General features: G+C 38.8%; 3 protein-coding genes across 4 annotated transcripts in view; 1 reads left to right on the top strand and 2 right to left on the bottom strand.

Annotated features, from left to right (window-relative positions):
* Positions 1-2,852: 2,852 nt before the first annotated feature.
* LOC135480756 (calcium-binding mitochondrial carrier protein SCaMC-2-like) lies at positions 2,853-28,714 on the bottom strand. The gene is made up of 9 exons (XM_064760678.1): positions 28,554-28,714; positions 9,709-9,835; positions 8,357-8,444; positions 8,015-8,129; positions 6,973-7,131; positions 6,448-6,594; positions 5,507-5,617; positions 4,176-4,343; positions 2,853-3,005 (listed from the first exon to the last, which is right to left on the bottom strand). The coding sequence occupies exons 1-9, from the start codon at positions 28,698-28,700 to the stop codon at positions 2,853-2,855; spliced, it is 1,215 nt and encodes a 404-aa protein (XP_064616748.1). The 5' UTR covers positions 28,701-28,714.
* Positions 28,715-43,338: 14,624 nt separating this feature from the next.
* Positions 43,339-70,341, bottom strand: LOC135480224 (calcium-binding mitochondrial carrier protein SCaMC-2-like). Its single transcript, XM_064759999.1, has 10 exons — positions 70,087-70,341; positions 61,428-61,554; positions 56,537-56,624; positions 50,932-51,043; positions 50,082-50,240; positions 49,523-49,675; positions 48,102-48,212; positions 46,881-47,048; positions 45,354-45,498; positions 43,339-43,807 (listed from the first exon to the last, which is right to left on the bottom strand). The coding sequence occupies exons 1-10, from the start codon at positions 70,273-70,275 to the stop codon at positions 43,629-43,631; spliced, it is 1,431 nt and encodes a 476-aa protein (XP_064616069.1). The 5' UTR covers positions 70,276-70,341; the 3' UTR covers positions 43,339-43,628.
* Positions 70,342-70,661: 320 nt separating this feature from the next.
* LOC135480534 (early estrogen-induced gene 1 protein-like) overlaps positions 70,662-72,089 on the top strand; it is a 36,206-nt gene continuing 34,778 nt past the window's right edge. For both annotated transcript variants that reach the window (XM_064760388.1, XM_064760389.1), the window contains exon 1: positions 70,662-70,741. The gene's annotated coding sequence lies outside the window, so the exon portion shown is untranslated. The remainder of the gene's footprint in view (positions 70,742-72,089) is intronic.

The following is a 72,089-nucleotide window of genomic DNA, read 5'->3' on the forward strand; positions in this document are numbered from 1 at the left end:
CGTCAATCGCAGAAGAACCCCGGAAATAATCTGATTGTTTTCTGGTATAATAAACGAGAATTGGGTAGGCAAAAATTCGGGAATTTATATGTATATACTTAACCCAATGAGACCACTAAATCCCTGTCCAAAAACTAACCCTCCCAAAGGCCAAACCTCGCCACTCCCTACACAACTGACACACATCTTAAACCCAGGCAATGTGTCTTAGAAAATAAATTTTATGTAGAGACATGGCTTAGTCCACAGCAAGAGTTCCCGCACCCCCTCTCCCCCAACCCCCACCGAGAACATCCTCTCACCCACCCACCTCCAATAAACCACAAGCTTAAAAGATACAAAACGATATATACAACACTTAGATTGAAAAATGACGTGCAATGGACAGTCCATTTTTTTCTGACAGGAGTTGTTATAGCCACAAATAATACAGTTTCTTGTCAATTATCAGTTCCTGAATTCACGCGTAATCAGAAGCTATATATGCTTGTTGTCTACATTATGATAATCCGTGTCAAAAGAAAAACTAATAACAGTGATTCTTGACTTCTTTGTGACATGTATTTTGCATACTGTTATACATTGGTCAAATATCATTTTAAGTCCATTAAATGTAGATCTCATACCTCTTAAAGTGACATGCTTGCCCAAATATTAGGTAATTCTGCGTTATTACAGACTGACATGAGTATCGGGTATTTTTCTCAACAAGTAAAAGTCACACGCTTTTCGCTAATTCCACATCCAGCATTGTACGTAAAGTGAATGTTTAACCTTTTATCAATGCTGTTTAAACCGCTGTACTCTGCATGCATCAATGTGTATCAATATTCGAAATTATCCGAGTTCGTCGACCGATCGAAAGTCGGTATCATAGGGAACTTTCCCAACGCTGCGCATATGCTTTGAGCCCTTCCGGTTGAGTATTAATGACGCAAATTGGCCCGCCCTCTTTATGTTGAATTCAAATAACGGCATGACTTCTCCGAGCTCATATAAACTACATTCTCAATGAACATTTTTTTATTTCAACGTGAGTAATTTAGTTTATGAACGAACTTTAAAGCTTCATTACGACGTCGCTCTCAGAATTTGCTTAAAAATCCCAATTTTGGGCCACCATGTCACTTTAAAAACAACCCCGCTCTATTCCACATAAGTATCTTGGCATCACCTATGACCCATATGATCTATGACCCATGACCTTTGAATAACATGATTTATACCCAAATGACTACATTTTGTTAAACCGAGACTAAGTAGTGTATACATGCGTTCTTCCAGGAAGTTTGCTCCTGTCGGTACAAAGCCATGTTGTCATCTGAAATTTCTGGAACAGTCAGTGGGGATTATATCTTCTGTCCAAGAGATGGCATAAAAACTCAGACCTTTTCATTGGTAGGAAGGGAACTATTTTTTCCGATTTGACAATTAAACAACCGTATGGCCACAATGCAAAACGTGCGGCCGATACTGTGGTCATCCTCATGGCGACCTTTAATCGTGAACCCCGATTATCAATGGAATTTCCTCCAAAAGCGGTATTCCTTCCGGTTGAAATAAAACTAGGTTTAGTCCTTATAGCGGAGGCCTGGGTTATTCCCCTTTGATGCCGACACCTAGCCAACCTTTGACCTCTTCGTAGACGACGTAGTTGATGCTTACGGCTGGCACCATTTTGAGGAGATTAGCGAACAAACCCCTGTACAGGCCGCGGTATCCATCTGTCCTGACGATATTCTTGAACATTCCACTCATGGTGTCCTTCTTCGGTTCACCTTGAGCAGCTGTTAAAATAACAATCAGAACACTTTTATGCCACTTAAGCCTATTGACTTTATTTACATATTCACGTAGGGTTTCTTTTGTCCCCTTTAATTCTTTGAGAAAACAAATCGACTGAATTTTGTTAAATAATAATGATAAAGGTTTTGGAAGGGATTAAACGGGACTAGGCCTAAATTTTGGGAAATGTCTTTAAAATTGCCGGATTTTCATTGCAGGTTTACGAAGAAACTGCTACATGAAGTACCGTACTGTATTGGATAATCGTCTGAAAGACACGACGAAAAACAATGGGTTCCCATAAAGAGCATTGGCTACTAGCAGTCATTTTGCTTTGTGTTACTGCAAGTAAATTGACATGATGTCTCATAGTTAATCATTTCTAATTAGTTAATGAGCAAACATTTTAGTCTTGATAAATAATATCTGATCAACGTATTGCTTAGTGCCACGATTACCAATCACAGCTAAGTGACTGATCCACGTTTAGGTCTTCGCTATCTTGTCTTAGCCATTGGCGATGTCATAAAAATTTTCATAATACACAAAGTGTATTGTGCTATGTTCAGTTTAGCTGAAATGTGGTCATCTAAGAAAAAAGCAAAATTTGCTCAAAACTAAAAAAATTGTGATTTAAAACCTCAATGACGAGGTGAATTCAAGGGAGATCACTCTCATCGACAAAACTATTTCTATCGTCAGGTTCACGTTAACTCGTGGTTTCGGACTATGAATATCCAGTATTCTGTCCAGGGCTTAATAGTGCCTTCCATGAGCACTGTTCCGTGTGTTCTGTGCAGACATGAAGGTCATAGTTTTGCTAAAACTGCTACTTCAGCGGAGTCGCTAAGGTCAAGGTCCAGACGGACGCTATCAGCATGCAGGTATCTGCACCCATTCTGAGACATTGCGTTTTCATGATCATTATAAACATAGGTATCAATTATATTGATACTGTACTTATTCTTGTACAATAACAGACATCTATGTGAGTCTCATCTAGTAACATTACACTGACAAAGCGACCATCGCAGACCTCGTTCTAACAGTGATGACACCACGCTGAGTTACGTACCTGAAGCCTGTAGCCTTGTTCTGATAAGCTGTAGAGGATAGCTGGCCACCTGACCGATGACACAGCTGACCGTTCCACAGCCAAGTAACACACCCACCCCAGGAGCCTGTGTGTTGTAGGTGGTCAGGTACCAGTTCTTCATCGTCTGAAAAAACCAAATGTGATTAAAAATAGCTGTGAGTTTCTAAAGGCGTTAACAACTGTGCCACTCAAACGAACAAATCGACAGATGCGCAAGGTACATAGGGAACTACCAGGCCCGGCGTTTGCGAAGTAATCTCAGACTTGGACAAATCACTTTAAAATTGTTATTTCTCACGTAACAAGGTCAAAATATTGCTTGACTACGTACATTCTGGGAAGGTTATCCACCCCCCAAATTTTAAGCTAAAATAATGGAAAGGAGCATAAAAAGTTTAATGATTGCAATTTTGACTTACGTCTAAGATCGCTTCGCTTCGTAGTCTTAAGTCAGACTTAGTCTTAAATGGTGAAAGTATTCCTGAGCTTATATTTGAAGTTAAATGCTAATTTTCAATTTTGCCATTACAATCGAGGACAATTCTAAGCGTGAAAATAAAAATGTCTAACGTACGACAAATTTTAGCAAAATAAATGGTTTTGACAATGTTAAGACAAAGTCAGACTTAAACCTAACACTGCTTCGTGGGGCCAGGCTGCCTGTATTTAAGACTTCAGACTTAAGCCAAAATCTAAACACATGTCGGCTACATTTAATAAATACTTCACAGCGCCTGTAATTATTAAGGAGCTACATGAACTGGAAGTGCTGACAAACTCAGATTGTTTTCGGACTATTAGTCTTAACAGATTTAAGACTTCTCAGAGCAAAACTCAAGGATATTTGAATTATACGACGGCGGCCAGCATTATAATGGGAGGAAACCGGGCAGAGCCCGGGGGAAACCCACAACCATCCACAGGTTGTGGGAGGCTGGGGAGGACCGTAGCTGTGTTTGAATCCTTGATTAATTCTTAAGATGTTTGAAGCAGTAACAACAAGGTAAATACGGTTGACGTAACGAGGCGACAGCTGTGTAAAATGGGCCCCTGAAGAACAGCCCTGTTACAGTATCCCTTTTTGAACGGTCATTAAAAACTATTTCTAGAATACCTTTTCTCTTTGTATCTACAATGCCACTGCAATATTTAAGTGTTATTCCTCAATGCCGCAAACTGTGGGCTACATTTACGCGATTCATACAATGCTGCATCGCGTAAAAATTACTTATTTCCACATCATTGATTGTGTGTTCCAGAAATGTCCCGGTAATCAACCGGAAATGCCTCATACCTCGTATACAGCAAGATCCAGTCCGGCATTGGGTATAATACTGAGCACGGTGGGGACGTACCCCCTGGTAAAGCTGCGCACCCCCTCTGTCCTCAGAATCTGTCGGGTGCAGTCAATGATACCGCCATATTGACCCGTCTTCCTCAGACACAGACGGGTCTTCAATACCTGGTCAAACACAATTAACACACACTGTACTATTAACAAAGATTAGCAATACGTGGGTATATTTACACAGTTACAATTATTGTTTCTTTTTTAGTCACAAAGCCAAACCTAAAAGAAATAAAGACGCCAGACTGAACTAAAGACATTAAAGTGACATGGTAGCCCAAAAGTTGGAGTGCGACATCTTAGCGAAGTTGTAAAGTTCGTTCATACACTAAATCACTGATGCTGAAATATAAAATATCTATTGTAGCTTATACGGGCCCGGAAAAGTTCTGTTGTTATTCCAATTCAACACAAAGAGGGCGGGCCATTCTGCCTCATTAATATTCAAACGGAAGGACCCCCAAGGATATGCACAGCTTTCGGAAAGTTCCGGTCAACACAGACATGTTGAGCAAGGTACGTGTGATCTTGCTATCTTTCCTACTCAATCGATATTGTTCCATCTAAGTATTATACAGAAGATATACATATCGTACCATAACTGGCAAGATCAACAAGCACTAACTATGACACATCCTCGTGCTTCACGAGACCCTTTTTTGTCTGTATTGTTCCCCAGCTGTTCAAACTAACCACCAATTACAACTTTAGACTTGCTTGTCAACCTGTCGAGCTCTTCTGTATGCCTCTTTTTACCCGTTCCTGTCACAAGCGAGCCGTAAGTCCTTCTTTTACGCGTGTAATTGGCCATGTTTGTTTATATATGAAGTTTACCGACAGCTGTGCTCCAATACAACTGAATTGACACCGCCTGATTAAATATTCTGGCAGAAATTTAAAGTTTGTTTTTTATTTTCTTACTTTTAAGCATTCACTTAACGTTCAATGCTAGGGGTGGGATTAACGGAAAGCTTGTAACTTCTTGAGAAAAATACCGGATACTCATCTCATTCTGTAATAACGGACAAATACCTAATATTTCGGCGACGGTGTCGCTTTAACTTGTCGCACCCAAGGTGACTTACACCAATTTATTGGGTACGACGTTAAACCCCAAGCACTCACTCACTCAGTTTAATGGCTAGCCAATCACAGAACGTGCACAATCCAAAAGTTTTTATTTGGTTAGCCAATCACACCACGCGTATCCAAAAACTTTTACTGGTTAGCCAATCCTAACGAATGTCATCCCAACATTCAGAAGATGGAAGTCTTACCTCTGTAGGGTACACGGCTGTTTGGGCTATAGCTCCAGCCGAAGCACCCGTGCAGAATCGTTCAAACACTGACAGTTCACGATTGGAATCCCCTTTTACGATTTTTTTCAACTGTGAAGGAACAGCATTCAAGAATTTCAAAAACTTGTCATAAGATAACAATAGATTAATTTGTTTCTTCTCAATCTGTTGACTGTAAAGGTCAACTTTATAGGTGGATGAAACAGGAGAGAGATTAGACTAAGTGATCACAAGGTAACATACTTGTTACTGACAGAAAGGGGTTCTTCCTACCACGTGTAGGTTCCTCGCAAGAGCAAAACTGATTTTCTAGATGCAGAGCTATTCTGTCGTTTTATTTTTAGGTCATCTAATGGAGAAAATATCGTGACCCAGAGATTTGGACTCGATTTTCCAATCCGCCACAGACAAACCGTTTGTTAACATCTTTCGTTTACTTCATTTGTGAAACAAAACTCAGCATGACGGACCTACCAGCAAGGGATTTGAAACAGCGATCTCTGGGTTTAGAGTCCACATTTCTACCACTAGAAATTCCCTCCATCTCGGAAGTAGATAGAGCTTATATGTCACCATGTTAATTACTATTATGGCAATTCATAGATCGAGTCTAGTTTTAATCTCCATTGTACATTTTCAGCAAAACTATTAGCCTTTGCCACTCTTTGTATTAGAATTCACTGATAATCATGATCGGTGTGTCAATTCACTACGTGTGTTAGAGACGTAAGACAGGATGTTCGTTTTAATTCCCCATCGATGATTATACACGTCTAATCCGCATCCAGTAATCCACAACGTATCTAAAGTGATACTCTAGTCGTGCTGTTTATCATAAGTACAAAAGAACTATACAGGACTTACATACATAATATGGTGTCTGTAGATAACCTTTTGGAAGATCAAAGTAAATGGCTCACCTGTTCGTACATCATGAAGCGGATGGCGGTGTCTGGCCCCAGTTTCAGCACCAGAATACCGTTACCCCTCCATAGAGATCGAATCCCGCCCTCTTTTACCATGTAACGAATACAGCCCAGAACTCCCATTTCATTCGAAGTCTGTACCTGTATGTTGATGAAAGGAAACGGAAATGTTTTTACTTCACTTGAACGAGAATTGGACAAAAAAAGGGAATATGAAATCATTTTGCCTCGCCACATAGAGGAAACTGACGTAACTTTAGCTTCCCAATATTTAAAAGAAGCCAAGAAAATGAAATATTATAATATTACCAAACCTTTTGGGGAAGGACCCAAAATGGGATATCTTTATCTTACTAAGACTTCAGAAGACAGAAATTGAAAATCGTCATCATTATAGCTCGAAAAAAAGAATTGAGTTTGCTTTTCCACCGAACATGTAAATGTAGGATTATATGCGTCAAAATACATCGTCTAGTATACATTACATGGATGTACACACTTCAGAAAATAACAACTTGCCTGCATGAAGACTTTTAACCGCTCTAATGGATGGGTTGCCGTTCTTGATATCGCACCAGCAATTCCACCAGCCACTAGATGGCGCCACCATAGCCCTTGCTTCATTTCATGTTCTGTGAAATCGTCTGGAATAACAGCATCTGTTCCGAAGTCGAATATCTGGCAGGAAACAAACGACAGTTCTTTATTGCAGTGTTCTTTATGAGTGTTTTTCAGATAGATAAAATAAAGAATACCTGTCTTTATTTGTTTGGTAGAGATTTAACACAGAGTAACAAGTTTATGACACCCAGAACAAAAAAATCACTGAATGGAGAGGTAGAGAGATTGTAAATTTGTAATTTTTCAGGCAAACGCCTCAGCAAGCCTATAAAATGAAGGACTTTCAATTTGACAAATTTGTCGGGTAATTTACACTGTAATTTTCATACTGAAGGAGCGGATGTAGAAGTTTCAATGAAGTATCACGTGATATATATATGCCCAGTAATTTTAAATTTGAATCGACAAACATTCATTTGATTCATAAGATCTGGACGGAAAGGCAGCTTATCCAATGAAATCGGCGCTATATTTTCTGTTATCGTAATTTCTACAGCATACTGAAACCAAGGGTTTTCCAATCATATTTATTCATATATATCAAAATTTTCTTCCTATCCGGGTTTATAAGCCAGAACGTCCCCCTCCCCTCCCCCCAAAAACGTTTGAAAAACATCGTCAAGATGGACGCCAAATCATCCGAAGCCTATAGTGATACCTTAATCCAATCCGAGGCTACAGCTTAAGGGGTCATAAATGAAACTGATGTAAAGTCATCAGAGGATACTAACATCTCGACCGATCAACCAGTCCAAATCTTTCAACAAATTTCGACCGACTAAAATCGCAACAAAAATCTGTTGTAAAGCAAAATCTGCAGGGCGATTCTGATTGGCTTAACCATGTCTGCGGAACGTATCAGGTGTTGCGTGCCTCTTAACCTAGTTGTTGGCGCAGTTTAATTCCATTATATATTTTATACAATGTCCGAAGAACTTACGGCGGACTCGTGCCTCCAGTAGTCCATAATATCCCTAATACTGGCCCCGCTGTTCAGCAACAAGAAGTCCCTCCACTCGTGCCAGTCTATTGTGTTATTTCCGTCTTTGTCTAATCTGAAACAAATCACGCAAAGGACACTTGAGGATTGTAGTTCGAAACCGTCTTTTGATAGTTCCTAATGTATTTTTGTGCTGCAAGGTTCAACAATTATATTTGTTCTGTCAGTGGACAAAGGATTCCAGCCAGAAAATGAAATAAAACACATTCTCTGCTTGAACTTTTTTTTATTAAGCTTCAGAATCTGAAAGGCAAAAATCCTGTATTTTGGTCTTTGACTTACTTTTTCATTAAATCCTTCACTTCTTCCGGTTCCATTTCAAATCCTAGTTCCGTAAATGCTTGCATTATTTCATCTAAGTCTAACTGGCCTGAAACAGAAAATAAATCGTTCAAACCAGAGAATAAATATATACATGTAAATAAATAAAAGTATCAGTTATTAAAAACTCCACATATAAATGTAATGTTCTGTATATTAGCTAACCTTTTTTCCAATCAATAAATATCAGACTGGTACCTGTACTATTCATAATGTTAAAATGATACCAATGTTTGAAAAGGTTCTGCCACCAGCATTATCAAGTTTAGGAACTTTATTACCGATTCTTGCACAGATGAGGCTAATGTTTTAAGGAAGATTATTATTTGGGCTATTCTAAAATAACAGCAAAAATTCGACTTCCTATATGCGCTGATCGATGTTTGTCAAAAATTAATCTCCGATACATTCTCTAAAAATCTCTAAATTTATGAGTTTTACGTCGTACAGGATAAATTGTCTGATTTTAACATTCAGTTGTTGTGTTCATGAGAAAAGGAAAATGGACAGAGGAAAGCCCAACATGAGCTAACAAGTGTAAATGCATATTACATGACACAAGGGAAGGGTTTGACCTTTGGGCCAGCAAGTGCGTGTGTTCGTCATTGTTCATAGTAACATGTAACCAACGGAATAAATTCTTTTGGAATCTATGTATCGAAAGAAACATTCGTATTCGAGCCGTCAACGAAAACAAAAGTTTTAGGTCAATAATCACAAAGGCCAATTACCAAAACGACGTTTAACACAAACCGTCAACGAATGAAGAAAGTATATAAAATACCAAGTTAGGTCGAAATCATTGAAAAGAGATGAAGTCAACAGCTATTAAACTGTTGAAATCTTTGAATGAATCATTGTTCAAAAGCCCGAGATTTGTTCACATGGCCATAGAATGGCCATGTGCACAGTATAAACCACTGACCTTTGATAAATTACTGACGAACTTCCCCACGTGACCCATAACGATATGCACACCATATTGGTGGAAGATAAGTCTTTCAACGAACGCGCAAATGGTCACAGGACCCGTCGTCAACAGATTTCTGTCACAAAAAGATCCTAGAACTGTCCAAATCCGCGTTTTAAATTAAACGCTGTCAGAACTGTAAGCTGTTGGTTCGTTTGGAACATGAAAATCATCTAAGCACAAAATTCAGATTCTGAAATTGGTGTATTAATTATGTACATGTGCAAACATTTGGACATCAATCAAAAACAAAAAAATGCTGACAATGCGTGCTAATTGTGCCCACGTTTTTCATCGTAACAGCACCTTGCTAACAGAAATACTTGATAAGTCCGTAACTTACCATCTTTATTTTTATCCAGATTTTGAAACGCCTTTTGAAGTTCTTTCTCGTGCTCAAGCATGAATGTCAAAAACTCTGAGAAATCTAAGGAATCATTACCATCCACATCGGTCCTGTTGAACAGTTTCTGCAAAAAAATAAAATATAAACATAAAACCATTTATTTAAATTTGATTCCTCTGCAATTACACACCATACAAGTAAAGTGAGAGTGAAAGTTATTGTTTACTTGTACAACCCAAAAAGCGCAGCCCAAACGAATTATTAACCCCTTGAGAAATACATTAATTATATGTTTTCTGTAAACGCGGTTCTTTAGGTTGTGATTCGTTGTGTTGTAGATCTGTCTTTCAAATATCTGTTAGAAATGCTCGTGTTGAGAATTGGCCTTGCGAGCATTGACCTGGAAGGTCCTTACTGGGTGACACCTGATACATGAATGTCTGTTTGGACGGATATACAGCTAAATCCTATGTACTTAGAACGACATCGAAACTATTTCGTAATGATGCTGGTTTGGTCTCAAGCCTTTTATGGAAACTTGAATATACACGATTGTTTGCTATAATTAATAACGGAGTCATGCTTCATGGTTGGTTTTCTTCCAACTTTATGGTAAAGTTTTATTTATTTATTTATTTATTTATTTGATTGGTGTTTTATGCCGTACTCAAGAATAGGGAAGTTTTAAGGATGTATCGCTGTAGATTGTCACGTTAATGTCCAGGTGCCCTTTTTTGAAAACTATGTAGAAGCGTTTTTTAGACAATCCACTTAAGTACATGTTATTCGTAATGATTGTTTTGACAGTTTCTGTACATTGCCCTCCCTGCAGACAAATCCACTAAGTGAGAAAAAGTAATTATGTAGGTCAGAGGTCGGTAGTTTTTCCGGTTGCTTTATGTCCCACATAAGTCCCAAATAAGTGTCTCATCCCTAACTTGGTGTTAGGGCTATACAGGATATCTGGCACTCTGCATCCTAAACGTGTCTAATTCTGCTTGACCCCAGGGACTAGGGGCTGTATATTCATCCTGTTAAATTAGATCACCACGCTGGACATCAGAACAGTTGTAAATAAACAGCAATTTTGATACATATTTTGATTATCGACAATTTTTATACTAAAAAAAATTTTTATACTAAAAAAAATTTTTATACTAGCATGGTACAGGATTTGAAGGCTGGTTTCAAATGTCTGCCTAGAACATTCCGTGCGTGTTTCCAACATCGCTAAAAATTGTTGACTCCTTCTCTTTGCATGATTCCGTCCAATGTTCCTGCTTTACTTACTTTTCTTTGTTCTTTGGAGGTCTAAGCGCGGTGGTTAAGCGTCGTTTTAAGGAATTAGACTTGCAATTTTTGACCCTAAACACCCATATTATGGTTGACGGCTGGTATACCAATGTCTATTTCAAAGCAGATCCTTTAACCCTTTACCAGTGAGATCGCGCACCGCATCAGAAGGATTGTCGAGATTAGCTTGGCCGCGTAGCAGCGTCAGAAGGAGAACAATTTTGGGGATGAAATGCTACATTTTACTTGCTGTTTTGCGATACCATTTCACTACATTGCACGCCATGAAAAAAGACTATGTTTATGAATGATGACCCCGGCATACTACTGGTTCATTAGGGGAGTTAACTACGTTATAATTATAGCTCATTCCTCTCTTTCTAGACTGCCTCTTAGGTCATGGCTTATTTTCTTTTCGTACACGCCAGAGCAGCAAGTAGATTGTTAGAGTCCAGTACACATCTGTTGACAATATAATATATAAAGGCACTGGCAAAAAGCGCGCACCTTGAAGAACATCGCCATCTGTCTTCACGAGTGGCTGTTACATAAATACTTGACGTAGATAACCCATCCTACGCGACTACACTTTTTTCAACTCCCTGTGTTTCTCCGGTCGAGTGCATCTTTTTCACATTGCCTACATCGATGTTATAAGTGCTTGTGAGTATATAGATTTGTTATTTAATTAATGCCTCTAGGATGACATTTTTGGTATGCTCTTTCCAGTGAAATACAACACATGTCAAGTATAGGAGCATATCTCATACTCGGTTGGGAAGGAATCTTTTTCACCTCCGCGAAACTGGAATATACCTGGAAAGTTTTCCCCTAACAAAAAATTAATTAAAAAAATGACATGCAAACAGAGTATGCTGGTCAAATGTGAAAGAGAAGTAACAATACATTGTAAAAAACTAATCAAATGAATCAATTTCTATATATGCTACTAAGTGCCCTTCGATACGAAATAAAAAAATTAAAAATGAATATTGTTCGGTTAATTCACCTGAAATGTTTTTTTTTAGGGAAATACGATCCAGTATGTCGGAAGCCCAACCCTCTGTGGTAAGAGGGCATGGGATATAATTAGCACATTATTAGTGCACAGCGAGATGGCGCTTCGGCTGCAGACGCTGAGTAATAGACTCGTATATTTATGAGGTCATAGGTTCACTTGATAACCATATTGCAGCTCAGGCCTAACATTCTAAAATAGAAATGTGTTGCCTCAATTAAAACTACATGTCTCGGTACCGTAGGATCACGTAGACAGACGCGAGATCTCGAATGGTGGCATGACTCAGGCAATAGGGAAGCATTAAAGCGTGACAGAAGATGACAGCACAGCGTATTGAGTATTTTTGTGGACCAGTGATGTTTAACAAATTGCGATTACGGTTACCAATTTTACTACCTAATTCTGCTTTAAAAGTGGTGCTAAGGTGCGTCTAAGTTGCTACTTTTTAAGAATTTACATGAACAGTTAGAATAAAGTGAGGGTATGAAAAAACAAAATGGTTATATTTGACCATTTTCAACTACATATACCACACTGTCGTCGCTGCTCTGGGTTATATTCTCTATGCTGTACGTCTTTATATACGTATGTACAGCTAATTAAGTATACAGGTTATTTTTAAAGCCAAACAGTTTTCAACCTAACAGTTCAAGTGATAGAAATATTTTTATAAGTAAATGTATATTTAGTAGTAGAATCAAACCGATTGGAAAAGCCGCTGAGATTGTGTTGCTCTATCCAAATATGTTTCATGAGGGGTCAACTAGACTTTACGCCCTATATTTGTCTGTAGACACCACCACGCTGTTCATATTCTATGTCATACATACTGCTGTATTTTGTATTTAACTTCTGTACGTATTCTGTATAGACGTTCTATTTGTCTGTAGACACCACCACACTGTTCATATTCTATGTCATACATACTGCTGTATTTTGTGTTTAACTTCTGTACGCATTCTGTATAGACGTTCTATTTGTCTGTAGACACCACCACACTATTCATATTCTAGGTCATGCATACTGCTGTATTTTGTATTTAACGTCTGAACAACAGGCTTATGACGTTTTTGAAGAAAGGAACAAGGCGGATGGAAGAGGTACACAATGGATTTTTACCGTCTATGTGTGAAGGGATACCCTTATAGCATTGTCCGGCCTGTTGCAGTTAAATTGTTTTCTATACAATTAATCTGCATGAAGACAGTAAGCAGTGGAGGCTGCTTTGCTTCTTGTACAAGAGCAGGGGTGCCTTTTTTGACAAGGTATAAAATGCTATAAATATAATATTTATTTATACGGCTAATTATTCAGTGTGACATATAAAACTGTTCACCCCGGTACTATTTTTATAGCGCTGTGTGTGTTTTCGACCAGAACGACCCTGTGGTCTATTGTAAACGATGATGGAGACTAGGTATGGCTGTCGACAGCCTTAGAAGGGATACAGGATTGCCCCTGATTGGCTGATATGAGAGATGGATTAGTTCTTGTGCTACTCTGAAGTTTCACTTGTGTATACATATTTTTAGCGTGATCAAGATTGTAGACTTTAACCAAGGAAATCCTACCTCCACTATCAGCTTCAGTTCTACGTCCCTTTATTAAGTTCAAGTGCACCTAAACAGAACAGCCATCAGAATGTCGTTACAATCATTTAGGTTACAAACAATCTTTAGGCTTTGAAGAAATTCACCCCCCAAAATGAAAATTAAATATGTGTGTAAAAGCGTAAATTCTGTAATGGATGCTACAAACATACGTAATTAGTGATATAGGCATAGACAGATTGTCACGTATGTTACGTCAGATTTCCCAACCTTCGCGATTTGTTAAATTCATTAATCAGTTAAAACGCACTTAATTCGATTTTTAAAATATAGAATAGTGCACCCACAGACAAAATCACCATATTCTTCAGTCTCTATTTTTATATATTGTCGCTGAGAATTTTTTTTTTTAAGTTTTACTCAAGAATTTGTCTTTTATACCAAGGCGGCCAGCATTATTTATTTATTATTTTGTTTGATTGATGTTTATACGCCGTACTCAAGAATATTTCGCTTATACGACGGCGGCCAGCATTATGGTGGGTGGAAACCAGGCGGCAAGCATTATGATGGTAGGAAACCAGGCAGAGTTCGGGAGAAACACATAACCATCGCCAGTTTGCTGGAAGACCTTCCAAGTACATGTATGACCTGAGAGGAAGCTAGTATGCATCGTCGGAAAGGCACGGGGCATCATAAAACAGTCATAACTGACGACAGTGAGCCCTGAACTTATTGTCACGGGAATTGCCTTGGACACAATTCATTTCTGTTTGTTGCATAAAACAGTTCAATATAGACGCTTTACTCCAACCGTTCAAGTCCCCGCTCCCCAAACCCCGACACTTTAATTTAGAGTCATAGTTGAAAACTAAAACCAGATTAAATTCCTACAAAAGATTTTTCCCGTCAATAACGTTTAGTGAACTGGTGTAAAAACTTGAGATCACCTCATGAAAATTTAAATATCAATCAAATACCATTGAAACCTTTAAAACTCATGCATCCGTCAACTTCAAACTCACTCCCAATGCCCCTTTTTGATGTGAATCGGTGATACAACGCCACAACACTGTTGTTGATTGGGACCCATTAATGCTATATGCCAGGTTTTCTCATGGCTATAGAGTTAGAAGTCTATTCACAACGCTCACCGACGGGTAACTACTTTTAATTATATTCTTGTGGAGAAAATCGTTCTTTGTGTTGCCTGATAGAAATTGTAGGTCATATAATGGTTACTGAACAGTTAGTATATGTTCCAGAAGAGAAGCAAATGCTGAGACTTTCCGCTCTGAATAATGTGACCTACTTTAGCAGCCATTCACAACGTGGCCTCAGCAAAATCCGAGGTTTTCAGGTCAACTGCATGATGTTTGAGACTTCCTTTTTCTTGGGTTAGAGATTTGACGATTTGAGAGACACACTTTCATTCTCTTTATTGCACTTAAAAAGCATTTAACTAGAATATTTAACAAGGAATACACGCAACCACCTGCGCATGAGTTGACAGCAGATAATAATGCGTAATGGAAAAATACATAATTAAAAGCCAACACAGCCTGCCCCTTACAAGCATTGTACGTCAACGGCTTGCATTACTAGGCGTAAATATTCAATATGCATGGTCTTATTTCATTTGCTGAATGAAATAAATCGGAAATCTGAAAATTTCGTCGTTATAATTTCTGAATGTGAAGAATTCATTTCATTGTTTTGTATTATTTGTTCATTTTCTAGAAGATATACTGAGGCTTGATCCGTATACAAATGTAGAAACAATGGTGACATTAATACCCGCATATTTAATAAACACATAACGCTGGAATGCGATGTGTGAATTAAGGTGCTTAGTTACATGCAAAAAACGCACAAAGAAAAGAAAGTATACAAGTAGGTATGAATAAATGGTTCCTAAGACGCTCAATAGTTTAATTAGTTAAATTTAACTAGAAAGTCTGTTGTCTGAGTGATGCTATAATGTATTCTGTTATTGTAACAAATTATTCTGTTAAATATAACATATTCTATTAATTCAACATAAAAATTCTATTAAATTAAACTATTATATTATAATAACAGAATACATTCTTTGATTTATTGTCAAATTTAATACATGAAGTTTTTGAGAGGACCTAAGTGTCTCCACCTGTGTATTTAACGTCAATCAGGCATGCAAGCAACCAGCGGATGGTCGTGGGTTTCCCCCGGGCTCTGCCCGGTTTCCTCCCACTATAATGCTGACCGCCGTTGTATAAGTGAAATATTCTTGAGTACCGCGTTAAACACCAACCATATAAATAAATAAAAAACGTCATTTGTATGTGTGTAACTGGAATCTTTAAACAAGATACTTTTCTCGTCTAGTTGTAAGCGGAATAGCTAATTACATTTATACTACAGTTAACATCTCTAATCGTGCGCAATAAGTGTGCAACATTTGGAATGTTATACAGACAAGAGTGCACGTTATGCACGCATGCGCGTCCTTACAATTGCCATGAATATCCAGGCGTACAATGTATTCTGGATCGTTCATGGATGAAGACTTTACTTATCTCACCTGGATTTCATTATCAGTGACACACCTGTGCGATCTGGTTTAAGAAGGCCTACCGAGTGGCTATTTTCACCTGAAACCTTTAGCTAAGGCTCCCCGGGCTAAGCGTTAAGCTGGATTTCTGCAGTGAAAAATAGTTCAGTCCTTTCGCCCACAGAAATGACCTCTGTTGACCTATTTAAAACACCGTTCCAGTGGACAGAGAATATGTTTTATACTGAAAAGTGCGGATTTGACAGATTCTGATAGTCACACAACTAGATCACTGTTAGGGGAGACATCTACAACGCTGTTGTCAAGTACAAAGCGTATAATCTACCAAATACTATTCACGTGATCTAAGCGTGCAACCTAATATCACTGTGTTCGGAACGAAGAACCGAAATAGGACAATCTGCCCTTTGATTGGTGGATCTTGGTGTCTAGATTTCATTATGTGGAATGTTTCCATATGCCTGTTAAGTAAATCATTCAAAGAATGGAGGACATATTACCGAAATAGACGTCGAAATGATGTTTAAATCTAGAAAACTTGATACAGAAACGTGTCATTATGCATCCAGGAATGTTGTCTCGGATAGTCTGAGAGGGGGAACCCGGATTCCTCTTACATTGCTGGCCGCCTTCGTATAAGTTAAATATTCTTGAGCAAGGTGTAAAACACCAATCAAATAAATAAATAAATACATACATACATACATACATACATACATACATACATACATACATACATACATACCAACATACATACATACATACATAAATTAGAAGGAGAACTTTCATAAATGCAATCTATTCAAGACGCTTGCCTGATTCTGATCAAGGTTAACTCAATAAAATCATTGTACAAAGCATGACAAATTTGGTTAGCGGTATAAGTACTTGTATATATGACTGTTTGATTGGTGTTTTGTGCCGTACTCTAGAATATCTCACTTATAAGACAGCGGGCTGAATTATTGTGTTACCCCTGGACAAAGCCCAGGGGTAACACAGACTTTTCCATGTACGATTGGAGAGGGAGCCAGCCACGGGATGAGCTTGAACCCACGGCGACCATGATGAGAGCCTCCAGGGTCAATGTGCTGCGCTAGCATGTTAACGACTAGGCCTTCGAGGCCCATATGTATAAGTGGGAAAGACTTATATTCATTATCTATATACAGTATGAACTTTCAGATGACATTAAACGGTTAATTACTTTTTCCTACGTTTCTAACAAATAAGGCTGCAACTATGTAAAGCGTTGATTCATGGCAGCAGCTGTGCAACTAGTCTCCTCCATACGGAGCATTCATTTCAAATCATGATGTCAGTGAACAATGTACGAGTCTCTCTCTTCTTATATTTACAAAAGTAACTGTTTATTTTAGACCGAGATGTGCCATTGGAATTCTTCTGTGAATAATTGATCTTTTGTTCTCACCATAGTCTCAAAAGAACCCTCTTAACAAATCTTCGGTCTTCAGGAGCAATGTGTGGAAAATTTAGTTAACTCGTTGTCATATGGCATGCCAAGGCACCGATATAACAGGGGAATCCCCTTTCAACATCTCGCTGAAAGACCTGCATTGATTGGTCGATAGCTATATTACGTTTCTTCCATGACTTACGTGATCACAGGTCACTAGAGGTCACCGGGCAGGTAAAGCTAATGGAAATGCGTTGAATTTACTGTGGCTGGTAGAGTCTATGTATATATTTATTAATATGCAGAGATACGAAATTGCTTGACGAATCAATATGGAAGTTATTCATGTGTAAAGAATAAAAGTATGAATATCTGATGTTTCCGTATTAGACTGATATCATGCAACATCAAGACTTAGCGGTCACACTGTCCTTGTGTATTGGTGACTTATAGAGACTATTTAAGTTACACGAGGGGCAAATTAAACAAATGTTTCTGTATATTGAATATAAACCCTGGGCGACAAAATTTAACACAAACGCCCAGGGTACGAGAGAATTCTTTGTCCATTTGCCTTCAAGGACTATGGATGATTCCTTCCGAAGAAATTACTATTCTGAATATACAGCTCCACCTATAGGGCGACTGCGACTTAGATACACTCATTTACCTCCCCCTTTCTCCACTTCATATTGCTAAGGAGCATATTTGCTAATACTTTTGGTGTGGACTTTTATTTTAATGGCAATGACATAAAATTGAAAGTTTTACGTGGGCGTTACTGCCAACATTGGGAGTTTTGTTTGGCGACTGACAAGATATCAAGTCTTTCGTCCATTTCACATTCACCTGTGGGCCAAATTATGTGTATATTTAAACATAACTAATAATACAAAAGAGCTATATCCCGCATGACAACTGTGTCATACATGTAACTACAAGTCTAAATGTTGTAGATGATATCGTATGTTGAGTTACCTACGCCATTTTATTTGAGGGCGTGTATCTTGGTATGTGAAAAAGTGTGCAAACGTAATAAGCTTTAATGTATTCAATATTTTATACGCAAAACTATTTTCTATTCCAATACGCTTTCATAGCTTCTCGAATTTCTGCCATTTCATATATATCAGCATTTGGAGAGGTTCGAGTATATATATATATATATATATATATATACTCTTTGTCACAATGTGCCCGCGGCTTACAGTATACTAAACTGTAATAACAAAATTGCTCATAATTGTATATAGGTTTTTGTGTGTGTGGGTGGGTGGGGGGTGGGGGTTGGGGGGGGGGGCAATTTGGGGTAATTTCCGTTCGTTATTCATAAATGCAATAATTTGGGGCAGCGCCTCGTGTTCAGCTTTTCTCCGCTTTGGTTACTATGGTAACCTCAGGACACACAACATATCGTATCCCTCGCGTTTAATGCACTGCTGAAATGCAAATAGCACGTATATGCCAATATACTGTGCACAGTCTGTCCAAGAAAGACCAATACAGTCACCCTTATGTTTATTTTAGGTCACTGTTGTGTTTATTTAGAGTTCTTCGTAGTTTTGCAGAAACGGACAAAACTTTGTCCATTTTGTCCATTTTGTCAAATGGACAAAACAGAAATACCACCCGCGAGAGCATATGCATATGCATTGGACAGAAAGTGCAGCACAGGGCGTTCACCTGGACTCAAGCAACGATAAGATACACATGTAACTAGAACCGGGCTCACGATGCTGGTGGCACCAAACAAGAAAAAAAATACCATTAATGAGATAACGTCGCCCGCCAAATACATCAGATGTGACCCAGCTAGTAAGGCAATGGATTAACTAAATGCGGAGAACTGTATATACAGGCCTCAACGATGAACACAACATTATAAGAAAATATCTTAAAAGCTGTTTAGCTTTTCGCTGGCAAAAACTGCTGAAAATATAACACCTAGTACCTTTTAAAACGAGGATATTTTTGTTGTTTCGAGGCTCGTAACCTTGACCTTGATGATGTCTATCTGCTTCCAGACAAAGTAACCGAAGACAAGCTGTTTCTCGTCAGTCAAGCTTTTGGTTATTCTCGGCTAAGAGTTATCTTTATAAAGTGCACCATGCTGTGAACAGCCAGGGACATTGGATAGAAAGAAAAAGCCGTTTATTCCTTTGATGTTATATTACATCAACGTGATGCTTTTTTGAACAGTTGCAATCAGAGCGCTAATGAGAAACATATATTTGTATTCGACCTGGAAATTATTCACTGATTACCAGTTCCAATTTGAGCTGGCTATCATGTCTCTAGAATCAACTATCTTTCCTGTGCCATTGAAAACTGTTCATTGTTGCTCTCTCTTCCATCACGCGAAACAAAAAAGAGTTATCACATTCGAACTAATAGAATTCTCTATGATAAATATTTTATGGCAGCTGTAATAAAATCGCTTATGATATAAAATCCACCTTTTTGTCGTCATCTTCTCGCCAAACAAAATGGTCAGTCATCGGAACTTCGGAAACACATGTAATGGTGCATTATTTCAATGAAGGGCATTTGCTTTCAATAGACAGAAATGCTCAAATACGTAATATAATTAGCTGTGAATGCAAGATGCAATGAAGATAACTGACTAACCTCTAACACATGCCGTGTGCTGGGAAGACATGGAGTAAAATCGCATGCATACCGACATGTAATTCAGCAAGCTAAATGATTTTCCTCTTTATTTAACATTCGAACATTTACCTTGTCGGTTCAAAGACCGAAATGAATGTCAGAAATATTATATATTGAGGAAGTACATTTAACGTGGTTGAATTAATGTATAATGAATCAATGTGTCCGACACCTCAGGACACCCGACATCAGAGTAAGGGCGAGAACTGTTATGGCGGAATCAATGGTGTCGCAAACCGTGAACGTAGTCGGTCTTGGAAGATCTTCTAGCAGAATTATTTTATGAGTGGATGGACAAAGATATAACGACCATGGTGTATCTGGACAACCGGAAGTGTTATAACTATATATAAAAAACTTAACAGTAAAACCAGAACAGAGACGACATAAGAATTGTTTCACCTCTTCTGAGGACATTAACTGTTATGCATGAAACGAATACATTACTAGTTTAAAACACCACTATCCATTGAAGACACGGACAGATAGCATTGTAGGCTGGTATGCATATGCATAACTTGATCTTCCGAACATTGTGATAAAATCTGCAGAAAGCACTCTTGTTAACCAGTTGGTACAGTGACATATTCTTCCCAATATATTATATAATTTTTGTCCGCACTTGCACGTAATTAACAAGAGGGCCCTAGAAGGCTTGACGCAGTTATTATCAACTTATTATAAAAAAATCGCATATTATGCACTGTGTAACAAACTTGTTCCAAGTCTAGAATCACCTAGTAGGTCTACAGAACTTTGTAATTTGTATACACAATAATTTCTTTTTATCTTTAATTTAATTTTTTCCTGTCCTTTTGGGTTGAATAATTTTGATGCCACTCGTTTTCGTTAATGTCCAGATTCCCGCTGACCATGTATTGCTAAATAAAGATCAATTATAATGCTACAAATTGTGGTCCTATGACAATTACTCAATTATACCCATATACGTAGGTGCCGTATAACTCGACGGTCCTATTACAATTACTCAATTATACCCATATACTTAGGTGCCGTATAACTCGACGGCCCTATGACAACTATTCAATTATACCCATATACGTAGGTGCCTGATAACTCGATGATCCTATGACAATTACTCAATTATACCCATATACGTATGTGCCGTATAACTCGATGGTCCTATTACAATTACTCAATTATACCTATATACGTATGTGCCGTATAACTCGACGGTCCTATGACAATTATTTAATTATACCCATATACGTAGGTGCCGTATAACTCGACGGTTCTATGACAATTACTCAATTATACCCATATACGTAGATGCCGTATAACTCGACGGTCCTATGACAGTTATTCAATTTTACCCATATACGTAGGTGCCGTATAACTCGATGGTCCTATGACAATTACTCAATTATACCCATATACATAGGTGCCGTATAACTCGATGGTCCTATGATAATTACTCAGTTATATCCATATACGTGCTGTATAACTCGTTACAGCTTTTGCTGGATATACCGTTTAAGCAAGCACGGTTGGAGGTCGATTTCAGATGTCGTTGCTTCCGTTGTCGTCACAGATTTGACAGATACCTGACAACATCTGGTGGTTTCGTCCTGTTCACATCCGGTTTCCCCTGTCATAACTTGTATGACTGTTGTCATATATAACGGGAACATTCTTGACAATGGCGCATGACTATCAATCAGCAATTAATATACATCAACAAGTATACATGCAGATATGGCTCACCTTTGCCTCGATGTAAGCTCGACTGGCCCTAGCTCCTTTGAGTTTTAGGGCGTCTGTCATTTCTTCGAAGCTAATCCAGCCATCCTTATCCGCGTCCAAGGTATCGAAAATATCCTTGTATTGCTTATGTGCCTCTGCGATAGCCATTATCCCTTTGTTGTAAAATGTCTCCTTTTCGAAACAAACTCAGTGTTCTTTAACAAGTTTTCGCCCAAGCGTTGCGGTGTATCTGAAAAGTCCAATGCTTCTAAACGAAAAGATGCTTCTACACAAGACACCGAGTCATGCGAGTCGTGAGTCCCGACAAAAGTTTAGGCAGAAAGCTTAACAGTCCATTCACGACGTCTGCATTTTTCCTCAATGTAGACAAAACTTTTCGATGACACAACTGTTATCAATATGATGTTGCCACCTTTGCGCCTTGTAACGAAATCCTTTCTTCGGTAAACTTATTTAGCTTTTCGCGTCACAAAAACTCATCAGCATAGCCGTATATAAGGTTACATACATGAGATCCCTAAAACGTTTGAGCCTCGATGTTGGGTGCCGTCTAGTGAGAATAAGGAAGACGCGGGTTTATCTATCCTGCTCTATTTGGGGTGGAACGAGTCAGTGAGCCCGGCTGCAAGGTCTCCGGCCTCACAGTCTACACACTCATTCACTTCAAACGATGGAATTTCTAGAGACCTACATTCTGTGTAACTGAACTGAGTTTTACTCGGTGTAAATTTTATGGCCAGCCATGGGAAATGAATCTTTTATTCTCTCAGAATACTTATATATATCTCTTCTGATGATATTTCTGATGGTTTACCTCTGAATACCAAATGGTTCACAGTGGCCTCCATGGGATTAGTGATCAACGTCTTCTGAATCTATTCTGAATCGAATCAGGTATTCGTATACCAGCCGTCAACCAAGATGGACGTTCCAAGTCAATAATCGCAAGGCCAATTCCCAAAACGACGTTTAACACAAACCACCATACAACTAAGAAAGTATATAAAATACGAATTCAAGACCGAATCATGAAAAGAGAAGCAGTCAACAGTTTTCATTGACGTTGGAAAAGCTTAAGGTATTACTCAACACTTTGGGACTATGTTCTTCAGAAGCGCCTTGGTATCCTGAGAAGTTTTTACAAAACATCAGCAATTCCTATTAGTACGGAAAAGTCATCAGATTTCAGTGATGCAGCAGGGAACACAGTCGATATTCTAGGCCTGACAACTCATATAGTCCGTGGATTATTTCCAGATCGAATACAAAATACAGGTATCTCAGTCGCACTTTGATTGTAACAGTTCATAAAAGCACTATGTTGATGTGATAAACATGAATGCTTACACATCCCCTAGTCATAGACACATATACATCCCCTAGCCATGGACATATGCATCCCCTAGTCATGGATACATATACATCCCCTAGTCATGGACACATATAGATCCCTAGCCATGGATACATATAAATCCCTAGCCATGGATACATATAAATCCCTAGCCATGGATACATATAAATCCCCTAGTCATGGATACATATACATCCCCTAGCCATGGATACATATACATCCCCCAGCCATGGACACATATACATCCCCTAGCCATGGGTACATATACATCCCCTTGCCTTGGATACATTTAGATCCCCTAGTCATGGATACATATACCTCCCCCAGCCATGGACACATATAAATCCCCTAGTCATGTTTGACATATACATCCCCTAGTCATGGACACATATACATCCCCTAGTCATGGACACATATAAATCCCCTAGCCATGGATACATATACATCCCTAGCCATGGATACATATAGATCCCCTAAGCCCAAGGACACATATAGCATCCCCTAGCCATGGACACATATACATCCCCTAGCCATGGATACATATACATCCCCTTGCCTTGGATACATTTAGATCCCCTACTCATGACTCACTCTCTAGCCATAGAAGCGTATACTCCTCTAGCCTTGAATGCTTACACGCCCCTAGCCATGGACGTATATACGTCTCTAGACAGAGATAGACATACATCCGATATAGCAGTGGATATATGTACTCCCCTAACCCATGGATACATATACACACCTAGCAATAAAAGCTTATATTCCCATAGCCATGGATGCTTATACTCCGCTAACCATGGAAGCTTATACTCCCCTAACCATGGAAGCTTATACTCCCCTAACCATGGAAGCTTATTCTCCCCTACTCCCCTAACCATGGAAGCTTATACTCCCCTACTCCCCTAACCATGGAAGCTTATACTCCCCTACTCCCCTAACCATGGAAGCTTATACTCCCCTAGCCTTGAATGCTTACACACCCCTAGCCCTGGATATATATACGTCTCTAGACAGAGATAGATATACATCCGATATAGCAGTGAATACATATACTCCCCTAACCATGGAAGCTTATACTCGCTAACCATGGAAGCTTATACTCGCTAACCATGGAAGCTTATACTCCCCTAACCATGGAAGCTTATACTCCCCTAACCATGGAAGCTTATACTCCCCTACTCCCCTCGCCCTGGATCCCCGAAATTCACATAAACCAGCGTATATACTAAAGAAGTCCTTTTTGTTTCTAGAATTACTACTTCAAAGGAATTGGTCTTGTTGACTGGATATGTTGTATAATTAAGTTCTAATACTTTGCTCTGCAGATTATTACTAACATTGTTCGAGATTTGAATATATCGATCTTTCTCCTAACACGCAGATGATAAGAATATCCGAATGACGCGGAACACGTTTCTCAACACCGGTTGAGTGACAACACTATTTTGAGAAAACTGTCTTCTCACCATCTGTTTGTCTATATGTGCAGAGTGGTCTATGAAGAAAACAGTGAAAATATATGTATATTGTCGATCCTCTGAGATAATGTTGCCTCTGATCAATATATGTATATTGTCGGTCCTCTGAGATAACGTTGCCTCTGATCAATATATGTATATTGTCGGTCCTCTGAGATAATGTTGCCTCTGATCGATATATGTATATTGTCGGTCCTCTGAGATTATGTTGCCTCTGATCAATATATGTATATTGTCGGTCCTCTGAGATAATGTTGCCTCTGATCAATATCGTGTTTATCATATCACACCCAACAAACAGTGGGAGAAGAAGCCCACAGGGGTCTTATACATTCAGTCGTCCATATATTCCACGGGCGTCCTATTAATTTACAATTCCATACGAGGGAGAATCTGGGTTCTCTTGGACGTTTCGGGATTTTCACATATATATGCAGACATTGCTTCGTTGATATGTTTGTATGAAGTTGCTTGATAATCAGCTTTATGCAGATGGGTTTCCATCAGGCGTTCTGTTATGTGGTCATGCATTTTTGTACGGTGGAATACAAGGACGATCGCATCCTTAGTTCCGTGAACATACACATTAATTCATTCAGAATTCAATCTGTTTGAAAACCGTTCCCGATTTTGAGAAATATACTCCTATAGGTCAATAGAATGCGTGACCTGATACTTTTATACGTGGAACAATGGGGAAAAAAATCAAACAATAAAATATTCGATCTACTACAAATCATTCCTTAGTGAGAGAGTGCTGCAAATCGATGTGGATGCAGTCTTTGACGTTTTCAAGACAAATATACATGCTATGTCCAGATTTTAGTAAGGGCTCCTTGCATACATTGGAAAGATGTTACGCATTTTGCATTGTGACTATTTTGGTTTATATGCCATTCGAATTAAAGAATTCCATAGAGTTATGTTTCGAATTTTTTCCATTGATACATCATATGAGGTACATATAAAGACAAGTGTAACGTTGAAGTGAGCAGCGAACAACCTTGTTTGTTAGATCAGCGCCCGCAGCAGTTTTAAGCCGCACACCCTCTGGGTTGCTTGAGTAAACAGTATGGTTGTGACCAGTCTAGCCTGAGACCCTGACCTAGTTCATCACGGGTCGGGCTGCTCCAGTGACCTGAGATATTTTGGGAGAGACAGGACAGGGGTAGGGTGGGCCGGCGATAATGTAAAGGCGAGGAGGAAGGGAGAGCCTGGGGGTTGCGACATTTTGGTTAAAAGTGCAAGCATTGACCCAGAACTTCTCCTTATGTTAAGAAATACAGTACCGCCAGTGACAGCCAATGTGTCTGTAACCTTCGTTCGTTAAGGTTCAAGCTAGGTGTCTTCGCTATTTCGACCCTACTATCCTTCTTCATCAGTAAACGTAAATCAAGAACAGGAATGCGGAAAGTTATGTCCTCTCAAAGAAAAACATTCGCAGTTATAGTTACTGCGAACCGCGTTGCATTAAAAGGAGTTAACGATATCCACAACTTTAGTCACAAGTAATGCAACTGGAATTACTGTAGAACTTTTGTGAAATTTTGGCAACTTGTTGGAATATTGCAACAAATTGTTGGAGATGGCTGTAATTAGAGTTCTGATTACACTAATCGTCACGATATAAATGTTATATTAATTTTATACGTATTAGGTACGTGAGTAATGAATACCGTTACCTAAGTCATAGCTCGATACATAAGTGTGGAATTAACTCACTTTTGGTACAACTATATTCATGTCATTATTGAACTAGCGGATTAACCACTTGCTGGTATAATACTGTCAGCCTGTTGACAACAGCTGTCACTAGACAGAAGAAATGAACTACATAGTGTTCAGCCACTGAATAAAAACCGCTCACAGGCTTTTTATAGGTTGGTAATCGCAGTTATACTCATCTGTAATCTGATTTGATACTGAATTACATGACAGGCATTTGCGTACATAGGTTGCAGCAAGTACTGCCCTCTGGCTTCATTGGTTACTGAACTGCTTCACTGACGCTTTGATTGGGTGATACAAGGGCTGACCTCTGGTTTGATTGGCTATTGAACTGTTTGGGTGACACTTTGATTTGTGCATCTCTTTCATTAGGTAATGGATTAAAAGACTGGTTGACTGAATGATAAACTAACTGAGTGTAGAATGTGTAACTTCATGTTAGTATGGTGACTGAGGAGTTTAAATTTATTTAAATTTTAATTATCATGCCGTAAAATCAATACATCCATTTTTAAAAAGTAAATGTCCATAAGGCAAGACTCAAGTAAGTCACTGTATACACTTGGGCAGTAAGTTAATAATGGAAATAATACGTTGCACCATAGTATTATCATGGTCTATAGCAGGCTCTAGCAAACTAAAGCATCATTTGTAAGATAACGTAGTGCAGATACACATTGCCGCGTATTTCTTCCTGTATGTTACATGTACGTAACACAGCTAATCCGCAAGGTCATAGTATGCACCATACATACTGGACATAGCAGCTTGTAGACATCTTGTTATAATCTTATATTATTTTAATTTTATTTTATACTACCTTCATAATTCACCAATGCGGTCGCTGTGAGTTCAAGTCCAGCTCATGCTGGCTTCCTCTCCGGCCGTACGTGGGAAGGTCTTTCAGCAACCTGCGGATAGTCGTGGATTTCCCCCGGGATCTGTCCGGTTTCCAACCACCATAATGCTGGCGGCCGTCGTATTAGTGAAATATTTTTGAGTACGGCGTAAAACACCAATCAAATAAATAAATAAATAAATACCTTCATAATACATTCATAAGAAGACGATATTTCATAGACTGTTTCAAACTGAAAATAGCAATCACAATCGTGAAACTTGTCATATATATAGTCAATATAAGCGTCATGTCCGACATTCATATACCATTCGTTATCCGTAATGGGCGTTCCAGGTCGATAATCGCCAGATCCATGTCCAAAACAACGTTTGACACTAGCTCCTAAAGACAAAGGTGTGTAAGAAATTATACAAATAAGAAAAAAAGCCGGTAACACACAAGCCACTCATTAAACATTAATCAAATATATACTATCTCGTCCATGTAACAAATCAGTGGGTTAAAATGTTTGTGACTTGACCAGTTGTACTGATTTATTTGAAACTGGATACTAAGAACTTATAATTACACTTTGGCTTGATAATAAGTAATATAAGTGGAATTCAGATTTTGAATGAAAAGTGCATCAAAAGATATCTGACGAGACACGGTGTCCCCCGCTGTTTTTTTTTTTTTTTTTTTTTTTTGGACATGGCGATGGGCATTATTGACATCAGACATTGTCTCCTTGCATGTGTATGTATAGCGCCGACCTCATTGACTGCTCAAATTGAAAACAACAACCACATCAACGAACTGACCAGATGTATGTATCGAGAACGGCTGCTTATAAAACATGCGCTTTCTCTTAACAAATCAACAGGTTGTTGGTGGCTAGAACACGATCGGCCTGTGTTTAATTCATAAAAATGACTGCGCCAGATTCAGTTTAAAGAAGGTTGAACGGTATTGGCGCCTTAAGGGACTAACTGTTGTCCATATACAATGATATGACAGATAATTAAAATATGTAAGCAAACTATGCGTCGACCTTAGATTTTTGCCTACAAAATATACGTACATACAGGGGTAGGCGTTGGTGAAGCTCGAAAAGTATACACATCTACATGTTACATGACTTGGCATTTATAGGGCGTGAAGGTAACCATAAGGGAAATGAGGGTAAATTAGAAGCTGTTGTAAGTTTTGCTCACCTGTGCCTCGATATACGCCCGGCTACTTTTCATTCCTTTCAACTTAAGAGCATTAATCAGCTCGTCCATGCTGACCGTGCCATCTTTGTCCACATCCAGCGAGTCGAAAAGCTCCCTGTACTTCTTGTTGACCTCAGTCGCTGCCATCTTAGAAGACCGTGTTAAATATATACTGTTTCAAAGATTATATGTATGTATATAACTTAATTAATACTCTTTTCCTCCTCACAAATCCTGTGACACGTGTCGAGGTATGTATATCCAGGCGCTGTGTTAGTTTTATGAACAACAGGCTCTCATTGGTTCTCCTCGATACGGTGACACTATCCGTTGAAACACTTCGGAAAGCGTTACGAACTCGGCATCGTAGATCTGTCTACCTTCTCTCTCCGGAGTTTTTGCTTAGTCTTTAAAGATGTCGCGGTTACGCGCGATGAAGAATAAGACGCTTTAGAACGTTGACCTCCTGTCTCAAGGCACAACACAAGCTCCGCGGCTGTGGTGACACAGTTTTCAATTTGCCAAAACTCCGCACAGCTCTTTGTTAACGCTGACTCTCAAGAAGGCACCGGGTACCCTTGGTTATAGCATGACCCTTTCGCTGTGAAAGCCAAACGTCAACGGTCATCGAATGAGATTAGAAATATCACGATAGTAAAACGTCCGACCTGACCTCTGTGTGGTTATACTGGCCTTCCCGGACCATCTGTAGATATAGATGTATACATAGATAGCCACTCATATCCGCGGTAACACGAATATATATAAATATAGATTACAACCTCCATGCGACACGCATGGTGAGCATAAAAATACGACCCGTTCTACATGACTGCTTTTAAAGGATAAAGAGCATCTTTGCACTAACTTAAGATTTTTAAGATCGTAATTATCTGCTGGTATAAGTGAAAGGCGTTTCACCGAGGGATTATTTAAAAAGGAAAAATATTCGAATGCTTCTGACTTATTTGTCAGGGTTTTGCTTGTATTTTTTACCATCAACTTTTTAGCTCCCCTAAAGTTCATGACTCGGTGGTTGTCGTGCACTCTAGACCCTCACGGTGTCCCTCCATCCCGCTCCAGGCTGGCACAAAATGTCGACGAGCACTTTTACGTTTCGTCACCCGATTAACATCTTGACAACACTGCTCCATTGCCTTGGTTATGTGACTGGCCCATTACACGGCTCATAGGGCTTAATTGACCCAGTTTTAGCTTATGAGCGACAGCCTTCGAAAACGTATCCCCCATACTACATGTAGTGACGAACATTCATTGTTGCGTGACATTATTTTTTTAGTCTTGTTCATTAAGTTATTCCATAATGTTTGTTTTTCGCCAAAGCCATTTCCTAATTGCTTTACCAAGTTAAGCAAACATTTGTATTTCCATCAGGCTTCTGGTTTATTGTTTATTTATTTCACTGGTGTTAATTAACGCCATACTGAAGAATTGTCATAATATATGTCATTGTTATGAGAGGAGAAAATCGGAGTGGCGGGGGAAAACCACCCAGCTGTGTTAATTTACTTGTGAGTGTTATACATTTCAGAAATGTTAAATTTGTCACTAACAATTCTTTGAAGAAAAGGCTGTAATGGTTTCCATTAAGATCAATTGAGAATAAACCTTAAGTTGATGTCCCGCTAAAACCTTTAGAATTTTGTCGTGTCTTTATTTTTATTCCAACAATGATGTTTAGAGCATATTCCGGTATTAATATCACATTTTTATTCATGAATAAATATTAACTCATACAAATGTGGCTGCTTTTCCAGCGCAACGGCGCTGAATTGTTTATTGCCCATTTTCATTCACAAAATTAGAAATGCTATAGGCTATGAAGAAATAATTGAAAGATAACTAACGAAAGAAAACCTGTGTTGAAGGCAAACCGGTGAAGTCACACAGAAACATAGCTAGATAATTAACATAAATAAGTAGGGTTCCTACCCATTATTTCTTACACTTTCGAGATGTCTCTTTTATTTTTGGTTATCTTACACATACACCCTTGTAGTTCCACGGAATTGTGTTAAAATAATGACCAGAATAATCAATATCTCGTCTGCAGTTTTCTTCCATGTTAATGTTGATCTCGCTATACAAGACGTATACAAAGTCCTCAATGTCCGACGTTGTATTTCAGAGGAATATACACACCCTGAGAATGGTACCAGGTGGTGAGGAAAGGCGGTACAATTTGTACTCATAGCTGATTTGTTCTGACTGGCTAAACTGACCACACGAGGTCAGGTGTGCCAGGCAGCGAGACTCACATGTAGAAGGTCACCGGGGTCAGATCTTACAGTCTAGTGAGGCACTTGTAGGCTACAAGGCTACCAAAATAGAACGTCGCAATCAAGTTGATTTTCGTAGACCCATCTGAGTACAGATCAATTTCCAAAGAAATAGGCAATTTGAAATGAACAATTTATAGTGCTGAAACTTTATTACCAACTTTGAAAACGTGCACTGACGAGGCTGATATTTTGTGAAAATATTTTTGGTCTATTCTACAAATATCAAAAGTTCGATTGGACTTGTGCTGACCGATTTATTGCCAAAAATCATCGCTATAGCGTCTAATTACAAAATTCGTTTTAGTGTATGGCTAAGTCTGACAAGAATTAAGTCTACCGGACCCCAAAACAGACCTGTGTACCTATAGACATGTTTTGTTGTAAAAAAAGCTGTATTTAGCATTAGCCTTCAACGGCAGGGCCCACTTGTACGAAACCCACTTGACGTTACGAGCACGTAACGGAAATGTCGACGTAATGCCTACCTTGCTGGTTGCCATGGTAGTTACGTGCTCGTTGCCTTAAGAAGGTTTCGTACAAGCGGGCCCCGTTCTACAAAGCAGACGCAAACTGCGCCTGGCGTAACTACCATGACAACATATAATGAAGTGATTTGTTTTCGTGGTAATTGCGCTTGGCTTACTGTTGCCACCGCTTTGAATTTTTCCTACAGATCGTGTTAAGGCTTTTACTTTTTCTGGCCTGATTAAATTGTACACAACCCAAAATAAACTACAGCACCTCGTCACGTTCCCGGGAAACAACCTGATTTTGGGCCGTAACCGATCCAGTGGGGATTGGATTTTTAACCTCGGGGAATGCTTACTAATGACAATGTGTACACTCAAAAAAATAATATGTAAACTTTAACAGAAAGTTTGTTGTCTGCGTGATGTTAGAATGTATTCTGTTATTTTAACATAATATTTTGTCATATTCAACATGATATCCTCTTTGTCTAAAATCTTTATGTTTATTTAATAGAATATGTGTGTTACATTTAACATAGCAATCTGCAGCAATAACAGAATACATTCAAGCATCACTCAATCCAGACTGTCTGTTAAAATTAACAGACTAATTTTTCGGTGTAGAATAAAGCTGGGGGGCCATGTTATACGCCGTTTAGGATAGAACGTATAACTCCCTTCAGTATCGTCCTTACCACGCAACCCGTATAGAACATAAGGAATCTAAGCTTTACGGCCAACATCCGTATAAAAAAGGTACAGCATAGAGAGTAAAACCAGAGCAGCGACGACAGCGTGATAGACGTACAGCAAAGAGAGTAAAACCAGAGCAGAGGCGACAGTGTGATAAACGAACAGCACAGAGAATAAAACCAGAGCAGAGGCGATAGTGTAATAGACACACGGCATAGATAGTAAAACCAGAGCAGCGGTGACAGTGTGACAGATGTACAGCAGAGAGAGTAAAACCAGAACAGCGACGACAGTGTGACAGACGTACAGCAAAGAGAGTGAAATCAGAGAAGAGGAGACAGAGTGATAGACGTACAGCATAGAGAGTAAAACCAGAACAGAGGCGACAGTGTGATAGACGTACAGCGTAGAGAGTAAAACAAATGCAGCAGCGACAGTGTGGTAGACGTACAGCGTAGAGAGTAAAACCAGAGCAAAGGCGACAGGCGATACACATGGCTGGTAAATGGTCGCATTTAGCCAATGAAACGGTCTCTTGACAATTGACCTCGGGTAGGGTTTTATTCTAACTGTTGATGTAAGTGCTTAAATAGTAGCAAATTATACACGCCCTCTATAGTATCATGGCTTCAACAGAAAAAGGTAAAATTACCAGATTTAAAATTAGCTCAAATTACGTCAGTGGTATAGAATAATTCAAAATATTACATTGTCATCACATTTAGACAAAAGCAACATGGTCTACAAGTACGACGTTAAACCTCAAGCACTCACTCATTCGCACCAAAAAGCAATATGAAAACGTTAGAAAAACAAAAATGCATTAGTATATCGCTTGTAAACCGTAAATGGGCGTTCCAAGTTGACAACCGCAAGATATGTTTACAAAACAACGTAAAACATCAGTTCCCAAAGGAAATATGTAAGGAATAATATGTTTAAGTAAATCCTGTAACATGTAACAGAGAAAAAGAGAAACGTGCAAGGCTGTCCTGTGATGCAGGGAAGACAATCGATAATCCAGGTTTGGCATCTTTGTTCAAATTCGGATATCGTCGGTGAATAATTTCAAGAACGGAAACAAATATAGGTATCCATGTATATCTCAGTCGCGTTTTGATCGCAACTGTTCATCAGCATCAGGTTGATGTAATAAAGTGAATGCTTATACAGCCCCGTGTTAAGCGGCATTAGATACACCTATGAATTACGTACACTCATGACACAGTTGACCTGAGATTCTGAACACTCTATCCACAAGAGTGAATTTGCCAACAAGAGTGTTATATATATTTATTTATTTATCTGATTGGTGTTTTACGCCGTACTCAACAATATTTTACTTTTACGACGGCGGCCAGCAATAAGGTGGGAGGAAATCGGGCACAGCCCGGGGGGGGGGGGGGGGGAACCCACGACCATCTGCAGGTTTATGACAGACCTTCCCACTTACGACCGGAGAGGAAACCAGCATGAACTGGACTTGAACTCACAGCGACTGCATTGGTGAGAGGCTCCTGGGTCATTAGCTGCGCTATCGCGAGGAGGTCCCCGTGTATATATATATATATATATATATATATATATATATATATATATATATATACACACACGCAGTAAAATAATAGAAACGTAGTCTGAAGGCGATTGATAGTGTATTCTTGACACTCCAATTTTTTTTAACCCGCAACTTGTCACTTAGATTGAAAACATCTCATTTTACATAGAATGTAACAAACGCTAGAATGCGAGATATACTTACGTCATATGCATACGGGAATCCTTCGTGTATCACGATCCAAATATCTACAACTTACAATAACATGCACAATTGAAATGATCTCTGTGTCATACACAGACTCTGCATGATCGTTTTTGTAAATTTAGGTATGGGTCGAAATAATTTGTACCATATCTGTTGTCTTGTTCAAATCCAACGAAGGTGAATATATTTTTTTTTACCACCTTGACAATATGGGGATAATCTATTATTTATTGCTAACAAGTCATCACTACACCCCCTGTTAGAGGAGACCATTTTATGAAATGTATAGTTCAGTAAATGTCAGACAAAGTACCCGTGTCATCACAAATAGGCTTAAAATGATTCTGAAGTTCGATTAAGTTAGGATACGTTCCCCTTTATGAATTTCAGAAATTTTGTGGCCGATTTTGAATGGTAACTCTTGCACACATGAGGCTATTCTGTGAAAGTTATTTATTTCGGCTATGGGATTTGCGCTGACCCACTTTAGCTAAAAATGAATGGCAAAGCCTCTTTATATGTGAAGAATCTAGCTACGAAAAAATACAAAGAAATGCAACCACAGTTGTTGCTGTAATCTATGTCAATAGTGCATCTTAGGACACAAAGTACGCTACCAGTGAAATCATCTGACGAAACAAGTCAAGAACTATCCGACTGTGACAATAGTTTCCCAGATTCCCAGTCATCCAAAAGAGGAATCTTCAATCATCGCATATTTGTGATTTCAGGAGTAAAAATACGTGACAAAGCACCGAATTTTCTAAAGAGAAAAAAATACAATAAAACAGAACTGTTAATGTCATTTTTTCTTTATTTCCATTTAATACCACAGCGAACTTGATCCTTTGTTTAAGGTCGAAGTTACCCGCGAAATGTAACACTTATAATTCAACAACAAAAAGATCTGCTTGTGCTTAGCTTATACAACATTTCAAAACACATATGAACAATAGGCTCTGTACTTATATAGAGGGTTTTGTATGTTTTTTTTAAATTCTTTAAATAACCTTCCTATTTACAGCTGTACATGAACAGATATGAATGCATTGCTGGCGTGTAACATATAAAGTAATACACACATGTACGTGACGACAAATATGGACATGGGATAAAGAAGCAACCCAGATATAAAATCAGATCATGATGCTGTTACAATAAAGACCACACGTTTCCCATATAGCCTCAACTCTACAGACCCAAGAGTAATGTACCAAACGCCAAGCTAGCGACGCCATTGTCCGTCAATGCAATTAAGTCTTTCAAACGGAAAGGCATTAAGTGCTGGCATAATGTTTTTTGCTGTACCCAAGACGGCGGTCTGGTAAAGTGGTGTGCATATAGGGAAAGCATCCCAGCGTTATACACCTATCGAACCAACCAAAGCAAAGCCCGGTTTCGCGACGTGTGTTTTGCTCAAAAATCCGTGTAGGATTCCGGACTTGAGCCCGCAATCTTGTGGGTGAAAGGTTAATGATGCAGTGTACAGAGGAAGCCTAGGCCACTCGGCCAGCGAGGGCCAACCAGGAAGTACGCATGACACTTAACTCATTTATTTGAACGTTGCTTGACACCACAACCAAGAACTGGTGGAGGAAACTGCAGGGTCCATTTCAAACCACCGCTGTTGGGAAAGTCACTAACGAACTTTCACAAGTGTAGCGCACACGTACATGTGTGCATGACATATTGGTGGCAGACGAGTGTTTTTTAACGAACATTACACCATACAAACGGTCATAGGAATCCCCTCGACGGAATACTATCGCCAAGGCCCCACGACAGTGAAAACGGAGGAATCTACAAAGTTCCTGCCCTAGGCCAGGATATAACCCGTACCTTGTGTGTCCATGGGGACATCCGCTCCCTGCGCAGGACAGTTAATAAACATAGTAACGGTTTACATACTGTGTGATTACATTATATAACAGCGCTGGGTAAAACAATACCATACTTCACAGGTTTGGCCAAGACACAAATAATCAACACATAACGGTTGTTACAATGCTGTTAGCTTGAAAAATTTGTTTACCCGGTATAAACTGCTTATACTGCTTGGGTTCAAATATTTGTGTAGCAGTGTATCAAATGAACTAGTTTCCTAATTTTTTTTCAAAACATTATACCTGATACACTGCAATATTACACACGCCTGTGACGCCCTTTCTCTGCAAATAACAACGATACATCAAGTGTGGCTAAGTACAATTATCTTCGCACTTCAAAGCTGAATAGAAGTACACGGGATGTGTTTTAGCATCTAAATTACAATTATTTTCTTTCAGATCTTCATAAAAAGACCGCTACAGCAGTGATCCGTGTTAAGGGAACACAAGACCAAGGCAAAAGAAAAAAAAATTAAAATACCAGCGGTTCAATGACAAAGTCAACTAAACAGTTCTTGGATATTTCTCCAAATATCTTACATACAAAAGCTCCAAGGGCTTCATCTGGCGAAAACTACGGCCGTTCTTTGTACATGCACAAATGTATTCTCAGACTATATATTCAAGCTCACCGTCATATCTTGGTGTGTACACGTACAGCGCATTTGATGAATACATAAACGTGCTACAGCTTGCGTCATTTACATATATATATAGGGAATGGTGCTTAGGCCTAGCCCAAAGCTACATCAGATCGGACAACAACTGCATGCTGAATGCGAACAAAACATGCATGATATAGGCATTAACTTTAGCCGCTTATGATCATGTGGAAGTACTGATTGGATGTCCAAAGCTAGTGAGACCTGTACTTCCAAACAACAGAAACTCCCTAGCAGCTTTACAACAACAACGAATCAAACGTATCTCGTCAGCGAGAACCATCATGACACTGCAACACAGCACTTAAGTATTAACTGTTCCAAGCGACACTCTGAATGCTGGAACTAAACACCGACCCCCTACATAAACCAGTATCTTGGGCAAACCAAGATCGTCTTAAAGTGGACCAAATCGCCCGACCAGCATCTTCTTTAGTAACGCGACTCGAGTACTGGAGGTGAAAGGTGAAAACAAACGGAATTTTACCTAGGCGAGATAGGCCTTGAATAAGATTTTAGCATGAATAATGAAAAATATAGCTTTTAGGTAAGAATTGTTTTTATTGAATAGTAATCAGAATTTGCCTAACCTTCAAATGTGATAGTTTCATTGTCCTGTAGTACTTTAAATATCGTCAAAAATCATCATTTCGCTCCATGTTATTTATCACCTTCTGGTCCTTGCGAGAAAACCGGATGGTCAGAGCTATGAATAACCAGTATTTGTAATACCACGGTTTCATTGTTCTGAATACCGTAGCATGTGACGATGATCAGTGGCCTCATATTACCTCATCAGAACATCTATGTGAATGGATCTATTTGATTTTAACGCTATACCTAAGACTTGTGAATAGAGGTGTACACGTGTAGAGTACAGTTCCATGTGGACACACAGATACACGTGTGAAACATTATATACTTCTATACGCGTCATATCCTGCTGACAAAAAATTGTTGTTTCCGACCTTCATTTTATATTAGGCTACAGATTGTTTTTAGACTTACATAACCTCTTTGAAGCGCTGATGCCTTTCTGCTCGAGCCATCGTGCTAGGGGGTGTGTAATTTACTACTTTTTAAATCTTTACATGAACAGTTTGAATAAAGCCTTAACGGAGGTAAATTGACAAGAGGCTGTATTTGACCGGTTACGCGTGTCCATTTGCCAGCTACAACACTGCCGTCGCTGCTAAGGTTTTGCTCTTTATGCTGTATGTCTTTAATTATATTTCGGGGTCTTAGACTGAATTGTAATCCAAATTAAACCCTTGAGCATATGGATCAATTCGGCATCAAATCGACATCTAAGTTTTGAACGCTAAATCTGTGTTGTAGTAATGCATTTTCAGCCCAGTTCGACGATCCTGCTTTAATTGTTGTAAAGATGATGACAGTCTTGTTCCTCAGACCAAAATGGCCTTGTGAAACAAGCCCTAATTCCTCCGGGGAAACGTGTTTTACCAATACAGCTAGTTCACCTACCGTGATAAAAGTGTTCATTTGTCTTGAAACATATTTGAGACTGGAAGGTTTGGTTGGTCCAGTAATATATAACTGACACAAAATGCTAAGTCACAAAAAAGTCTAGATCTCAGTTCTACTAGCCCTAAATATGCGAAGTAGTGGAGAGAGGTTTGACAGTAAGTAAATGTATATACAAAAGTATAGACAAGTACATGTATGATTCCTTATACCTTTTCATCAAATACTTCCAATCTGGCCAATTAGAAAACAGCCATACATCAATCATTTTTTCTTCTTTCATCTTATTACATAAAGGAGATAGGATTTTCATGGTTAAAGCCTTCAGCCTTGGTCACGCATGAATAAAGCTGGCAAATCTAAGATTCAGCTTGGGCTAGGGATATCCTGGACTTGCCTGTCTCTCCCAACAGCCCATCAGTGATGACTCTGTATCCTTGTAAAGGGACACAGAAGAGATTCTGATTTGCTGGTGTGAGAGACAGACATGACCAGGTTCCTCATCAAGGCGGGATGGTTTATCCCAGAAATCTCCAGGGTCAGCCAACCAACATCGATTCTGCATCCCTATGGTCTATGGTAAGTATGGTCTTTATATGTTTTGAACTTATTAAAGCTACTGCCGTATCACTGAAAAGTCTTCAGAAGTACACTACAACACATACGTAACAGATGCACACCTAGATAAATACATGCACCCTCAGGCTTCAAATGCTCTGGATATAGTTGTCCTTGACTCTTTATCAGCAGGAAGGACAACATTTGGCAACACTTGGTTACTATGACAACATAATACTGACGTTTACATACACCACTTTACATCACTGATAATAAAATCTTGTTTGTCATACATAACTTGTAATAGATTCATATAAATGGTAAAATATATGCAAAGCTGTAATGAAGTATGGCTTTATCGACCGTTGTGGAAATGAAGGCAACAAGGTACAATAATTAACTTCTATATACATAATTTATAATATACACATGAAAATATATACAAGCACTTGCGAAGAACACAAATGACAAGTTATACAGTGAATCTAAGAGCAGAATGTTTTGCCCAGCCCCTCCAAATATACGCTAGTTTAATGTGTGTTTAAGATATTGGCAAAAGCTACTTTTGAAGGCAATATAAACATCATGCCTAGACTCCAGAAGCGTTTTAAAAATCACATGGGTTTACAAAGTTCTTAACAAGATGATGGAATTGACAGGTAAAAAAAGAAAAGAGAAGAAAAGAAGGCGTGACAGTTATGGGGAGAAATGGCCTCATGTAGTATGGGAAATATAAATCAAGCCATCAGTTGTCTGAGAACTATGTGAGATTCTGTCATGTAATACAACTTCAAATATGTCGAGCTGGCCATTAGTCTCTTTGAACTCTCATTAGGGCTGGACACCATTGAGAAAGCTTTACAAATCGGTGTGTATTTATAGGCCACAAACTGCACAGCATAGAGCACTGTCACCGACATAGTTCCAATGTAAGATCAATCTTTCTGAAAGCCAACCAGAAGAATTCTCATTTTTGGGCAGGGGTCAGATTTAGTTCCTCTAAGAAGAAATGGGAGGATCAAAACGATGGTTTTACCTTGACAAAATGTACACATAGACTGTGTGACCATAAGAAGAACAGACTGGAAAACATCAAAAATCACATAAAAACATCAAAATCACAAGAAAACATATATACATATGAAATCTGCACACAATGGGACACTTACCTTCAGGCACTTATGACGAGGGGCAGCAGCAATTTATGTGGACATTTTCTCAGAAATTCTGTGCGTTACATAGTTACTTCTGTAACCTAATCTACGTGCACATGGAGCTAATAAATAGTTGAGATTATGCCGAGCAAACATGTGTAAACAGTACTCTGAGTTTTGTGGAGAATTGTTCTGATATCAGGTCTCTTGGCGTCGAAAATTCAAAAACAAATTCACAACAATTCTGTTCTGATAGCGAGGATGCGGATATTACATCCCAGGGAGGTAACTCTCAAGCGAGTTTCTATCATACAGACAAAAGTTGTCTCCCTTCACTTCGAGCCACTTGCAGGACAGAGTTTTCAAACAGCTGCTAAAAGACATCACAGTTGGAGCGTAAATGTAATCACCTGAATCAAAGCATAGTGCAATCAAAGGAGCAAAACCTTCCATTCCATAATTCATGACACTGTCACAAAAAGGGTTGGTGGGATACTAGGGGTGTGTAGCATGGTTTGCTTTGCTATACGTGCTTGCACTGATGAAAATATTGGATGAGATGATCATATAATGCATCATCAACACTAATTCACCGATCTAGATACACTTCATTTAGACACCAATATACTAATTGTGAAAGGAATTACTCATCACATGAGAATGCAAATGGGATATGAAGCTTTGGTCTGGAAAGCTTGCCATTTGTGCAGACATGCAAGTGTGCTTAGTAGTAACAGGGAGTTATTACTATATACACACTACAGTGTCACACTAAGGGGATAGGCCTATATAAGCTTAAGTGTGACACATATGAAGTGTACACAGTAACATATGGAGTACCCTACGGTGTCACACTGCCAAGACAATACATAGGTAAGCTAAAGTGTGACACACTTCAGAAGTGTCACAATTGTTATGGATGCCACATACAAATGTACTGCACTACTGGGTGGAATACATTTAAGAATGACGTTATGAAAAATAACAAATACCGAAGCAAAACACATCCTCTAGGAATATATACTGTACTCAACCATTGCAAATACTAAAGCACAGCACATCCTCCAGGAGCATATAGTGTACTCAACCATTGCAAATACTAAAGCATAGCACACCCTCCAGGAGCATACAGTGTACTCAACCATTGCAAATACTGAAGCACAGCACACCCTCCAGGAGCATATAGTGTACTTAACCATTGCAAATACTGAAGCACAGCACACCCTCCAGGAGCATATAGTGTAATCAACCATTGCAAATACTGAAGCACAACACATCCTCTTGGAACATACAGTGTACTCAACCACTGCAAATACTGAAGCACAGCACATCCTCCAGGAGCAGTGTACTCAACCACTGCAAATACTGAAGCACAGCACATCCTCCAGGAGCATATAGTGTACTCAACCATTGCAAATACTGAAGCACAACACATCCTCAAGGAGCTTATAGTGTACTCAACCATAGCAAATACTGAAGCACAAAAACATACTCATCACAAAGACAAAGACATGTAGTGTTCTCATCCTATGATGAATATTGACATACATATATACACAAGAGTCAGTTGTAGTATATCCAAAGGTGACCTACACTGGACAGTGTATGTACTCAAGGATGGCTTGTAGTTACCCTTCATGACCTAAAATTTTGTCCATGACTTGCTTAATTTACTGTATTCTGAGAATTCTGACGATTATAGAGAAGTGCTTTAAGGCTGGTCTGGAAGGTACTGTGATATCCTGCTGGAAAAATGTAGGTTTCAGTACCAAAATGATGTTTCATGGCATTTATTTGCCTCTAAAAATACACTTTTGTGGGTGAAAATTAGGGTCATTTAGGTTAAGTATAGCAAAATACTCACAATAATTGACCTAAAATTTTGTTTCAAAAAGTGCACATTTAGAGGTAAACAAATGTGAAGAAATATCTATACTGCTGGTGCTGAAACTTTTATTAAACCATTATTGTAGACGGATATCATCCTACTTTCCCAACAAACCCTATAACGGCTTTTTCAGATTAACAGAACTCTCAGAATCAGGCAAAATGTGAAACTCAGTCAGGGATGAAATGTTAGATAATTGACTGTTATTAAGAGTACTCTCACAAATATCACATAATCAATGTCACAACAACTAATGGTGACATACTCTCCATGGTAAGCCACAATCAAGGCTGACACATGCACGTACTCTCCATGGTAAGCCACAATCAAGGCTGACACATGCAGATACTCTCCATGGTAAGCCACAATCAAGGCTAACACATGCAGGTACTCTCCATGGTAACCCACAATCAAGGCTGACACATGCAGGTACTCTCCCTGGTAAACCACTATCAAGGCTGACACATGCACATACTCTCCATGGTAAGCCACAATCAAGGCTGACACATGCAGATACTCTCCATGGTAACCCACAATCAAGGTTAACACATGCATGTACTCTCCATGGTAACCCACAGTCAAGGCTAACACATGCAGGTACTCTCCCTGGTAAACCACAATCAAGGCTGACACATGCATGTACTTTCCACGGTGACCCACAATCAAGGCTGACACATGCAGATACTCTCCATGGTAACCCACAATCAAGGCTGACACATGCAGGTACTCTCCATGGTAACCCACTATCAAGGCTGACACATGCAGGCACTCTCCCTGGTAACCCACAATCAAGGCTAACACATGCAGGCACTCTCCCTGGTAACCCACAATCAAGGCTGACACATGCAGGTACTCTCCCTGGTAAACCACAATCAAGGCTGACACATGCATGTACTCTCCATGGTGACCCACAATCAAGGCTGACACATGCAGGTACTCTTAAGGCAATAACAATTTTATTTTGTGTTTCACAGTGATCTTATACTATAAATCTAAAACTGGAAGAAAAATAACAAAGGTAATCCACCTTTCTATGTTGTCTGACCAAGATGGTACTATGACTTTCATGTTCATTTAGGGTTTTCTGATGACTTCAAGAGGAAAAAATTGCTGGGAGAGTCCACACTTCTCATAAATTACATGCATATCTTGACGATTTGTCTGTTTCATTTTTACTCCCTCCTGCAACATTTGACAAATATTTATTCTGCCTGTAAAACAAAAATACAAACTGGTATGGCCTAAACTATGGGGTAATGAGTATATAACTGAAGACATCCCCTGGTGTAACCCTGGTGTAACCCCTGGTGTCTGCTCAGATGCAGGATGTGACTGTCTCATTAAACTACTAGATTAAGTACAATATCGTCTACAAGACCTATCGGCATCTTTGTCACATTGTAACCTCTCAGTGTCTCTCGAATATTTACACCATAATTTTAAAGCCTTTGTTGGCGTATTATTAAATGCAAGGCTTACTCTGGCCTAATAGGTACGGTGACATGTATTCACCAGCTACATGTATTCACCAGTTAACATGTATTCACCAATTACACGTATTCGACAATTACATGTATTCACCAGTTACATGTATTAACCAGTTACATGTATTCGCCAATTAGATGTATTCACCAATTACATGTATTCACCAGTTACACGTATTCGACACTTACATGTATTCACGCAGTTAGATGTATTCACCAGTTACATGTATTCATCAATTACATGCATTCACCAGTTACACGTATTCGACAATTACATGTATTCACCAGTTACATGTATTCGCCAGTTACATGTATTCACCAGTTACATGTACCTGTTTCAGAAGCTGCTTTCATCCAATGGCTGCCAAATCACAACTTTGCTGTCTTTATAATATCCAAAACAGATCATACATATACACAAGGTACATCACGTTCTTACATGCAGTCATTATAACCAAAGTTTGTGAATAAATAGAAGAAAATTGTGGAATTCAATAGAATAACGAGTACCAAATGGAAAAATATCAATCGCATAACCTGAAGAGAGGTGAGGTGAGGTAATTAGCTCTAGAATCAGCACACAGGTGAGTCTTAGGTCGTTAGCAAAAAGCTACAAGTAACATGATCACCTGTCAGTATGACTATCACAATGACCCCCGGGGTTACTGTAGGCTGACAATACTGAGACGTCCAGTGAGATAAAGTAGTAGCCTAAATGTCACCTTCGTCACGTCATCGTCACCCCGAGGGCTTTACGCACATGTTCATACACCACATAGCTGATGCTTACAGCAGGAGCCACCTTCATGAAGTTAGGGGTTATTCCCCTGTACAGTCCTCGTGGCCCCTCCTCCTGCAGTATTGTCCTGAACAAAGCAGACATTGTCTCTTTTTGAGGGGAATTACCTGCAAAGTGAAAGTGAAAGTGACACAGCTGTAGTGTGCAGGCGCACAACGATCCAACTACAGTGTAACTGTAATCAAACACAAGCAGAAGTAGCTGATGCTGAAAGTGAAAGCGACAGGAAGTGGAGGAAAGAGGAAAGGTAGGGTGATATCTAGAGAGCGGAAATCGAAAGAAGTGAGAGTCTCACAAATGTAGTGATCAGGTGAAGACCTAACTGGCTGTGATCTAACTCAAAACAAAAGCGAAAAAAAAAGTAACTGACAGTGGAGGAAAAGGAAAGCGGAATATAAAGAAAGTTAAAGTGGGAGAAAGTGACTGTGACAAAATTGTAGTGAGAAGGGGAACAAGGACCCAACTACAGCTAAAATGATTGTTCCTGTACTCTACATGATTTTGTGAAACTGTTTTTCCAGACGCCCATGTTATGGTAAGCCTTATCAGAAACAGTTGCCTAACATTTTTGACAGGTCACATTGTACAACAGGACTTCTATTACCTTCAGAGATGAAAAGAGTTTGAACTTGGCCCATGGAATAGTGAAAGCAATAAACATGTAGGATGTTTGATATATTCTTATTTGTAATTACTTGTGGCAATTATAAAATTTCAAGTTAAACATACCAAATGAGCATTGTGAACAGACACAATTTATATACTTTGATGCATTCAGATAAAGATGAAGTTCCAGTAGATTTTTCCTCAGAAATTATCAGCTTTAAAAAACAAGGACATCTTTTGAAAAGTACTGTACAATATAGAAGATGGATGCAGCCACTTGCGCCCTGAATCTACATGTTTTAACACCAGTGGATTGAGAGATTTACATGTTCCAAAATTCCATGTTTTAAAAAAACAAAACACGTACATTTTTTGCTTACCTCCTCCTCTGCCTTTCTGCTTATAACGGGGTCCATGAGTCGAAAGATTGAGGACGCAAAATTTTATATTACAGTTAGCCTTGCGCATTGAAAACTGCATGACAATAACAATAAATGTAAAATACCGTGTTCTGAAACCGAGGGCTTTATAACTAGATGTGTAAACTTGAGAATGCAAGATTAGTCAAATTTGCATGAATTTTTTAGTTATTTACCATACAAATTTTGACAATCCACAACAGATTATAAATAATGTATCGTGTCTTAATTTTGCAGGTTGAGATTAGTAAGAAACCAAAAAATTGTGTGGTTTGTGTCACCCTAATTCCTCAACCCTTTTGCATAAGAAAGAGCAACTTTCAGTGCAATTTATGCTCATTTTTAATTGGATTTTGGAGACAATACTACATCAGTTGGATCAGCCAGTTTCAGGACTTCACAAAAAGTGTAATTTTATCAGTCAACACAGAATAATGCCTTCAGAATATGCTTGATATAAACATCTTGCAAACATGCCAAAAGGCAGAAGAATTACAGTACAATCTAATACCTCAGTGTACTCTCGACACTGAGGTATTAAAAAAAAACTCCACAACCCAAGTGGCCACATCCATCTTCCATAGTGTAAGTGTCTATGGGACTGAGTGGGTGTTAGATAAGCTGGTACCTTGAGCCTGCAGTTTGGTCCTGACTAGGGCCAGTGGGTAACTAGCTAACTGACCACATGTGCTGCTCAGGGTGCCACAGCCAAGCAGTACAAATATCCCAGGGTCTGCGTTATCACAGCGAATCATATACATCTTCTTCAATGTCTGCCAGCAGAGAACAGATACATGCAGTTGTAGATCACGGAATACACAGGATTATTCAGTTGTTTTATACATTAATTTCATTGTCATTTAAACCGTTTCTTTAAGTAGCACATGTAGAGCTTTTTTCCCACGGATATCAGATTAGGACTCCACGTTAAAGACAAGTCACAACACCCAACAAAGACGCAGTTATCTGGGTCAACTAGAGCCACAAAGCTAAATGTAATTTAATCCACTTGCCACATGCTGTGTATCTGGCTTAAAATCCACATGCTCGCAGGTAACATGAACTTTTTCACCCCATCTTCTGTTCCAACTATAATTATTTCATTTATTTCATTGGTGTTTTACACCTGCAGATTGCTGGCACACCTTCCCACGTACAGCCGGAGAGGAAGCCAGCATGGGCTAGACTTGAACTCACAGCAACCGCATTGGTGAGAGTGTACTGAGTCACTGTGCCGCGCTGGCACGTTAACCACCCCAAGCACGAAGGCCCACATAACCAACACTTGTTGTGGAGAGGAAAGTATGGCCTCTATCTGTAGCCTTAAGCTATTTCACCAATAATAGTATGCAGAGGGTTCAGCAAGAATTACTGGACATTTGGCATGACCTGACACCAAATGAGCAGTAATTTAAGGCAGATTTTCATTCAGGCAGCACACCGTTGCCTATTGGTTAAGGTGCTTTTCTATCAATTGCCAGGACACAGGGCATCCAGTTAAATCCCATTCTTGGAGATGTAACTATCTGACTTCCCATGTTTTCGTTGTTCTTGGCCTCAGCAACAGTAAGAGGTCGATGATAGTCTTTGGTGTGGTCTTGCATGAAGCCCACTGCTTGACCACCTACCTAATATGACACAAGCCACACACAGACGAGTAAGTAATTCGCCAAAGTTTGGTGGTTTACTCTAAACACTCCTGTTTCCATCCGCTCATAACACTGGCTTCCAGCGTTTAAGGGAACAATGCTTAATGAGGTTATATCAGAGATTTTTTGGCAAAAAAAATCAATCAAAGCATATCTAATCATCTATTTTTGCTCTTATTTTAGAGCTGCCCAAGTAATGACCTTTCACAAAATACAAGCCTTGTCTGAGCATGTATTGCTGTTCATACTCCATAATACAGTAAAAACAATTTACACAAACTGTTGCAATTAAACTTTTGCCAATTTCAAGAATCATTTTAACACCATAAAGAGTACAGGTGTGAGTCTGATATTTACTGAAAGGCAGTAATTTGGACCATTCTTGGTCATTACAAAACACTTTGATTTGATAAGCAAATATGAATAATTTGCCAAAGAAATCTCTACAGTCTTTGTAAGTATGAATTATTATACAACAATAAAATAAACAAATTCATGCCCCTCACCTCATAGACAGCCAGATCTATGCCTGCATATGGTATAATCCCTAACAGGTTAGGTACATAGCCCCTGTAGAAACTGTGTGGCCCCTCTGACTTGAGCACCTTAGCAGCGCAGTCCAAGACGCCGCTGTACTGACCCGTCCTGCGCAATGCTAACCTTGTCTTTAATACCTACAACAGAAATATACATGCGTTAAAATCTTCGCTTGGTGTAACTGCTTTTCCAAACTCCAGGTAGTTCAACTGTTTGGTGAAAAATGAGATAAATGTAGCTGTACATGTGGGGCAATTCCTGATCATTGTAATAAAACAATGAGGAAAATTTAGACCGAATCACAACTTCAATATTCAGAAATACATTTATCACATATTATATTATTCATGTATTTATTATATTATGTTATGTTTGCATCTCCAGTGATGTATACACTGCTTGAAGTTGAATGCTACATGCACAAGCTTTTCACTAGAATTCGATAAGGTAATATTCTGCTTTTAATAGCCCTGTTGAGAATAAGTAGATAGTGCCTCTTCATTCTGAACACTTTCACTTTCACTTTGCATGCGTCAGAATTCCTACCAAGAATGTATCCTATCTGAGCACGTCCTACAAGGCATGTGGAATGGGAAGTATGCGTACTTGAAAATATAAAGACCACCACAGACCAATATGTATACTGCATTCTGAAATCGGAACATACATGTACGTGCCTTATTTCTACAAAACATGGAATACGTGATTTTGAACTGCAACAAGAATCTCCATGAAAGTGATATCTTGGTCAATTGTTGACAAAATGGTCAAGCACATTTTTCATGCCCCCCACACAATTTGTATCTTTAAGTAATTATCTACTATAATTCTTCAACATTTTGCATGTTTACAAGGTGTTATTTCAAGCATATTCTGAAGGCATCATTCTGTGTAGACTGATAAAATCATACTTTTCATGAAGCCCTGAAATTGGACAATCCAAACAATGTGGTTTTGCTGCTCTATATAAATGTGCATAAATTGTACTGAAAGCTGCTCTTTTATCTGCGAAAAAGCTTGAGGAATTATACTTTTGAAATCTGCAGATGTCTCATTTTTGAACATCACCATCTGGTCATTGCAATGTCTTTAAAATTCATCCATCCACTTTTCTGCTGATTACAGTTTTGCAAAGAAAAATGCTCTACTGCAGTTTACTGGGAACTGCCCAGCTCAGGTCATGACCATACCTCCATGGGGTAAATGACAGTTTGGGATATGGCCCCTGCCAGGGATCCGGAGATGAACCGCTCTCCTACGCCTATCTCACACTGACTGTTCTTCTTAAATAATCGCTTTATCTGCCAGGTAAAAAGACAAATAGCAAAGTTAAAGAAGAAGAAAATTTAAATATCAAACAAATGCCACTGAAAAGAGCATGCATTTCCTCGCAAGTGCATGCCATAAAAAAAATTCTAATATGTACCTCAAGTTGATATATAATAAATAAAATTCGCTGTGGGCAACTCCATTTTGCCAAAGAACTAGTCCTGAAGTCTTCTGTGTTAGGAAGACAATTGCTGTCGAAAACCACGGCAGTGCAGTTCGTACATTTCAGGTAGAGCTCTTCTTCCCAGAAGGTAGTGAACAGTACAGTTCGTTTTCCACTTGATAATTGGGCAACCGGAATGTTGGATGTAGGTTCCCAGTTTACACAAACAAGCCGGCAGTTTTAACGACTCTCAATGGCTGAGAAGCAACACACCCCTAGCATAAGTTACAGGGTGGTAAAGTTGGAGGACGCGATGAACTCAGTGATTTATGCCAGCTTTGCCGCGTTCAGATTTAACGTGTATGGCGAGGAAAAATCGCAAAATTATGCATAAGGCACCTCTAGATAGAAAAAAATGTGCTCTTTTCAGCCGATAGTGACACTGTTTAAAAGCATAGGATTAACGATTTTAACCTGGAATTAACGTTAGTCCAGACTGAAGTGTCATTTGCTTTAGGACGAGACTGGTATCAAGATTTAGGCCTATCGTAACTTCAGTGAAAGACTTTGAACAACTGTCCCCAGGATATTAAACTGTACAGTAAAAGTGCTCAGACAACAGCTAGGGTACTACATACACGACATTTTCAGCTGATCTACACACTGTTCCTAATAAGGTCACAAAAATACAATGAAAACAAGATCATATCTAGAAGTTAAAATTATGGTTTAGGAGTTGCTTGTGTGGGTAAAAAAAAAAAACAAGATGTCTCTACACTGCTTTCTCTGTTTAATATTGTCTGTTATTTCCTGCCAAAGCAACACACTGTACAAACAGCCAACTACACGAACATGTGGGTTACAACAGATCAAGTCCGATAAAAAAACTCCCCACCCAACAGATCAGATAAATTTATTTATTTATTTGATTGGTATTTTATGCCGCACTCAAGAATATTTCACTTATACGAGTGTGGCCAGCATTATGGTGCCGGGGGAAACCCATGACCATCCGCTGGTTGCTGCAGACCTTCCCACATACGACCGGAGAGGAAGCCAGCATAAGCTGGACCTGAACTCACAGCCACCGCATTGGTGAGAGACTCCTGGGACATTACGCTGCGCTAGCGAGATCAGATAAAAGGTACATGCACACGCAGTCAATCTTGTGTTACATACATGTTCATATGCCATAAATTTGATCGCCGTCTCTGGAGCTATTTTGAGGACATTTACGCCGTTCCCTCGCCATAGCGACTTCACTCCTCCTTCGTGTAACATGTGACGAAAACCAGTGACGATACCTAAATTATTTTTACTTGATGCGTGTACCTGCAAGAGATGATAAACGCACACACTGAAATAACTTAAAAAATGAGTGCAAACAGTAGACCAATGTACACATGGCAGCGTAGTAGTACAACAGTGGCAGTTTTAGTTTATATTTAATATACTGGTAGACTACTTTTTTTCGGCTAAGTACAAAATTGAAGATTTAGCTTAAAGTTAAACATGGTACTAAGTCTTCAAACCAGTTTTGAACAATCAGGCCCTAGTCTCTCAGAGACAACATCTTAACCACCTAGCCATGATTCAGCCTCTATACCTGAATTTGCTGAGTTCAGATCACGTCATCCATTTGATATACATGTAATTGGTGCAGTGATCCAGTTAGCATTGGTGGTCTACTCAACAAGCTTGGTACAATCTGATGGAGACAAAGCTCAAAATCACATACCTGAAGAAAGACCTTTAACCTATCTAAAGGGGCAGTGCATGACCTTGACACAGCACCCGCTGCTGCCCCAGCTACTAGGTGGCGCCACCACATTCCTGTCTGTAACTCTGTCTCTGTGAAATCATCTGGTACCAATGTGTTCTCACCCACATCTATTATCTGCAAGCAACCAAGGGGAGCTACTCATGATAGAGAAAAAATACACAAGGACACAAACATACAATAAAAATTCTAACCTCACCATTGTACTTGATGTTGATACTTCATTTCTGTGCCTTCTTATTAGTACATCCCTATTTATTGATTGATTGATTGATTAATTGATTTATTTGGTTGATGTTTAATGTCACACTCAAAATTCTTTCAGTTCACACGATCATGATAGCAGTCTGTTTAATGGGGGAAGAAAACTCTGTAGTGCCCGGAATAAACCATCGACCTTTGGCAAGTTAAGCAGCTTTAAAAGTGAACATAGGGGTCTGGTCAGCCCTACAATTTTAGGTTCATAAATAAATTTCTAATGTTCCCTTGTCTTTCTGGTTTGTAAAATGTTTATAAAATAGGAAACATGTACTTCTAGGGTGTTGTCAAATTGCTGAAGGGTATTAAGGGAAAGCAAAGAATCAAAGAGTCCACACCAGTGGGTACACAAACCAAACACCTATGTGTTTTACTAACACAACGGGATCAAACATGCTGAAGGGAGCATGTATTTAAAAAAAAAAATTAATTTAAGTTCTGAATAGCCAAGAAAATGGCCGACAAAGGGACTGACAGACAAAGCGATTTCATAATAGCATAGATTTGGTTGTTGCAATTAAAACCGACGAGTGACACAAGAAAATCTGACCGTGGCGTGTCTCCAGAAGTGTAGAATGTCATGTATAGTTGAGCTTGGGTGTAACAACAAATACTCTCTCCACTCTTCCCAGTCTACCTTCAGGGTGCCATCCTTGTCCATCCTGAAATGTACACACACAAACAACGCTTCAGTTATTGTTGATCTACTTACATGTTTTTACATCTAGTTATGTAAGTTTTATGCTTTTTTGAAGAATATTTGACATCATTTGACAGATGCCACCAATAAAGCCTGAATTTGATAAAACCTGCAAATGCTACGTGTACAGATCCATACAAGTACAAAAAGCGTGATGGTTTCCTCTGGGTTTAGCCAGGTTTCCTCTGAGCTAAGCCAGGTTTTCTAAGCCAGGTTTCCTCTAAGCTAGGTTTCCTGACAGCAATACATGTACACACCAAATTAAAGGCAACAATCATATCAATACATGATAAATTAATTTTATACATAAAAGGGTGGACGAAGATTGACAAGCACATGGGGAAGGTTCCTTTTCATGACACTGTTCAACAACAGCTGACATCACACACCCCAGAAAGTCATCTTACAAAGACATCAGACTGCCTAGTTCTCATTACTTCATCATGAGTATGAAAATGTACCATGACAACAATTTTTTCTTAATTTATTTGGTTTATGAAGATACAACATGGGGTGTACTATTCAGCGATAGTGCCCAGAATAATGCACTTCATGTAGGACTTTCTAAAGGTGCCGTTGACCTCACATTGCAACCAACATCACTCGAAGAACTGTAGTAGCAAGGAACTGAATTCAGATTTCCCTCCCATGACTGCATATTTAAGACTTCTTTCTGACTGTTGTTCAACATCATATTCAAGAAGTTTTCTCCTTTTACAATGGTGAACAGTATGTCATATAATGTGGCTACATCTATATGTGAAACGGACTATAGAGATGCAGGATATAGACTGTATAGTTATGAGTGACTAGTAAAAGTTGTTTGCAGTTACAGACCGGTGTTCTTCGATAATTTACATGTATACAACACATGATATGGTGTCAGAGTGGTCAGACTAGATAGACGAATGGCCAAGTTCGAACCTCCAGAACCATTTTCGTTCGACAGGCCAACGGAATGGATAGAGTGGCGAGACAGGTTCAGTCGCTTCAGACACGCAACAAAACTCCACAAGGAAGATGGCGACGTTCAAGTTAGTTCGCTGATCTATGCAATGGGATCACAGTCCGGGGCAATCTTCAAATCGTTTGCTCTCAATGACAATGACAAGAAAGACTATAACAAAGTTCTGCAGAAATTTGATGAACACTTTGTTCCCAAGCGAAATGTGATTTTCGAGCGCTGCAGGTTCAACAAATGTGTGCAGCAAGACGGTGAAAGTGTTGAAACTTTTGTGCGGAATTTGTACACGCTAAGCGAACACTGCGACTTTGGTGATGCCAGAAATCAATACATATGAGACCGACTTGTTATAGGATTATTAGACGGGCAAGTATCGGAACGATTACAAATGAAAACTGACTTAACATTAGATGGTGCAATTGAAACAGCTCGGCACTCAGAACTAGTTAAAAGTCAGCGAAATGAAATTCGGTCAACCTCAGCATCAGCCGATGCTATACGGGTCACGCAGTCCCGGGCAACGCCTATAGTCAATGCCAGAGGTAGAGGTAGCCAGTCAAACAGACAAAATACGTGTGGCGGTGCCAGGCCTAGACAGAGGCAATCGCAGCAGAAAAATCCAGTCGGTAATCGTTGTACCTGTTGTAATTTATTACATGCACGTAATAAATGTCCTGCTAAGAATGCGGAGTGTAACAGATGCCACCATATTGGACATTATGAACGATGCTGTCTAACTAAAAACGTTGACATTGTTACTCATCAGACAAGCCAGCTACATCTTGACAATGGTTATAATTTCCTTGGAGCTGTTAATTGTGTCGACTCACAGGAACCAACATGGACTGTCAATCTTAGAATTCTCAATAAATCGATTAAATTCAAGATTGATTCTGGAGCAGATGTGACAATTATGTGTGAAACCACATACAATTCACTGCAGCCTAGACCAGCTCTCAAACCAGCCAGTGCTATGTTAAGCAGTCCTGGCGGAAATCTGACAGTTCGGGGAGAGTTCGAAACCGACATTAGGCTGAACGACGAGATCTTGGACCGAATACATGACGGACATTTAGGCATGACTAAGTGCATACAACGGGCCAACCAATCAGTATGGTGGCCAGGATTAACAAAGCAGATCCAGACTAAAGTTGCCCAGTGTTCCTACTGCCAGATAAACAGACCTAGTTTACGCAAGGAACCGCTAAAATCAACGCCGTTACCTTCACGTCCTTGGCAACAGTTATCCGCAGATATACTGGAATTCAAAAGTAAACATTACTTACTTGTAATCGACTACTTTTCGCGATACTTTGAGTTAAAACAAGTCCCGCGATTAACCAGTAATGTTACTATTCTCAAGATGAAAGAGATTTTCGCGCGATTCGGAACGCCCGAACAACTTATTACTGACAATGGTACCAACTCTGTCTCGCGAGAATTTAGAGAATTCCAAACCGCGTATTGCTTTCAGCATACGACAGTGAGCCCTCATCATCATCAGGGAAATGGTGAAGTTGAGAGAGAAGAAAATATTAGGACAGAAAGATCACTTTCTTGACCTAATGACTTACCGTTCTACGCCGACGCAGCCTACAGGATGTAGTCCGGCGGAACTTTTAATGGAAAGACCATTAAAAACAACCCTCCCCATTCTCCCCGAAAACTTAACTCCAAGGTGGCCGAACTTTGAGAGGGTGAGAGAGAATGATGATAGAGCCAAATCGTTGAATGAACGCTACTTCAACGATCGTCATGGTGTACGAGATCTTCCTGAACTGAAACTAGGCGACACGATTCGTGTAAAACTAGACAATGAGAAGGGTTGGGTGACAACAGGAATTGTCACAGATAAGCTCCCAACACCGCGATCTTATAATATCGAAACGAGCAGAGGCAAATACCGTCGTAACCGTAAGCATTTAAAGCCAGCTCCAGGTATTACTTACGAGATGACCCCACCGGAAGTTGACCCACTTGATGACTACATGCAGGAAACCCCTATTGTAGGAAATCAGCCTCAAGCAAATCAACATAGTGGACGTAAAGTCACGCGCTCTGGACGAGTGGTCCGACCTCCAAAACGTTACGGATTTGATTGACATTCGTTTCTAGAAGTTCTGAATAAGTTTACAGTTTAGCAGTAGTTAGCAATGTTGCTGTAGTGTAGTCAAAGGACAATACATTTAAAAGTTAATAGGCAACATTGAATTTAGATTTCTTCCATGCAGTTTGCTAGTTTAAGTTTGAAATTATATACTCAAAGACTTTAGTTAACTTCAGTTAATAGATTTTAGTAGTTGACAAACGTTTGATGGACTTAAGAGAGGAGATGTCATATAATGTGGCTACATCTATATGTGAAACGGACTATAGAGATGCAGGATATAGACTGTATAGTTATGAGTGACTAGTAAAAGTTGTTTGCAGTTACAGACCGGTGTTCTTCGATAATTTACATGTGTACAACACATGATACAGTATATTATTGGTTACAGGATATATTCATGAACTTTTTATGTACATGTCATAAATTGATTTGATTGTTGTACAAGTCATGTGTCCCCTGAGCTTCATGTCACACTGCACAAAAACACTAGTGACATCTATTGGCCTCCAGGGCCTGAGAACAACAGATTTGTTTATTTATCTGTTTGATTGGTGTTTATGGCGTGCTTAAGAACATTTTACTCATAGGATGGCAGCCAGTATAATGGTAGGAAGAACCCAGACAGAGCACAGGGAAACAGCCACGACCATACACATGTTGCTGTCAGACCCACCTGCATAAGGTTGGATGAACTACTAAGTTTTCAAGAACTTGTTCCCAACCCCACTGTGTATAAAATGCAGTAAAATACATGTATGTGGAATTCAACAATGGATGTACCCCATTCTACCCTGCTGTTAGTTGCAAGCCGTGTGTAAATATACATATTAAATAGAGGTGACTTGTTAAACAACATCGAGTGTGTCACACAACACACCGGTCGGTACAATTACCTCCCCGAGTTATATCATTTCATGCTCTTTATGTCTACAAATCGTCAAATGCCCGGAAGACTGCGCACTCTCACGATTTGACTCAGGGTTCAGCAGTATCAGGTTAAACAACAAATGCCGCTACGGCAGTGTTAAACCCTTAATCAAACCGTAAACTGGTATAGTATGTACAGAAACATGCAGGTACAGGAAGCACAAACACACCAGTACTTGATGTGCACAACACTGGAGAAAGTCATAGGAACCATTTCATTAGCATTAAATATGCATGCTGTTTTATTATGCACATGTATCCGTGCATGCACAACATGCTACTGTTGATTGACATGGTTATTAATTTCCTTTCCATCAAATGGACATGCATTTTCTTCAGGTACAGGTAAATCAATTTGGACAGGTACAATACCTATCTGTACGATGAAGGCACACGGACAATCTCCATAGCAATACAGGGAAGTATAACATGTATTCTATGACCAGGACAGCCGCAGGTCTGTATGAAAGGAGCATGGCAAAGGTGACAGGTCACTGTGACCTTGGTGACGACAACATACATTAACCACAGATTTGCTGAAATGTTTCGGTTGCGAATTCGTAGCTTCCATGATCAAGGTGGTTAGCGTGCCAGAACCAGGAGCCTCTTGCCAATGTGCTTGCTGTGAGTTCAAGTCCAGCTCATGCCGGTTTCCTCTGTGGTTGTATGTGAGAAGGTCTTCCAGTAATCTACCGATAGTTGTGGGTTTCCTCCCACCATAATGCTGGCCTTCGTCATATAAGTGAAATATTCTTGAGTACGGGGTGAAACTTAAATGGTCTCCATTTTATGAACATACACTGTACATGTAACTGCCATGTACAATGACAGAATCAACAAGGTCAAGCAATTATGTCAACTCTGGAATTTCATGTCAATACAAGGTTCAGACTCAGTGATTTGCCTATGGGCAAAATATGTGTAGAGTGTATAAGTTTTAATTTTCTTTACAGAAACCATATCATGCAAACAGCTTTTGGCCAGTCACTGACAAACTTTCTCACATACATATACAATGTACCAATATGCACACCATGTAACAGAGGAAGCCAAACTTGTGGTCTTCAAAGAACGACTACAAACGGCCACATGTGCAAAGTAGACCTCCTGCTACATATATTATCAACGAAGTCAACTGGAGACAAATGTCCTGTCCAATGATGGGTTTCAACCCCTAATTTGGTGGGTCCTAGCGCCTGAATGACAAGTGGTCATGATCCACCCCAAATGGATGTTTTAGTTTTTGTTCCTATTTTTGCATATATCCACAGAGAGGCTATAGCTGTAGAATTCTACCAGACACTTTGCAGGACTGGATAATTTCATTTTTGTCTAGAATTCTACCAGACTTACCTTTTGAGCAAATGCTTAGTTTCTGTGAGATGTCATATAGGCAACCAATTCTCTGAAGAATTGGATAATTTCATTTTTGTCAAGAATTCTACCAAACTCACCGCTTGAGCAAATTCTCAGCTTCTGTGGGATGTATACAGACGCCCAACTCTTTGAAGGACTGGATAATTTCATTTTTGTCTATTCGGCCTGCAAAACAAGAAGTTTTAACACATACATGTAAGTAAAGCTACATGTAAGTACATCTTTGTCAGTACACATCAATTCCAGCCAAGCTAGTTCTCAAAAGATGATCCAGAAGCCAGTTATCAGCCCGTTTGTAGCTTGCCTGTAGTTCACCCCTACTTTACAATGTATAATTAAGAAGCTACGGTCAATCACGTATAGAACACAATTTACCGACACTGGCACAATGTACACATGTTCATGCAATCATTGCCACTTTTAGCAATGTATGTGTGTACGTGTCCTAGCGTATACTGTCCTGCTCTGGCAGCAAGACTTACAGTATACATATATAACTGCTGTTGTACAGCGAATGTACATGTGTAAAAGCATCATTATAAATGGACTAATTTGTATATTGTACACGACCCGAAAAAAGAAATAAATATGAGCTTTAAAAACAAAAAACCAAGAAAAAAACAATAGCACATGTGTATCTGATAAAAACAAAAAACATTTCTTCCCTACATTAGACAAACCTTCAGCCTGCACATATCTGTTAGCAATAAATGAAAAGTGTGATGCTTTGTTTTTTATAACAGCTGAATCAAACTTGTGTTATCAGAAGCACAATAATGGATCAACCATGTTTGCATGCCATCTTGTTTCAATTTAACTTTATAAATCTATAATACAACAGTTATTGCAAGTACATGCATGTGAAAGAAACTGCACAGATAGTCTCCGGGATCATAAAGTGGACACAACTGAACATTAGGCTTCTAAATTAATATGATGATTGCACGGGCGAACAGTACATGCAGCTGTGAATTGGTCGCAATTTTAAATATTGTGATGTGTGAAAAATAGCTACGCATGTATATCCTGAATATCCAAATATTCTGACTGATACGATGCCATTACTCTCCAAGACCAAAACCAAACAATCGACTTCCTACAGTCTCAGTGACTGGTTGCTTCACTGTACACCCAAGACAGTGTACTAAAGAACTGATGCTCTACACCTTCAGAGATTGATTGATTTAATCTACACTGTAATAAAGAACTGACTTTCTACACTTGCAGTGACTGATTGATTTACTCTACAGTGTAATAAAGAATTGGCTTTCTACACTTCCAGCGATTGGCTGATTTACTCTACAGTATAATAAAGAATTGGCTTTCTACACTTCCAGCAATTGATTGATTTACTCTACAGTGTAATAAAGAATTGACTTTCTACACTTCCAGCGATTGACTGATTTACTCTACAGTGTAATAAAGAATTGTCTTTCTACACTTCCAGCGATTGACTGATTTACTCTACAGTGTAATAAAGAATTGACTTTCTACACTTCCAGTGACTGACTGATTCCCTCTACAGTGTACTCAAGAATTCACTTTCTACGTTTCAAACGATTGACTGATTTACAGTGTAATAAAGAATTGGATTTCTACACTTTCAGCTTCACTCACAGTGACTGATTCACTTCACAATGTACTCAGCGATTGTTTGATTCACTGTTCGTTGTACTCAAGAACTGACTTTGCAAGGAGAGGAGAGGAAAAGAACATGTACATGGCAATGAAAAGCTGGAGCCCTGCTACTAGTAAGCTACAGGTGAGCTACAAGTGAGCTCCTGGTGAAGAAATGTTTCAAAACAATATCCATGGAATCAATGAAACTCTACATTTAGTTTCTTCTATTACAAATACGTTTCATTAAGTGAGATTATGCTTATAAGGAGAGCATACACTTTGACTGCTACAAACAACAAAACATTTTTAATGCATACACAGTTCATTCAAGTATCATTACTTCATTACCTAATACAAATCTTTAATAGCTTGTTAAATAAATGTACATCTATGTGTATTGTATGCCTTTTGAAATATATTGTTTGGTAATTGAGGTGGAATTACCTGCCTTTGATATTTATTTATTTATTTTTTGGATTGGTGTTTTAGGCCGTACTCAAGAATATTTCACTTATACAAGGGCAACCAGCATTATGGTGAGAGGAAACTGGGCAAAGCCTGGATTTAACCCATGACCATCCGCAAGTTGCTGCAGACCTTACCACATACGGCTGGAAAGGAAGCCAGCATGAGCTCACAGCAACTGCATTGGTGGGAGACTCCTTGGTCATTACGTTGCGCTAGTGCGCTAACCAACTGAGGCCCTGGTCTTTATAGTTACAAAAGCCTGTGTACTGTCACAAATGTCTGTGTGCAGTCTCAAATGTCTGCATGTGTACAGTCTCAAATGTCTGCATGTGTACAGTCTCAAATGTCTGCTGTCACAAATGTCTGTACGGGTACAGCCACAAATATCTGTATGTGTACAGCCACAAATGTCTGCATGTGTACTGTCACAAATGTCTGTGTACAGTCACAAATGTCTGCATGTGTGCAGTCTCAAATGTTTGTGTACAGTCTCAAATGTCTGCATGTGTGCTGTCACAAATGTCTGTATGTGTACAGCCACAAATGTCTGCATGTGTACTGTCACAAATGTCTGTGTACAGTCACAAATGTCTGCATGTGTGCAGTCTCAAATGTTTGTGTACAGTCTCAAATGTCTCCATGTGTGCTGTCACAAATGTCTGTATGTGTACAGCCACAAATGTCTGCATGTGTAGTCACGAATGTCTGCATGTGTACTCTCACAAATGTCTGCTGTCACAAATGTCTGTACGGGTACAGCCACAAATGTCTGCATGTGTAATGTCACAAATGTCTGTGTACAGTCACAAATGTCTGCATGTGTGCAGTCTCAAAAGTCTGTGTACAGTCACAAATGTCTGCATGTGTGCTGTCACAAATATCTGCATGTGTACAGCCACAAATGTCTGCATGTGTAGTCACGAATGTCTCCATGTGTACTTTCACAAATGTCTGTATGTGTATAGCCACAAATGTCTCCATGTGTACTCTCACAAATGTCTGTATGTGTACAGCCACAAATGTCTATGTCTACAGCCACAAATGTCTGCGTACAGTCACAAATATCTGCATGTGCACTGTCACAAATGTCTGCATGTATGCAGTCTCAAATGTCAAGTCCTCAAACACCCTGTTTAGCAAATGTTCTCTTTAAATAAGAGGTGAAAACACTGTGTAGATTATTACAACATGTCTTGTACCAGCCTGTGACTCTGTGCCTGGCCATATAAGACACTTGATTTACATCCTCTGACACTTTATGAGAATAACATTAACTACTTCTCCAGGATTTCTTGGGTTTTTTTACAGCTGAGTTTTACTAGACTTTCTTATCATGCTTCAGGCAAATTAACATACCTGCCTAAATAGCCTTTTCTCCAGTGTAGAAAGGCATTAACTTAATCAGCTGATTTTACATAACATTTCACAATGTTATAAATCTGAAACCACTGGCCTTGCTTATAAGATCACCAAACCACTGGTTAGTTTTATAAAAACACCAAACCACTGGCCAGTTTTATAAGAACACCAAACCACTGGTTAGTTTTATAAAAACAGCAAACCACTGGTTAGTTTTATAAACACACCAAACCACTGGTTAGTTTTATAAGAACACCAAACCACTGGTCAGTATTATAAAAACACAAAACCATTGGCCAGTTTTATAAGAACACCAAACCACTGGTCAGAACACCAAACCACTGGTTGGTATTAGAAAAACACAAAACCATTGGCCGGTTTTATAAGACCACCAAACCACTGGTTAGCATTATAAAAACACAAAACCACTGGCCAGTTTTAAAAGACCACCAAACCACTGCTTAGCATTATAAAAACACAAAACCATTGGCCAGTTTTATAAGACCACCAAACCACTGGTTAGTATTATAAAAACACAAAACCATTGGCCAGTTTTATAAAAACACCAAACCACTGGTTAGTATTATAAGAACACCAAACCACAGGCCAGTTTCATAAGACCATAAAACCATTGCCCAGTTTTATAAGACCACCAAACCACTGGTTAGTATTATAAAAACACAAAACCATTGGCCAGTTTTATAAAAACACCAAACCACTGGTTAGTATTATAAGAACACCAAACCACAGGCCAGTTTCATAAGACCACAAAACCATTGGCCAGTTTTATGACCACCAAACCACTGGTTAGTATTACAGAACATCAAACCACTCGTCAGTTTTATAACAACACCAAACCCACTCATCAGTTTTATAAGAACACCTCTCCTCCATTATAACAAGTCCAACACACAATTCAATATAACTCGGTCACAATCATGTTCACCAAATTTGTAACCATGCAGTTTTTGCACACATCAGTACACTTTAAGAAGTTGCAGTGAAGGAAGCATTCATATTTCATCTGTTTTTTCATTCAGAGGTTCGAGTTGTAAAGTTATTATTCATTTTATTTATTTATTTATTTATTTTACTTCTTATTCAATGGAAGCCATGATATCATCCTGATTTTTACAGCTTAAAAATTTTTTTTACAGCTTACAGATAATATTCAGAATTAAAATGTGTTCATTCTTATATTATACAAGCCACAGGATACACAGAGTTCATAAAAAAGTGTTTCACTGATAACAAGTACAGGGTATGGTAGACATTTGTCCCCAACAACAGTGTTATAATATGGGAGAGGTGTTGATGCATTCTGTCCTTATAAACACTATTCACACGTAACAAGCAGTGACAGTTCCTATTTTCCACAGACTGAAACAGCTGTACATGTACAGCAAATAGCTGTGTTACAGCTGTATGTATTACAGCTCGAACAACGAACAAAGAAACGCCACTATTAATGAATTAATCTTTGAGCTTTCAGGACATTAAAAAAGATGCTATGAATCTTACCATCTTGATTCGTATCTATTTTCCTGAAGAGTAGACGTAGATTTCTCTCATGTTCTGTCATGTAATAGAGGAAATCAGCGAAGTCGATGTGGCCATCCCGATCCCTGTCTGTGCTTCGCAGGAACTTCTGTGAAAACAGCGTAAAACGGGAAATAAAAAGTCATTGGGGGAGTACTCAAGAATATTTTACTTATATATGACGGTGGCCAGCATTATGTTGGGAGGAAAACGAGCAGAGCATGGGGGGAAACCCACAACCATTTGCAGGTTGCTGGCACACTTTTCTGCGTACAGCATGAACTGAGAGGCTCCTGGATCATTGTGCTGCACTGAAGTAGGATGATAAATTTGCAGTTTAAATACACTGAGACTGACCTATAGTTCTCTAAGAAACTAAGTCAAATTAGTTCACCCCACAAAAACACGCCTTTATTTACTGAAAACAGGTAAAAACCACTCTAAGTGATCACATCAAAGATTGAAAACTGAGACAAAATTTGGCCTTTTACCTATGACTCCTACATGTATATGTATGCACATACATGGAGTAATAAAAAGTATCAAAATGATTTCATTTATACTATATATTTTTAATCATGCTCTGAAGAAAACATTTTGACAGCAAAAATGCAATTTTTAATAGTGTAGAGCAGGAGCATTTTATAACTTACAGTGACAGTAGGTTGTCTTTTAGAGTGAGTGAGTGAGTGAGTGCTTGGGGTTTAACGGCGTACTTAACAATTTTTCAGTCTTATGACGACGAAGGAATCCTTTGAGTGATTGTTATGTAATGTGCTTCCTTGTTGCAGGACGGATTTCCACCGCTCTTTTATCTAGTGCTGCTTCACTGAGACGCCTTACCGAAGGTAAGTAAGTTGCCCCACCCGAGTCATTATACCGATACGGGTCACCCAGTCGTTGCACTATCCCCTTCGTGCTGAACGCCAAGCAAGGAAGTTACAACTTTCTCTTTTAAGGCCCTGGGTGTGACTCGACCCAGAATTTGGGATATACGACTCCCGAAGCGGGCTCCTCTTTTTAAAAGACAAGATTTAAAGAATACATATGAACATGTCCTGAGTGTACAATCATGTATGTTAATATACATGAAGGTAAAATCCACTTAGGACAAAGTGATGTCAACTCATGTGGGTAAAATCTGCCAAAAAACCAAAGTGATGTCAACTCATGTAGGTAAAATCCACCAAACACAATGTCAACTCATGTAGGTCAAATCCACCAAACACAATGTCAACTCATGTAGGTCAAATCCACCAAACACAATGTCAACTCATGTAGGTAAAATCCACCAAAAACAATGTGATGTCAACTTGCAGAAGGCTGATACTGTTTTCTCATGCATCAACAGATCAAACACGAAACAATGGAGTTAATGACAGGGATGGGTTCTGTCGAAAAATAATGATTTTGTCATTTTTGTTATTAAACAAGAACACGTTTGACTTGTACCGGTAGCTGGAAAAATAAATATTTACAGTGTTTACATGTAACTTGCAGTCTATTGTCACAATGACCATTTTGACATTAAAACATGATTAACTATACCCATGCAAAGCACAAGTTATGGCTTTTGAAATGAATGTTGATCAAAGGTTGTAAAATGGCATCAGTGCCCTAATATAACTGACTATCAACTGAGCATTAGAGCAGTACAAAGTGGGAAGGAAAGCACTTCTGTAGTGAAACTGTCATCACTTTTGACTAACTTACAGACAATGAGTATCCCGTGATACAACGGGAGAATCTTGTACATGTGCATTATATATATATATATATATATATATATATATATATATATATATATATGTATATATATATATATATATATATTGTACATGTCCTTGTCCTTGTTCAAAAAGCAAAAAAAAAAAAAAAAAAAAAAGGGAAAAAACCAAAGGGATAGGCTGTAGAAAAATACATGAGCCAGCTAGGTATACCCATTTTTAAACTGACGGAATTGTCAACAAATGCAGCTTTCAGGAAGCCTGTGACATAAAATGTACATTGTATGGTAATATTAATGATGTTTTGAGAAGGTGTACTAGTATATATTATATGACCCTCTACTTGAACTGTATTCATCATATGCTTGTACTGAGTTCAACTTGACCGCAATGTGTGGAGGATTAAACCAGGAATAGAGGAGAACAAAACAAGAGCTAACATGTTCAGGTACATTTAAGTTTAAATAGCTTTGATTGTAGAGAAAGCGAAAATACAAGGAGAACATCCTGTTCACGAGACGTGAATACTGTGTGAATAAGCTTGAGCACTGCCAGTATAGCAGTCATGATGTCATTTTATGTATGTAATGCAGCTTACAGTTCCTTAGTTATGTAATACGTATCTATATACATGCAGTAGCTTGTGTGAATGCTAAAAAGCTTTGATCTCAAATCTTCGTGATGACTCAACAAGGCCTACTTCGCTTCAATTGACTGTGACCCACCAAGCTAAAGAATTATCCACAGGGTGTGACTGTGACACGTTATCCAATGGAAGACTCAAGGACGAGCTACACAGAACGTTCAAATGACGGCAAAACCCATTGTTTTCTTCTGTGACATTGCAGTGCATGTGTACTACATATATGATTCATGAGCACACATACATCTATAACTGTGACGTAATAAAGGAAAGAACAAATGAGTTCAAAGCTTTGGACCATCTTGTTACAGGCAATGAGTTTAACGAGTTCCCCATTGTACACAAATTTGGCAACTAAAAAAATGCAGTCTAATAGTAAACTGGAGTATGGGAACCAATTTTTCTTTGACAGCACCAATTCCTGCATGTTTCCTTAAAATTACACTGTAAATCTTCAACCTTTTTGACCTCTGAGGCACTTTTTTCAGTGGAATTTATGCATATAATTATTATGAAAATGACACTGGAATGATTTATTTGTGTCAGTAAACCGACAAGCTTCACAAAAATGTGAAAATTATTTCTCAACACCCCACAGTTATCTCAAAATTTTTCAAAATGTTGGTCACGGAGGCAGTTGAAAAGGTTGAACGATTACGGCAGTTTTTATCTAGAGCTTACATGTACAGAATAAAAATGTATTTCTGCGTTAATGAACACAGTGGAAGATTACAGGTAGGCCTACATTACATGATACATATATACACAAATACATACATACATACATACACACACACACACACACACACACACACACACACACATACATACTGGTACCAGTATGTGTTTAGAGAAACGCAGAATTGCCCCCAAGTTAGAGTGGGTGATACTTACACTGACATGACCTGGTTGTTGAGTGTGACCCTAACAAGGACATTGTAACTTTCTACAACATGGTCTACAGCTATCCAGTCACAATCTAGGAGAAGTACATGTACCAGCTAGGAACATAGGTATAACAGATTAGAGGGTATATGTAGAGTTCCCAAGATCAGATTCGAGCCAGTCATGTACATAAATGTATCTTGACAATGAAATTACTGGATGCCTTCACTACTGAATACTTGTTAAGTACATACCTGTAGATTAAACAGAAATTTATGACAAGTGGAAACAACAAGGCCCAGAGTTTTGTAAAACATACATTGCAAGTATTATTAAACATGTTTAAAGATTACATGTATCTCTTACCATCCACAGCGTCTCATGCATATCTGGTACACAGAGTTGTTCAGCAATCACCTGAAATCCACGGTAATCACCTTTATACACCGGTAAACTGTCAGGTGAAGGTCTCAAGCATGTGACTGCTACATGAAGATGCCAGGTGAAAACCATAGCCCGACGGTTACAGGCATGACTGACACTTGTACGTAAAGTCTGCTACACAGAGTTTTCAACACATGGTTCATCACAGGTAAAATATCCCAGACACAGTTCAAAAGAGATAATTATATGTGAAAAAAAAAATGACTTCTAGAACACACAGATTGCTGTACCAGCATCAACCAGGTTAAAAACACACCTGAATCATACAGGTAGGATACATGAACGCGCCTTAAAGGGTGGCTGAACTAGATTTAGATCATGGTTAATAGACAGTAGCATTGGAGCTACATATATATATATATACATAGTGGGGCTCCATAGGGTGGGTCATCCTGGAGTGAGTTTCGCAATTCACCTTGTGACACCAGCTTTAACCTTGTGACATAATACACGGGCAAAGGCATAAAATTTTAATAATAGGAAGAAATCTGTTACATCTTTGACCAGAACTGGTTAATTTGCATTTGACATACCCTAATTCCTCAAAAATTTCGCATATGAAAGATCAACGTTCAGTGTAATTTGTTTTTAATTTGGTTTCAGAGACAAAACCGCATTGGTTGGATTGGCCAACATATTCAAGGTTTCTCAACAAGTATACCTGTACTACGGAGAATAATGCCCCCAGAATTAGCTTGAATAAACACCTTGCAAACATGTAAAAATGCTGAAAGCAGTAAGTTATTCAACAGACAAAGGAACACACTGTACCCCATGCATGCCCCTAGTTCATGTTCGAAGACGCAAAATGTCATTTGATTAAAATTTTATGCTTTTAATCAATTTCTCAAATGGGGCTTCCCTTGCCGAGGTAGTTAGTGTCATTGCAGTGCAATGACCCAAAAGCCTCTCACCAACACGTTCGCTGTGAGTTCAAGTCCAGCACATACTGGCTTTAGTAGTACTCTGAGGCCGTACTTGGAAAGGCCTGTCAGCAACCTGCAGATGGTCCTGGGTTTCCTCCCATCATAATGCTGGCGGCGCTCATATGAGAGAAAAAAATTTTTAAGTATGGCATAAAACACTAATCAGCAAATTCTGTATAACTATTATACAAAGGTTCTGAGTGGAAGGGTATCAATAAATCATTTGCATATTTATATACTACATGCATTTACATGTTAAACAGCTAGATTTGTATTTGGCTGCTTTGATCATCTTTCACACATGATACCACAATAGAAATGTGTCTAACTAACTAAATGATTGGTGTTGCATTTAAAGCCGAAGTCAAAAATACTTAACTTATACAATGGCAAAGACTGGGATTGAACCAACCCCTTGTCTACCAGAACTACATGTATTGCAAGAATGAGTGAGTGAGTGCTTGGGGTTTAACGTTGTGCTCAACAATTTTTCAGTCATATGACAACGAAGGAATCCTTAGGGTGTATGTAATGTACCTCCTTATTGATTTTCATTGTAAGCTTTGATTTTTGGGACAGTCTACGGAATTTTAGTATTCCTGACATACAACATCTACTCAGCCAACAGATGTTCACAGTTGATGATTTCATTTTGCTAGACCAAAAGTGGTGGGCAAAAGTTTCCATACAAAATATATGTAATAATACAAACTAAAGAAAAAATTTTCTAAGACTATTCTTCTCTATATCGGTTCATTTATGACTGGGAATATTGCCAAATTCATTTTTGGATGGGTAAATGAAACTTTCATGTTATGTTATAACAGTTATTATAAACACACATATATGCTTCAATTAAAACCTCTATACAAGTAACAATTAACACCAATCTGTGACAAATACATGTATATAGGGCACTAGACACATTTATGTATGTCACAGTCTGACATGACCACATAAATATTTGTAGATCTAAATAACTTAATCTTAACTCAAATGATGTCCAAAAACTCAATACTGAAATGGAAGTAAATGTACATGTACATGTAGACTCACAAACTTCAACATCTTAATACACCACTGACTTTATAAATGAATTACATACATGTATAATCTCAACATATACTGTATATGTAAACTGTGATGTGTCCCCCACTCTGAAACCTCAGGCCATATACGGTATGCTGACCTCTGACCTAGATGTATGGTATGTAGAGTAGCCAGGATTCAAACCATTCAGGAATGGTGTACAGAGCTTGAATATCAGGTGGGCGAAATGTGTAAGGTATGTACATGATGTACAATGACGATAATGTACATGAATGAGGCCAGGTAAATCAGGTACATACATGTATATGCCTAGTACACTGTTTTTAGGTATAATTTCCCTCTGATGTTAATTAGCAAGTATTTCGTTTATTTTACTGGTGCTTTAGGTGGCATACCACACTCCAGACTTATTCAATGTCAATTTTACCTTTATAGGATGTGAATGTATATGTGTGAATATTAGATAAACTAAGACTCATATTTAATCTGAATATACTATATATATACTATAACTATATATCAATATGAGTGAGAGAAACAGAAAAGTGAATGCAACTTGTAGATAGTATGAATGCAGAGGTCCAATAGAATACATGTATATTCAATATACAGTGTGAATAAAAAATACACCACAGGGTTAGCCAGCTACCCGTCCATCCATCCGAGAGAACAGGTGAAATACGAAACTGGTATTATCTGGAGACCCTGTTTTCACCAATTTAACATGAGAGATAATAGGAGAAAATGAAATCTGGACACCCTGCCTTAACAAAATGGCTTCAGAAAGGGATATTTGTCACTTTATTTCTTACTCTAATGTGGGCATGAAGCCATAGGCATATTAAGCTGCTAAAAGTGTGCTTGAACTGGATTTGAACCCACAAGCCTACTGTCTTCAAGGCATACATGTGCTTAATGGTCCGAAGTGAAAAATCCCCCAGGCTTCTTGCATGTAATGCATGTACATGTCAACGAATATGTAAAAATAAATGTTAGTTGTACAAAAAGTCACATGTATAACACCAATTGCAGGTACATGTATAGTGCAAGTTACTGCATGTCTAACAATTTGAGCCATGGAGAGTTATCTCCCTTCATCTTTGCAGCGCATACCTGTGCCAAGTGTCAAATACATGTATAATTTCTGATCTTTTCTTTGTGTGTCTACATCATGTTGTATACTGGTACTGTGACTTAAAACCTTTAATAAAACTTCAAATTCTGCTAAAATATTACAGATATACAATATCAGAAATGAAGGGACTACTGACCAGAACATGTAATGTAGAATGATGGTAAGATAAAAAGCTAAATGAAGAAGCAAAACTTGTTTGCTTATTTATCTGACTGATGTTTGGTACCACTCTCTGCAGCTTTTGAACTGTGCACATGACAACAGCTGGGTTTATAGATGTAAAGCTAAAAAATTTAAATTTGAATCTCATCCACTGACTGGCCTGATTTCCATTCACCTTTATCCATGCACTTGGTGCAGAAAGGACACTGAGTCTTAGGGGAGGTGACGTACTCTGATTTCACCAAGTGCTGTCTGCTGGGGAATTACACGTGTTTATTACCGCCAAGGATTCAGTGAAGTTAAAGGTGGAATTGGGTGAACAACATGTAAGTCAATTGCAGTACCTTATCAAGAAGACCTTTCAAAAGATTGGTTAATTTACTCTTACAGCCACAGTATGTTAGTATGAATCATTCTCTACATATATTTAATAATCAAATTCATAAAGAAACAACATTGACTAGTTGTTGGTGAAGATGGTACTAGCCTCAGTAACACTTAAAATGAGTGCAAATTACATTAGCCAAAGTTTCCAGATCTTTCACAGTTACACCTAATCAGCTCCTATATACCTTTAAGGATTTACAGTAAGTTGATCCTGTGTGAGATATATCTCTTGCTCCAACACTCACTTATCAACGTGTGTGCAATACCTTCTATAATTGTATGGCATATGTAGGTTTTGGTGACCTATCATCCATCGTACTTGGTTTTGTGAAATATGTGGTTTTTCCATCCCCAAACCGTAAAAACGCTTGGGTTTTAACGTCGTACTTCACAATTTTTCAGTCATATGATGGCAAGGAGATATTACATGTAGGTGTGTGCATATATACTGTGTCTTTGCCACCCAACTCAGTCACATTATACGGACACCGGGCCAACCATTCCTGTTTCTTTGCTCTAAACACTCAGTGTTGAGCACCAAGTGAGGCAGCAAAAAGTACCAGTTTTGAAGTCTTTGGTATGACCCAACCTGGCAGACCACTTGGTCAGCTGAAGCCTCAGAAGCTATAGTGCACTCGGAAGCTGTGAACTGCAGTATTAAAATATTAATGTCCAACAAATATGTCAAAGGTCTCACTACAGATAATTTGTTGGTCAGATAAATTACATCACTGCAACTATGATTTACAATAATGAACAGAGCATTATTACAGTATTGGCTTCCAAGTCAAAAGTTCCACTACTTACTCTTCAGCCACATAGCTGGATATTGTTTGTAGTATATAATTCTATTACGTTAAGCACGGATTGTAGCAATACTTGAGGATCTCATAGTTGACGGCCATGTCAATGCATCGTGTCTAATACTGCCACAATTAATGTTAAATTTAACTGAACTGTGCCATATAGATTAACAATGACAGTGTGCATTGCAACATTCAGTGCACTTTATAGACCCACTACTTCCTGAAAAAAGAGAGAAACTTTCAATAATTTCAATAATTTCATTTACACTGGAATCTCCATGGTCATGTAATTTGTCAAATGGAAGCCCGAGCATGCTGCTTGCAGCTGCGGCTTTACTGCATCATACATGTTTCCCTGTTCAGTTTTCTCTTTTTTTTTTCAAGTATATATTTGTCAAACACCTATGGATGGTTCAGTTTTTTTTTCACTTACAACATGTGCATGACCCATAACAGACTTCTGAGAGTATACTCACCCTGGCATGGTCTTCCACTTGTGGAACCCGCATAGTTTTGAGGGCCTCGCTGAGATCGTGAATGTCAATGCGCCCATCCTTATTCGTGTCAAGACGATTAAACAGATCAGTGAATTTTTCTTCTTCGTCTGACGTTAATTCGTAGTCATGGTGCGCCGAGGCCCTTTCACTCAGCGTCAAGGATGACATTATTTATTCAAAAACAAAATGTTATTACATTTTTCATCACATTCACGAACTACATCACCGGTGACATTAAACGAAAACGAGGTTACACGAAAGAGGAACGCGCTAAACGTTTCCTGGGCTCATTATTTGAAGAAAACAAATCGTATCCATCTATTCACAATAATATGCTCTGAATATTCTAGTTCATTAAATTCATTAAATAAGTCATTTGTATTTTGTAATCTATTTTTGAGTGCTGCGCTGAAATCGTTCTCCACGCCTTCAATATTTTCGAACATCTATTTTTCAAAGTCAAATGCAGTAATGCGACCTGAAGTGTACCGAATCGTGGAGAGTGGGACAGTCAATGCACTTGTTGTCAAAGTGTACATTTGCCATTCAGAAGTCAGACTGACGTCTGCAGAGGGCGGTTAGTTCGTGGATTATCACTTACTGAACAGCTCACAGGACAGACGACCACCGCAGGGTAGGTACTTAGTTTAACTGACAACAAATTATTGCACAATTTAGCGCCTCAAATGTCACAGAAGTGACGATAATCAACGGTTCATTAGATCCCAACAACTTCATCTCCGTTGCAGGGGCAGGTTGTTTTCTCTCGCAACTCTGAGGCATGTCAAACCACACAACCGTGACAACACTGCATTATTCCTGTCATGAACAAGCAGTCTGATCCAAAGTGCATAACCTGTGATAATAGAAATGGCGACAGTGTTGTCTGGTTAAGTTCTACGTACATGTAAATGTAGGAATGGTGATGATGGTAGGCTTTATCAGGTAGATGTGCTACATGCTAATTTTTTTGTTTACGGTATTCACACAGTCATTAACGGCAATTTGACCGTATTCTTCGTAAGACCGGTTTCTTTGTTTTTGTGAACATACTGAATGCTGTTTTCAGGAACAACCATACAGAATGAGAGATACTATGTGTATTTGATCATACCTTTATCTAGGCCTATGTTTTTGGTATCTCTTGAAGGGTTGAATGTCAATTTACATGTACTGATGTACGTAGCCACTGTTTATAGTAGTGTCTCTGTATAAGAGTAGTATTACATTATACATATAACCAACTTACTACTAGTGCTAGAAAAAAATGTGTATCGAAAACCAAAATTTTAACCAGTTTTATGTAGGCTTACACTGTCGATGTATACATACAGACAGTGTAAGTTTACATGTATGTACAGAAACCTTGTCTTCCACAGATTAGTTAAATGTAACACACTTGTAATGTAGCTCCGGAAAATGAAAGGTTCATCTTGACTTGATATTCCAAATTTTACATCAAGAGAACTGATGGTGGCAAAATATCCAATCAAAATGAGCCTTTTGTTTTTCAAAGTTGCACTACTCATGTATACACACCATATATGTATGTACATGTATCAAATTGGATTTTTCAAGGAGAAAGGTATCACATGTATGCTTTGTGCAGTTCTTCAGCTATTTTATAATTCTCAGTACAGCAAGAGAAGTTCAAGTGCTCCAGTACTGCAAAGAATGTTGGAATGCCATCTAGTAATCATGGAACATTGAAAAGGCTATCATGCCTATGGAAATAAGTACTTGACCCCTTGCTGTGAATGAAATTGATCCGGCTTAGTAATAGTATTAATGGGATAGTGGGGAGGACATGAAAGGAGCAGGTGTCATTCATTGTGCTTTACACAGAAGATAGATAACCCACTGTCACATGTTGAAGGTTGAAATCAGCTTTCTGCTGATGTGCAGTAAAAATTTCTGCAAGCCTCATAGATTGATCCATGAAAGCCTAACCACATTACATGGACAAGTAAGTTCTACTCGTG

This window comes from Liolophura sinensis, chromosome 13 (assembly GCF_032854445.1).
Source record: "Liolophura sinensis isolate JHLJ2023 chromosome 13, CUHK_Ljap_v2, whole genome shotgun sequence".
Lineage (NCBI taxonomy): Eukaryota > Metazoa > Mollusca > Polyplacophora > Chitonida > Chitonidae > Liolophura > Liolophura sinensis.

Coding starts and splice junctions, on each gene's coding strand:
- LOC135480756 (XM_064760678.1), bottom strand. CDS start 28,700: ATGGCAGCGACTGAGGTCAACAAGAAGTACAGGGAGCTTTTCGACTCG. Junction 9,836..28,553: donor GGGCGTATATCGAGGCACAG/GTGAGCAAAACT, acceptor ATTTTTTTGCAG/AAACTGTTCAACAGGACCGA. Junction 4,344..5,506: donor CAGCCGTGTACCCTACAGAG/GTAAGACTTCCA, acceptor GTGTTTGACCAG/GTATTGAAGACCCGTCTGTG.
- LOC135480224 (XM_064759999.1), bottom strand. CDS start 70,275: ATGTCATCCTTGACGCTGAGTGAAAGGGCCTCGGCGCACCATGACTAC. Junction 51,044..56,536: donor GCTGAGAATTTGCTCAAGCG/GTGAGTTTGGTA, acceptor TGTACATTTCAG/GATGGACAAGGATGGCACCC. Junction 47,049..48,101: donor CTGTCATTTACCCCATGGAG/GTATGGTCATGA, acceptor TTTCTGTTGTAG/GTATTAAAGACAAGGTTAGC.